The sequence below is a fragment of the Arachis stenosperma genome, chromosome 9, assembly GCF_014773155.1.
Source record: "Arachis stenosperma cultivar V10309 chromosome 9, arast.V10309.gnm1.PFL2, whole genome shotgun sequence".
Lineage (NCBI taxonomy): Eukaryota > Viridiplantae > Streptophyta > Magnoliopsida > Fabales > Fabaceae > Arachis > Arachis stenosperma.
In genome coordinates, this window is record NC_080385.1 from 143,172,527 (window position 1) to 143,244,615 (window position 72,089).

The 72,089-nt window shown below is 34.3% G+C and overlaps 5 protein-coding genes and 1 long non-coding RNA gene across 10 annotated transcripts; 5 read left to right on the forward strand and 1 right to left on the reverse strand.

Moving 5' to 3' along the window:
• The first annotated feature begins 7,344 nt into the window (after positions 1–7,344).
• On the forward strand, positions 7,345–10,922 carry LOC130951668 (uncharacterized). Its single transcript, XM_057880366.1, has 4 exons — positions 7,345–7,804; positions 7,935–8,123; positions 9,316–9,546; positions 10,403–10,922. Exons 1-4 carry the CDS (start codon positions 7,780–7,782, stop codon positions 10,657–10,659), a joined length of 702 nt encoding a protein of 233 aa, XP_057736349.1. The 5' UTR covers positions 7,345–7,779; the 3' UTR covers positions 10,660–10,922.
• Positions 10,923–31,515: 20,593 nt separating this feature from the next.
• Positions 31,516–35,766, forward strand: LOC130947768 (nuclear transport factor 2-like). The gene is made up of 9 exons (XM_057876470.1): positions 31,516–31,742; positions 31,962–32,096; positions 32,649–32,952; positions 33,438–33,700; positions 33,796–33,985; positions 34,201–34,322; positions 34,402–34,467; positions 34,630–34,711; positions 35,166–35,766. Exons 1-9 carry the CDS (start codon positions 31,704–31,706, stop codon positions 35,378–35,380), a joined length of 1,416 nt encoding a protein of 471 aa, XP_057732453.1. The 5' UTR covers positions 31,516–31,703; the 3' UTR covers positions 35,381–35,766.
• A 7,263-nt stretch (positions 35,767–43,029) lies between these two features.
• LOC130948515 (cytochrome P450 89A2-like) lies at positions 43,030–45,378 on the forward strand. 2 transcript variants are annotated; one of them, XM_057877264.1, is made up of 2 exons: positions 43,030–44,867; positions 45,125–45,378. In XM_057877264.1, exon 1 carries the CDS (start codon positions 43,309–43,311, stop codon positions 44,845–44,847), a length of 1,539 nt encoding a protein of 512 aa, XP_057733247.1. In that variant the 5' UTR covers positions 43,030–43,308; the 3' UTR covers positions 44,848–44,867; positions 45,125–45,378. The 2 variants fall into 2 exon arrangements, with proteins under 2 accessions (XP_057733247.1, XP_057733248.1); XM_057877265.1 differs by lacking the exon at positions 45,125–45,378 and adding an exon at positions 44,958–44,988.
• Positions 45,379–46,869: 1,491 nt separating this feature from the next.
• On the reverse strand, positions 46,870–50,507 carry LOC130951102 (uncharacterized). Of its 4 annotated transcripts, none has more exons than XR_009073833.1 (7): positions 49,770–50,507; positions 49,229–49,401; positions 48,597–48,675; positions 48,292–48,519; positions 47,735–47,904; positions 47,343–47,480; positions 46,870–47,103 (listed from the first exon to the last, which is right to left on the reverse strand). XR_009073833.1 is itself a non-coding variant. In XM_057879716.1 (7 exons), exons 1-6 carry the CDS (start codon positions 50,295–50,297, stop codon positions 47,423–47,425), a joined length of 1,236 nt encoding a protein of 411 aa, XP_057735699.1. In that variant the 5' UTR covers positions 50,298–50,507; the 3' UTR covers positions 46,870–47,103; positions 47,412–47,422. The 4 variants fall into 4 exon arrangements, 2 of the variants coding, with proteins under 2 accessions (XP_057735699.1, XP_057735698.1); XR_009073832.1 differs by having other exon boundaries at positions 47,322–47,480; positions 49,770–50,506; XM_057879716.1 differs by having other exon boundaries at positions 47,412–47,480.
• LOC130951103 (uncharacterized) lies at positions 47,069–47,977 on the forward strand. Its single transcript, XR_009073835.1, has 3 exons — positions 47,069–47,147; positions 47,367–47,528; positions 47,745–47,977. It is a non-coding gene; the product is annotated as an uncharacterized LOC130951103 (long non-coding RNA).
• A 17,309-nt stretch (positions 50,508–67,816) lies between the features above and the next one.
• Positions 67,817–70,312, forward strand: LOC130950009 (uncharacterized). Its single transcript, XM_057878580.1, has one exon. The coding sequence runs from the start codon at positions 67,817–67,819 to the stop codon at positions 70,061–70,063; it is 2,247 nt and encodes a 748-aa protein (XP_057734563.1). The 3' UTR covers positions 70,064–70,312.
• Positions 70,313–72,089: the final 1,777 nt, after the last annotated feature.

Below are 72,089 nucleotides of genomic sequence, written 5' to 3' on the forward strand. Positions count from 1 at the left end.
GAGGCTAAGGTGGATGCGCGTCAATTTATCCGGGAGCATATCTATCCTTATATTCGTATAAGTATGGATGATGTTTCTCTTCGAAACCACCTTACTATTCTGGCTCAGGAGAGTATCAGGGCGGCGGGGGTGTGCACCAAGTTTCTTGATATTTTTTAGAAGACTCCCCTTAGCTCTTTGGGCTCATCCCAGAGGGTTGAGGAGCTGGAGGGGAGGATTCTTTTGTATCAGAATTCTGAGAGGAGCTTGAGGGAGGAGGTCACCAAGCTGAGGGAAGAGAGGGATAATCTCTGGAAGGAGAGGGAGAAGTTGATGGGCCGATACTCTATGGCGGAGGGCCTACGGGAGAAGGCGGAGCAGAGCTACTCGAATTTGTTCCAGGATCTTGTGGAGGTCAAAAAAGATCTAATGAGGGCTCGGGACGCTTATGCGGAGCTGGAGGACTCTATTGCCGAGGGGTTCGAGTAGGCGTGGAGAGTTTTTAAGGAACAGGTCGGGGTTCTTGCTCCCGACCTGAATCTCTCACCCTTGGATCCGGATAAGGTCATAGTTGATAGGGCCATTGTGTCTCCTCCTCGACCTGTATCTGAATCCGAGTTGAAGACTCGAGGTCAGAGAATCATAGAGTCCCCTCCCCGATCAGATGATGCTCCGAGTTCTTCCAAGGTTCCTGAGACTTCCCCTCCAACTCCTATAGATGTCTCTCTCCCTGACTCTAGTGGTGTTCCAACTACTCTTCCAGGTGGTGATGGTAATGCCCTTTGAAAAATTATCTTTGGCTATATGGGGGCCCGGCCTGTGGGTCCCCACTTTTTAAAACTATTTATCTTTGTGTTGTCGTGGTATGCTGTTGACACTTTTTTGGCCTTTTATGGCCATAAACAAAATATTAAAAATACTCTTTTTTGACAAGGGTTTAGGTTATTTTTCGTTGGTTGTGTGCATGCTTTTTTTTGCTTTAGGTTTTGGAGAAAAAACCCTTTTTTGATCTTTTTGCTTTTTCTTGGTCGGCTGTCTCTTTTCGATATTCCTTGTGCTCAATTTTTGATATATTGAGTTTTCATAACTTATGTCATTTTTGCGATGCATTTCTTTGCTTCTCGGAATTTCCGATTTGTTAGTCGGTTAATTTTTGAGTTTATTCACGATCGACTTTTATAACCTCTTTACACCAACTTGTACCTCGTCGTTTTATCCTGACGACCATCTAGGTCGGTTCATGGGATTTTCACGCTTTGTCGAACTTAAGTCGGCGCGTTTCGTAGAAAGCGAGAAGGAATTTATAAGAGATATTTGAAAAAGATCTTTATTTATTTTCAAAGGTACTTTATTGCTACTAAGGGTTTCGAGCTATTTATGACCTCTTAGTCTCTACTGTGATGCCTCGTTAAAAACCCTTCTTCAGAAAAAACCCTTTTACTTTGGGAAAAAATCATGAAGTTGGGAAAAGAGTACATCAGGGAGTAGAGTTCACTTTTAACTGTAGTACCTTTTCATATTACAAGCATGCCACGACCTGGGTAACTCGGTGCGGTTTAAATCGGTCACCTTGTAATAACCTTTTCCTAGGACCTCACTAATCGTGTACGGTCCTTTCCAATTAGCGGCAAGCTTTCCTTCCCCAGACTTGTTGACTCCTATGTCATTTCTAATTAAGACCAAGTAGTCTGAGGCGAAGCTCCTTCGAATGACTTTCTGGTTGTATCTGTTCGTCATCCTTTGCTTCAATGCTGCTTCTCTAATATAGGCTCGTTTGCGGACTTCAGGGAGAAGTTTAAGTTCTTCTTTGTGCCCCTTTATGTTTCCAACCTTGTCGTAGAAGTTCACCCTTGGGCTTTGCTCGTTGGTTTCAGCCGGTATCATGGCTTCTATGCCATAAGCAAGTCGAAAGGGTGTTTCTCCTGTGGCAGACTGAGGTGTGGTCCGATAAGCCCAAAGTACTTGTGGGAGTTCCTCGGCCCATGCTTTTTTTGCATCCTGCAACCTTTTCTTCAACCCTGCCAATATGACTTTGTTTGCAGCCTCGGCTTGTCCATTTGCTTGTGGATGTTCCACCGATGTGAATTGATGTTTGATTTTCATACTGGCTACCAGGCTTTTGAAGGTTGAGTCGGTGAATTGAGTACCACTATCAGTGGTGATAGAGTGGGGTATCCCATATCTGGTGATAATGTTCTTGTAGAGGAACTTCCGACTTCTCTGAGCGGTGATGGTGGCCAATGGTTCTGCTTCTATCCACTTTGTGAAGTAATCCACTCCTACTATTAGATATTTTACTTGCCCCGACGCTTGTGGGAATGGTCCTAGCAAGTCCAATCCCCATTTTACAAAAGGCCATGGAGAAGTTATACTAATGAGTTCCTCAGGAGGGGCTACATGGAAGTTTGCATGCATTTGGCATGGCTGGCACCTTTTCACAAATTCCGTGGAGTCTTTTTGTAAGGTCGGATAATAGAATCCAGCTCGGATTATTTTTCTAGCTAACGACCTTGCTCCAAGATGGTTCCCGTAGATTCCATTGTGTACCTCCTCTAGCACCTCAGTTGTTTTTGAGGTCGGGACGCACTTTAGTAGTGGTGTTGATATCCCCCTTTTATAGAGAATATTTTTCACCATCGTGTAGTTTTATGCTTCCCTCTGGATTTTCTTGGCCTCTTTTTCCTCTTTGGGGAGGATGTCGAATTTCAGGTAATCGACTAAGGGCTTCATCCATCCGAGGTCTAACCTGGTGATTTCAAAGACATCTTGAGCAACCTCTGTTTTGTCCACGGAGGGTTCAGGGAGAGTTTCTTGGATCATGCTTCTGTTGTTCCCTCCTGGTTTGGTACTTGCTAGCTTGGAGAGGGCATCTGCCCTGATGTTGAGGTCTCGAGTTATATGCTTTACCTCGGTCTCTTCAAAGTGCCTAAGGTGTTCCAAGGTTTTGTCCAAGTATTTTTTCATGTTGGGATCTTTGGCCTGATACACTCCGTTTATTTGGGAGGTCACCACCTGAGAGTCGCTGAATATCATTACTTTGGTCTCACCGACTTCTTCTGTCAGCTTTAACCCTGTAATCAAGGCTTCATATTCTGCCTGATTGTTGGAAGCTGGGAACTCAAACCTGAGGGAAACTTCAATTTGCGTTTCCCCTTCGCTGACCAATATTATGCCTGCCCCGCTTCCAGCTTTATTGGAGGACCCATCTACATATAACTCCCATGTAGTGGATTTCTCCTCTTGGTCTCCCGCGTATTCCGCTAGGAAGTCGGTGAGGCATTGAGCTTTTATTACCGTTCGGGCTTCGTATTTCAAGTCGAACTCGGAGAGTTCTATTGCCCATTGAACCATTCTCCCCGCAATGTCTGTCTTCTGAAGGACCTGCTTTATGGGCTGGTTCGTTCGGACTTTTATCGTGCGTGCTTGGAAATACGGCCGTAATCGGCGTGAGGCCACTACTAAGGAGTATGCAAACTTTTCAAGTTTTTGATACTTTAGTTCTGGGCCCTGTAGAACTTTGCTGGTGAAGTACACAGGATGCTGCCCGACTTCATCTTCCCGTATTAGAGCTGATGCTATAGCTTTGTCTGCTACTGACAGGTATAGAACGAACTCTTCCCTGACTATGGGTCGGGTCAGGATTGGAGGCTGGCTCAAGAACTTTTTGAACTCCCGAAAAGCTTCTTCGCACTCCGAAGTCCATTCGAACTGGCATCCTTTCCTTAATAAGGAAAATAATGGAAGGGATCTTAGTGCTGATCCCGCCAGGAACCTGGAAAGGGCGGCAAGCCTTCCATTTAATTGTTGGACCTCTTTCAGACAAGTCGGGCTTTTCATTTCCAATATAGCTTTACACTTATCAGGGTTTGCTTCGATTCCCCTTTGTGTAAGCATAAATCCTAGAAACTTTCCCGCCTCCACCGCGAAAGTGCATTTTGTGGGATTTAGTTTCATCCCATGCGACCTTACGGTGTCTAAAACTTGCGAGAGGTCTATCAGGAGGTCGGTTTCTTCCTTAGTTTTTACCAGCATATCATTTACATAGACCTCCATTAAGTTCCCAAGGTGGGGGCGAACACTTTATTCATCAACCTTTGATATGTGGCCCCGGCATTTTTTAACCCAAATGGCATCACCACATAGCAGTAGTTTGCTCTAGGTGTGATGAATGAAGTTTTTTCCTCATCTGGCTGGTACATCGGGATTTGGTTGTATCCCGAGTAAGCATCCATAAACGACAAGTATTGATACCCTGAGCTTGTATCTACTAGGGTGTCAGTACTGGAAAGTGGATACGGGTCTTTGGGGCATGCTTTATTCAGGTCGGTATACTCGATGCACATCCTCCACTTGCCGTTTTGCTTTTTAACTAGCACTACATTTGCTACCCATGCTGAGTATTTGACCTCTTGAATGAAGTTGGCTTCCAAGGGGGTTTGTACTTGCTCTTCCACCACCTGAGCTCATTCTGCACCGAGCTTACGCTTGCGCTGCTGTACGGGTCGTGATCCGGGGTGTACCAAAAGCTTGTGGGACATGAGCCGAGGGTCTATCCCTGGCATGTCGGAAGCTTTCCAAGCGAAGAGGTCGGAATTTTGTTGTAGGAGCTTTATTAGCCTTTGTTTCAGACCTTTGTCTAGGCTGGCCCCTATGTTGGTTCTTTTTTCTTCCTCTTTTCCGATTTGAACCTCTTCGATTTTTCCACTCAGTTGTGGTCGCAGCTCTTCGATTTTTCCTCGGAGGTTTAAGCTTTCATTGTAGCATTTTCTTGCCAATTTTTGGTCTCCTCGTACCGTTGCTATTCCCTTAGGTATTAGAAATTTCATGCAAAGGTGAGGGGTTGACACCACTGCTCCGAGCCAATTTAACATAGTCCTGCCGATTAAGGCGTTATACGCCGATCCGACATCAATGACGATGAATTCAATGCTCAGAGTTTTGGAATTTTCTCCCTTTCCGAAGGTCGTGTGAAGGGGGAGGTATCCCAATGGCTTAATTGGCATGTCTCCTAATCCATATAGGGTGTCCGGGTAAGCTTTTAGCTACCTTTCATCTAACCCTAACTTATCGAATACGGATTTAAAAAGTATATCTGCCGAACTCCATTGATCCACCAAGGTCCTGTGGAGGTTGGCATTTGCCAAGATCATGGTTATTACCATCGGGTTGTCATGCCCAGGGATGATCCCCTGTCCGTCCTCTTTGGTGAACGAGATGGTTGGAAGATCGGGAGATTCGTTTCCAACTTGATAAACTCGCTTCAGGTGTCTTTTGCGAGATGATTTAGTGAACCCCCCTCCTGCGAATCCTCCAGATATTGTATGTATGTGTCTCTCAGCGGTTTGTGGCGGCGGGTCTCTTCTGTCTTCATCATCTCGCTCTATTTTTCCATGATTGTCCGACCTATCCGTGAGATATCTATCAAGTCGGCCTTCCCTGGCCAACCTTTCTATCACATTTTTGAGGTCGTAGAAATCATTTGTTGAGTGGCCATACATCTTATGGTACTCGCAGTAGTCACCGCGACTCCCCCTTTTTATTTTTGATGGGTCTGGGAGGCGGCAATCTTTCAGTGTTGAAAATTTCTCTGTATACGTCTACTAGAGAGACTTTTAGAGGAGTGTAGGAGTGATATCTCCTAGGCCTGTCGGGGCCGACCTCCTCTTTTTTCTTAGGCTCCCTTTCTTTTTCTTTTGCTGAGTGAGGGGACCCCAATCGCCAGCTGGGCTCCCGTAGTTTGGTATTTTCCTCCATGTTGATGTACTTTTCTGCTCTCTCTTGTACATCGCTCAAAGAGGTCGGGTGCCTTTTTGATATGGACTGAGAGAAGGGGCCCTCTCTAAGTTCATTTACTAATCCCATGATAACTGCCTCTGTGGGCAGGTCTTGAATTTCCAAACATATTTTGTTGAACCTTTCCATGTAATCACGCAGAGGTTTCCCGACCTCCTGTTTAACTCCCAGGAGGCTCGGTGCGTGTTTTACTTTATCCTTCTGGATGGAGAATCGCATTAGGAATTTTCTTGAGAGGTCCTCAAAGCTGGTAACCAACCTTGGAGGGAGGCTATCAAACCACTTCATCGCCGCTTTCGACAGGGTGGTCGAAAAAGCCTTGCAGCGAGTTGCATCAGAAGCATCAGCCAGATACATCCGACTTTTGAAATTGCTTAAGTGATGCTTCGGGTCTGTGGTTCCGTCATAGAGGTTCATATCAGGGCTTTTGAAGTTTCTTGGAACTTTCGCCCTCATTATGTCCTCACTGAACGGGTCCTCTCTTCCTAGGGGAAACTCTTCTCGGTCGCTGCGGGAGTTCCGGCTTTTGAGGGAGGATTCAAGTTTTAAGAGTTTTTCTTCCAACTCTTTTCATCGTTCTATTTCCTCCCTGAGGTTTCGCTCTGCCTCTCGTTGTCGTTCTAGTTCCTGTTCTAGTTGCTCCAGGCGACCTTGGTGGTCGTGGACCAGCCCTATTAGTTCGGTTGCATGGGGTGGCCCTTCCTTTCCGGATTCTCGTCCTTCCGAGGAGTTTACCTTTGGGTTTTTGAGCCCAGAGGTGCCTTCTCTATGCTGGTCGCTGGTTCCTTGATGAAGGGTCAGGTCTGCGTCATTGTTTCCGATATTTGGATTTTCTTGCTCGGAATCAGACGCTGTATAACCATCTTCTGGTGAGTTGTCCGCCATTATTGGTTGATCCCTCGGGTCTCCGGCAACGGCGCCAATATTACGTTGGGTAACCGGAGGTTAATGGGCTGAACTCGTTGGGTTGGCCCAATCGTATGAGGGAGGAAGCCTTTGAGCGGGTTTGCGCCTTTAGAGACTCCTTTCGACTTGTGAGTGTGAGAGAATGGGGGGTGGTACCTGCAAAGACACTCCGATGCCTAAGTTAGCAAGGGTGTGAGCAGGTCTAGAGAGTATTGGGACTTAGAGATATCTGAGGGGTGTCAGTGTATTTATAGTGGTGAACCAATAACCACCGTTAGAGTAGATCCACCTTTTAGGGTGGATAACCGTCCCTTTATCTTAGGGAGGTTACGATATGACTCCTGGAAGTGGGTTAAGAGATTTCAGGGGCAGTTATTATCTGCCAGCTAATCTTTGCTCCCGACTTCTTTAGAGCAAGTCGTGGGGAGAACCGACTTCTAAAGAGAAGGTCGGTGTTCTGAGGAGTCCAACCTTGTGGTTAGATCTATAGTTTGGACCTGAATCTTAGCGTTAGGCCAAATATAAACACTAATATAATAAATTAATTAAAAAATAATAAAATATAACTATAACTATAACTAAATATTATAATTAGCTTCTGACAATAATTTTAATATTTTATGAACATTTATAATTGGTTGAAAATAGCAGGTGCAAGGCAGGCGTGAGATTGAGTGAATAAAGTGAGATTATTATACCCAATTGGAAAATGGACTTTGGAGAGATCCCAAATCACAACGGCAATCCCCCGCCTGTCGTAGGAGATTGCAGCATCCATGGCGGTGGGAAAGCAACGTTGACCGGACCCCCTTTCCAAATTGGATGGCCAAAGGTCAAACGATGCCAAATTCCAAATGGAACTTGGTGTCACACTGACTGGACCCCACCCCCACCACCTCCTCGGAATCACTTGATCGGAGGCCGACTCTCTCCAAAACCCCACATTTCATTCATTCATTCATTCATTCAATTCAATTATTTTATTATTATTCCTCTTTCTTTTCTTTTTTTTTTTTTTCTGAATCAAACACGCATGCTTTGCTTCCGTAGCAGTTATGATCACCGTTCTTCACCCCTTCTCTGTTTAATCATCAGCAAACGATGAACTCTCCAACGAACAAAACAAGTGCGTATTCCTCATCATCACCATCATTTTTTCTTTTTATGGTTTTGTTCATATGTTTGTCTGAGATTGATGTTTCGGTTTTTCTTTTTTTTTTTTGTGTTTGGAAATTAATTTTATACTTACTATGCAGTGTATCCGAGGGTGAAAGTGAGGCACCAAGTTCATAAAAACGAGGAGGAGGATGATGATGGTGATGCACGGAACCCTAGGTTGAAGGTTTTCATTCCTTCATGCTTGCGACCTCCGTCTTCTCCTTCTCCTTATGCTTCTTGTTATGCTTCTCCTGCTTCTACTTGTCCTCCTTCTCCTTCTGCTTCAGGTTATTTTAATTCCTTGCACCTGCTTGTAATTTCTGTTCTTTTAATTTGTTTCTTTAAGTTTTTGGGAGGGTTTTTAATCTTAAGTGATTGATTACTGCTTCCAACTTCTAGGAACTAATTCTTTGATGTGAAGATGATAGCTAAGAACAGTTGGATGATTTGGTATGTTTGATTGCTTAGCATAATATGCGTCAACATCTAAATTATCATTTTCAACATGAAGACATATGAGTAACAACAACCTTCTTTTAAATAGATTGAATTGTTCATAAACTTCTTTTAATTTGCTTCTTTAATTTTTTGGGAGGATTTTTAAACTGTATACGAAAGTTCTAAGTCGAGTGGTAACTACTTCCAACTTCTAGGAGCTGATTCTTTGATGCGAAGATAATGGCTAACAAGGGTTAGATGATGCGTCAGCATCTGGATTATCATTTTCAACATGAAGATACATGAGTACCCACCTTCTTTTAAATATATTGAATTGTTCACAAACTTCTATGGGGAGACCAAGAGAATGGAGACAGAGAATGGACAGAAAATTTGTGACTCTGTCTTTGTTCTCACTATCCCCAGTTTTTGGATGACATCAAATTCTGCAAATCTTGTCCAAGAATATGGATGTTTTGTTTGTTTCTGTATATCTGTCTCTTTCTTCAAGCAAGTTTATGTCTCTGTATTTGTGCCCTGAGATAGCTACCAAACGGGGCTGAATAGATATGACCTAGGATGGGAGGTCTCTATGTTTGTGATCCGCAAATCATGCACAAAACAGAATTTGCCATCTTCTAATTTAGCTTGGAGGATGCTGTTATCCCTGATCAAACAAATTGGCCTATTCATATGAATTTGCACTTGCAATTTGACTATGGTTTTTCAGTTGGGTCAAAGACACTATTTACTTCAAAGGGAGGGGAAAAATGTTCCAAGCAATGAATCATGGAATCACATGGATGACTTAAGATTCTTTTTTTTTTCCTGTTCAATTTTGGTGGTTTTAGCTATTCCCTATCATTTTTATGTTTGAAGAATTATATATGGAATGTTGACATTATTATTTTATCTCATTTGTTGTGTGTAAAATTTGGTCTGCACTCTGCAGTTAGTGAAGCATTTAGTGAAACTGATATAGGGTAGGGTCTTGTCTGTTCCATTCTTCTAATATACAATCATCTTTGTCTGGTTTTATAGTAGTTCGAAAGAAAAATGTCTCCAAGCCATCATCGATGGTTAACGCACCAAAGTGCTATGTGCCACCGGTGTCTTCTCCACGAGTACAGATAAATGAAGCTTTTCAAGACTGCAGTTTATCTTCGGATTCGGGATCAACAGGACCTGAGAAGGACGACAGTATTGATGAGAACAAAATAAATACTAGGGCCTGTCGAGTTCATCGCCCTCGTGCTGTCATCTCTAGTCCTTGTAAGTCTCATGACTTTTCATCATCTTTACCATTCAGTTAATGAAGAGATGAATGCATTGGGGTTCTTTTGATTGGTCATTGAAGCTGAGCGAAGTAATTTCTGATACATGTTTGGAACATGGCTTTTTAAGATTTTTACGAGATCTGTTATAGATAATGCAAGTCATAAAGTACTTTCATGGCATTAGGAAATGGATTTTGGAGTGTGCTCAAAGTAGAATTTGGTAGTGCCATTGTGTGTTAGTTGTTCTATTCAATTAATCTGATAACTAAACTCTCAACAACTCCAATGAAGCCTATTCTGGCATACCACCTTAAATTATTCCATTTGGAAAAAAATTTACCTGCAATAGTATAGGTGCTTGTAGCTGACCATTATTGCTTTATTACTAATCACTAATTCAGTAATTCTCAACATCTATATGAAGCCTTTTGTGACATCCCACCTTTAAATACATTCAATTAGGAAAAAAAAGGATGCATGTGGCTGCCAATTATTGCATTAAGTTTTGTCTAGAATTCTTAGAAAGATGCAAATGTGTTGTTTGAATGGAAATTTTTATGTGGTTCTGGAGTCTATTTGAAGAAATTTGAAACCAAAGCATTTCAGCCTCGTAAGATACTTTTATCATGATTGATGATTCATCTCTCTTGTAAGAACCTACAATATCCTTAAAAAAGTAAAGAACTTCCACGCTTGGCAGATGGAGGAGAAGTTTTCAATAACCGTTTTAACATATATTGGAAAGTATTAAGTACCGATATTATGATATCAGCTGGTTATAGATTCTTTATTTGGATATATGAGACATCTCAGAATTCTGACTTCAAATCCTTGTTCATTGTTGTGTTCAGATAATGACAGGTTGTTCGGGAGCAGAAACGAAACTAGCAATGGAAGTAGTTCTCCTTTGAAGAATGGTACCCCACCGCAAAATAGACATGCACACTGTAACTGTAAAGCTAAATCACATGAAGATGCTGATAATCCTCTAAACACAAGAAAATCCAAGGAGCCTGATTCTAATGGTACAATTGATCCTGTAGGGAAGAAAAAGGTCCATCATGGCAGCATAAAATCCGAAAATGTAAATAGGATCTGGAGATATTAGTCCCACTAGAACCTAGGATCCTGATTAATCGGATTGTTAAAAGCCAGATATGTGTTATCAAGGACAAGGATTAGGTTCTCACACAAAGAAGAAAGAGAGAAACAAAATAATGTATGTTTTAAAATAACCATATCAGCATGCTTGATGTTTTTACTCCAGTATCTAAATTTTTAAATTTTGAACTGTTGTGGGCCTGTAAATTTTTCTATGGAAGAAGAGACAATGCATGAGAGATCAAATATTTTCCTTTTCAGTTTTATTCATATTTGAGCGTTTTTGTAACATTGTTTAAGCCATAGAAATAGAAGTAGAAAAAGAAAAAGAGAAAAAAAAAAATCAGCTTTAGATATCATACTAAGTACTAACACTAGTGATTCATGCTAACTCATTTTTTGTGAGCGGTGTTAATGACATGCAAAAATAAATTTTGCTTCTTAAATGCTAAATGCATTAGATGTTTCTTTCATATTCTTTAAGTCTTAACCTCATTATTATTATAAGCATATAATGTAAAAAAATTGATCAAGAAAAAGAATAATATCCAGTCAATCCTTCATAGAAAGTAAGACTTATTACATTGCTTTTAAATGACCATTTATAGATAGTAATATATAATTGGAGTCGTGTAAAATGATTTCACATTGGTGCATAGATAAAAAAAAATCAAGTTCTATTTATATTATTTTCTTTCAATAATGATAATATCTCTCGGTGGCTAAGTCCATTATGCCCGTTAGATCAGTAACTATTTTGCGTTAAAATAAAAAATATTATAACTTTGTTAAATTTTCAGAAGTCTTATTGAATTCGTTTAAATTTTTATATAAAAACATGGTAATTTTCATTAAAGCACTAATTTGTCAGTTTTCAAAGTTAAAAATATAATAATTACTTTTTTAGTGTATAAATAAAAATTTTTTTAAACTATTTCGACAAATAATATAATAAATTAATAATAGTAATACCAATAATGAAAATATTATTGTTTATAGGAGAAAAGTTAGAAAAAAAAATAACATAAAGAGTAGGAAACAAATAACATATTTGTTTAACTGGAAATACAATTATATTCCATTTATTATTAGTACAAGCTATTAAGTAAAAAAGCTATTAATAATAACAGAAAAAAACTATTAAAAAGCTATAATAATAATTTAAAAAAAAATAGAAAAAGCTATTAAACAAGAAAAAGTATTTTTGCAATGATGATCCTTAAGATTCGATTTTAATTTTTACTTTACTTCTTTTTCCTCCTCGTATAACCTGATAAGAAAAACGTTAAGTTGTAAGAAATGCACTAAAAAAAAATAAATGAACACAATAGAAATTTTTTCTAAAGGGAAATAAAAAAAATTTAATTCCCAAAAAATTATTCCATCTTTATTTGTTAGAATCTAATTTTTTTTTAGTTTAGAGAAGTTCACCCAAGGTTTAGGAGGAATCTTAACATTTTGGACGAAGTTTGCGTAAATTCTCGGCAAATTCTATCACACTCGTCCAATTAAACACACATTATAAATAAAAAGATAATACCTTTTATAAATAAAAATATCATATGCTTCCATTGAATATTTATAATAAATTTTTTCACTTTCTACGCGTGTTACAAAATATTTATTGTACTCATCAATATTTTTTATAGTGTCATAGATATTTAAATATATTATAAAATGAAAGAATAAAGGTGAACATAGTAAAAAAAGAGGAATAAAAATGGTTAAAAGAATGGTATAAAGAATTCTACAATATAGATCAATAGTCAATAATATACATAAAAAAATTACTATAAATATTTGATGGAGATAGATGACATTTTTATTTATAAAACGTATTATCTTTTTATTTATAACGTCTGTTTAATTGAAAGGATATAGTAGAGTATGTCAAGGAGTTACGTAAATTTCGTCCATAATGTTAGAGTTTGTCCAAAGCTTAAACAAAATTCTGTAAACCAAAAATAATTAAATTCTAAAAAATAAAGATTGAATTTTTTTTTTAAATTAAATTTTTTTTATTTTATTTCAAAAAAATTTCAAATACAATAAAATGTCTCAAATTCAAATCTCAGTTCTGATTTATAAGTAACACTTTCTTTTTAGTATAATTTTAAGGGGCCTGCTACACATACAAGTAAAAAGGCCGTACAAGTTTTACAAGTTATCAACCCAAATTTCATTAACACGCGCACTAACTCATTTTGAATGGAGCGTAACTACACGCGCCCCACTCAAACGGTTCCTCTTCGTCTTCTTCTTCTTCTTCTTCTCTTCTTCTTCATCTTCCTCTTCCTCTTCTTCTTCTTCTTTTTCTTCTTCTTCGTTTTTTTTTTCGATTTTCATAGTTTATGAAATTCTTCTTCTTCTTGCTGCACATTCTTCTTCCTCTTATTCTTCTTCTTCTCCTTTTCTTTCGTTTCTGCACGTTCTTCTTCCTCGTTTTCATCTTCTTCTTCTTCTTTTACTGTCTTTTCTCTCTGTTTTCTCGTTTTTTTTTTCGATTTTTCATGGTAAAATCGTTTTTGAAGAAGAAGAAGCAGCAGAAGATGAGGAGGAGAAAGAGAAAGAGTTCTGAATTATGTATTTTCTTAAATCCTTTGGGTGTATTCTCTTAAATCCTTTGGGTGTATTTTCTGTAACCCTTTGGGTGTATTCCTATAATCGTTTGGGTGAATTCTTGTAACCGTTTGGGTATATTTTCTGTAATCCTTTGGGTATATTTCTGTAATCATTTGGGTGTATTTGAGTGATATCTGACTGATATCTATGGGTGTATCTGACTCATATCTATGGGTGTATCTTACTGATATCTATGGGTGTATTTTTCATTTCAGAAAAAATGGCAGGCATTATAGAAATACACCCAAACGATTACATAAAAAACACCCAAGAGATTACAGAAATACACCCAAACGACACCCAAACGATTACATAAAATACACCCAAAGAGATTACAGAAATACACCCAAACGGTTACACCCAAGAGATTACATAAAATACACCCAAAGGATTTAAAGAAATACACCCAATATCATGCATAATTCAGAACTCTTTCTCTTTCTCCTCCTCATCTTCTGCTACTTCTTCTTCTTCAAAAACGATTTCAGAGCTTAATGTCAAAAAATAATAGAAATCGAGAATAACGAAAAAAAAACAGAGAGAAAAGCACGTAAATGAAGAAGAAGAACATGAAGAGGAAGAAGAACGTGTAGCAAGAAGAAGAAGAAGGAGAAAGAGAAGGCAAGAAACGTACCTTGAATAGTGTTTCTTCGTTTTTTCTAGTGATTTTGATGAAGGAGAAAGAGAAAACGAAAAGAGGAGAAGAAATTTCAATAAAAAAAAGAGGGAGGAAGAGAAGAAAAAGAGACACAGAGAAAGAAGAAGAAGAAGAAGAAGAGGAAGAGGAAGAGGAAGAAGAAGAGGAAGCACGTGTAATCAACGAAGAAGGAAACAAATATTTTAAATTTGGTAGTTAGATATACGCGGGATGTTATATAGCGCGTGTAACCAACGTAGGTGGAGCAGCGCATATTTTGATTTTATTGTTTAATGAACTTGTAAAGCATACAAGCCATAATGGCTTGTATGCAGAGCTTTTCCCTAATTTTAATTGCATGTATAAAAAATAAATAATACAACATTCAAATCCAGTTATGTCATCATATACAAGCATTAAGTTACTTCTTTTTTTATTTAATTGTTTGCTTGAAAGAAATTAAGAAAACCATATTTAATATTTATAAAAAAATGATTCTTAAATTCAAAAAACAAGAAAGTATGCAATTTAAACCTGAATATAGTTCTATTTCGCTAAGCCAACTTGATATCTTTAATTTCAACTTGTTCATCACTTCTTCTAGCAACTGATGATGTCAACATGAATATTTCAATTATTGATAAAACAAAATTTGCATTGTGAGAAATAAATTGAGGAGCTTCAAAATAAAATAAAAATAAAATAAATAATAAAATATAATAGACAAGCTATAAATTAAGAAGATTTGGTAGCATCAAAGGGTCAGAATTCTTTTTCAAAAAAACTCATATAAATTCATATCTCAACGACTTTTTGAGTGTCATAAATTTTTTTTTGAAAGATTCCTTCCACATCTTTTATATTTTTTTATCATTTTTGTCATTTTTATTCATACAATTTATACTTCCAACAAATTTAAATTCAGTCTTAAAGTTTGTTTCACATTCTCTTTTATTTACTTGGCAACAAATTTTATGTTTAAGGCAAATTTATTTACTTTTGAAGTATTTCAATTTTATTTTGATTTCTTGATTCCTCATTTAAAGAAAAATATATAAAAAAATCTTTACTTCTTCTTCATGACAAAAATAAAAAATTTTGGTGCATAAAAAGAATTGAAAATCATAAAAAAAATAGATTTTACTTTCATTAAATAGATATTGAACTAATCAAGATTTACTAAAAATTTGCATAGTGGTTAGAATTTAAATTAATCTATCTATCTATCTATTTAATATACTAAAATTGGGTTTTTTTTTTCAACTAATAGAAGTGAGGTGTCACTTTCTCATAAATTTATTTTCCTTTCAAAATAAATGTACTATTTTCTCTTCTATATGTATCTTATAAAATTTTTTATTATAATTATATTATAATTACTTAATTAGTATTTAATAAATAATGCATAATTATATTAATTTAAGAAAATATCTTTATTATAATTATATAAAATTAATATTTAATACATTATTAAATTAATTATCAATCGAAAATATTTTTAATCATTTTAATCATATTAATTTCAATTATATTGATACAATTTTAATTCTTATTTATTATGTAATAATTTTATTAGTGGCAAGTTGTTACCTTAATATTGACCCATTTATAATAATAATAATATAAAATTGACACGGGTTATTCTAATCATGATAAAAAAACTATGATCCTAATCATGATATGATAAAATCATATAATTTTAACAAAACAAATATATGATGTATAACTAAGGTAAATAATAAAAAAGTATCTTCATAATAACTAATTTACACAATTATTTTTGTTCTGATAAAGTCTATATATAGTGTTTTTTTTAGTACATAAGCCTAGATTTCAACTCATTTTTTTAATTTATTATTCTTCTTTTACTACTTTATACAATAAGAATGTATTCTTCGTTTTTCATCGAAGTTGATCATTTTAAAGTATAATTTATAATTTTTATAGTATTTTTTATATACTCATTCTATTATATTATTTTTTTGATAATTTAATGATTGTTCTTACTCCAACTTATTCTTTTCATCTAATATTCCAGTGCGATTGTCTTTTTGTCGCAATCGTTTACAATGCACCACATCCATGAAATACCTCATCGAGTTGTATTCACTGATTCGAGTTCGTTCTAACTACATGGATGTAAGCGATCAAAGAAGGGGCAGTAAACTCTATTTTATCGAATGATTGTTGGATCTACTCACATATTATGACCAACCTAATAGAATATGGGTAAACTTAGTTTTCCTGAGAGAAGCTTGATTTTTTATTGAGGAATTGTTTCCACGGAATTTTGTAGGTCAGGTTCAAGTTCCGTCCCCTCTATACTTTCTACGTCTGCATAAAAATCTTTAAAGTGGAGCACATAATGAGATTGAATTCCCTCAATTTAAGTTCAGTTTTGGTAAATTCATGTCAAACTCGGAAATACAATTTCAACGCTTGGTAATATATTTAAATTTTTTTATTTTAAGCTTTTCGTTATTAAAATAATTTTATAACATATTGTGATTTTTTTTACAGAAATTACCAACCTTTTTCATCAATGCAATGTCATTGAGAGGAATAAGGGTCAGTTTAGTTTCTCGGTATGGCAATTCTACACCTTGTCGCATTGCATAGATAGCGGATGATGAAACTTATTTAACAAGGGGATGGTTTGAATTTGTACAAATTCTAAATGTTTGAACTTACGATGTTGTTTTAGTTGGTTATCGTTACGAGAATGACTCTAATCTATACGTGTCTAAGGACTAGAATAAATTAAATATTATTTAAGTAATTTAGTTTTAATATTATATTAGTATTTGATTAAATTAGTTTTAGAGAAATTTAAATTGTTGTCTCAATTTATATATTATGACTATTTTTCTTGGATATGTTATTTTTAAATGTTTTAATATAATTTTTTTTTCTGATTTTTAAGTTTATTTTCTTCCTTGAGTATATGTATCACTTTTTTTTCTTTTTTGTATTTCAGATTAGTAATGCAATTATTAATAGAAGTATAATCTAAAAAAAACTTAAAATATCACTATTTAAAGAAAAAAGAAAAGGTACATGACAGAAAGGAAAATGAAAAATCAAAATTATTCTATTAAAAAAATTGTATATAGTTTGTGTATGAATGAGGCCGAAATTAGAGACTATATATGGATATAAAACATAAAAAATTATTACACGATTGTAGAATAATATATATATATATATATATATATATATAAGAAAATAATTATAACAAAAGAATAATTAATATATGTGATTTAAATATTTTTATGTATAATTAATATATATGCATGTATGAATAAGGAAATATTTAAAATTATTTAACAAAATTAATATATGCGTATACATAAATAAAAAATTATTGTAATTTATGAAGATTACACATGAATTTTTTTTCCTCTCAAATAAATTTAATACATGATTATATTATTTTAAAAATTATTTTCATTATAATTATATCAAATCAATATTTAATGCATTATCAAATTAATTATCAATCATAGCATTGATATTTTTATTCATTCTAATTATATTAATTGATATAGTTCTAATTCTTATTCATATGTAATAATTTTATTAGTAGATAGTTATATCTACAATAATTAGTTGTATCCACAATTTTATTAGTAGATAGTTATATCCACAATAATTCATGCTTTAATTCTCATTCATTCTAATAATAGTTGGTAAATTATATAGTTCTTTTTCTTCTACTTTAATGATGATGATGATGATGATGATGATGATGATGATGATGATGATGATGATGATGATGATGTATGAACACAAGATTAATTAATTAGTTAACAAATTAAATTTTAATTATTATATTTTATTTTCTACTACTCATCTTTATTTATTAGTTATTTTACTTTTTATATTTACAGTAAATATTGAATGTAAAAAAGAAAAAAATAATATTAAATGTTATCTATTTTATTTATTTAGAGTCATAATTAAATTTAATATAATTATAACAAGTACCTAGAATTAATATTAACATAATACTATAATTTTAAGTTGTATAATATAATAAAAAAGAACATAGCAATTTATATCTACTTCCTATATAGTAATAATATTATATATATTTATATATCTTCTCTTTTATCTCTTTCCTAAAAATATTGGTATATAATTAATATAGATAACATATATACTAAGCAAGTATCTCCATTGAATTAATCATAAAGGTTAATAAAACATAATGACATAATTTTTACTTAATTATAACAAGTATCTCTATTAAAAATATTGACCAATTATTACCATACCCAATTGTGTGTGTGTGTCTATATATATATATATATATATATATATATATATATATATATATATATATATATATATATAAAAGGAGTAATAGTGAATTATTATAATTATTTATCATCTAGAAAATTCGTACCTCAGAGATAGTTCTTTTTTTGTTTATTATTTTTTATACCTAATGGCTACTAGCTACGATTCTATCAACAGTGTTACCTATGGTAGATTATGTAATGAAAAAATTTGGAAAATAAAGGCAAAAATTATAAGGTTATGGAAAGTCCCATCTAAATTTGACAAAAGCAAGATGACTTACATAGCAATGGTTCTCATGAATAATAAGGTAAGCTGATTATTTTTATAATTTTTTCAAGTGATGCTAGGTCTAGTTTATAAATTTTTTTTATTCATATTTTAAGTTTATTTGAGTCGAAACAACTTTTATACTTGCGATTGAAACAACCAAACTTGAGACTAGGCAAGTTCAAGTAATTGCATGAGTGTATGGTTTGTGGTGAAACAAATGCCATTAACACTGATCAGAAAATTATATTTTCAAAGAGTTTTACCAATGGTCCAAGGTACATGTTCAATAATTACAAGAATGCTTTTGCAATATGTAAATATGCTGGATATCCGAGTTACTTTATCCTATGACATGTAATCTAGAATGGAATGAGATAAAAAGAGATGTAACATCCCAAAGACTCTATGCAGAAGATAGGTCAGACATCTTATGTAGAATATTCAAATTGAAGGTTGATAAATTAATTAAGGCATTAAAAAATAGAATATTCTTTGCAAAGATTATTGGACGTAAGTATAACTAATCTTCTTACGAGTTTTTATTACTTTATCTAAATTATTTATAATACACTCATTGTATAGTATACTATCGGTATTAAAAAACGATTATGTATAGAATACTTATATAGTACACTCATTGAATAGTATACTATCTTAAGTGTATTGCAGTACACTTATATAGTTTGTATTACATCACGCTTATTGTATAGTACACTTATATAATTTTATATTATTTAAATTTAGCATAATTTTTTAAATTTATTTTATCGTGCTTATTTGCACTACACACTTAGTTTTTATATAGTTTAATTGTACATATAACAATTATTTTTTTATAGAATCAACTATTTTTTAAATCACTTTGTCTAATTTTTTTAGAATATGCTTAGTTTTATATGCTTTATATTTTTGCATAAATCTTTATTTATTTTGTCCAAATTATTAGTAATATCATATCTTTAAATTTATAAATTGTCTAACCATAGAATTTCAGAAAAGAAGTTTACCTCACGCTCATATTCTTTTATTCATGTATTCGGAATCAAAGCCACGAACTGTTGATGACATAGATAAGGTTATTAAGACAGAGATTTCAGATAAGAGAAAAAATCCCTAATTGTATGCTGCTGTTAAAAAATATTTAATTCATGGTCCATGCAGTTATTTAAATAGTAAGAGCCAATGCATGATCAATGATAAATGCTTAAAGTTTTTTTTCAAAACATTCAGAGATAGGACAATTATTAACAAAGTAGGCTTTCCAAGATATCAAAGAAGACATGATAGGCGAACTGTATCAAAGAAAACTGTTGAGGTTGACAACTCATTTATAGATCCATACAATGCTGGTCTTCTAAAATTTAGATGTCAAATCAATATTGAGTACACTTGCCAAACTTTGGCAATCAAATATCTGTTCAAGTATCTTTCACTACAAAAAAAAGGGGTTAAAATGGCGGTTTTTTAAGGTAATTACGGCGGTTACAACCGCCATTATTACCGAAAACGGCGCTTCCAAGAAACGCCAGAATTCTGGGCGCCATTCAGGTTATTACGGCGGTTTTTTGAAAACCGCCATAATAACCAGTGGATAATACGGCGGTTTTTTGGCGGTTAAAATGGCGGTTTTTAACCGCAAACCGCCATTTTAACCAGATAAAACGACGGTTTTGTTGTTGTTTAAAATGGCGGTTTGTAACCGCCGTTTTTACCTGGGTTTAATGGCATCTTCCTCGTTTAAAATGGCGTTTATAACCGCCGTTTTTACCTGGGTTTAATGGCATCCTCCTCGTTTAAAATGGCGTTTATAACCGCCGTTTTTACCAGGGTTTAATGGCATCCTTTTCGATTAAAATGGCGTTTATAACCGCCGTTTTTACCAGGGTTTAATGGCATCCTTTTCGATTAAAATGGCATTTTTTAACTGCCGTTTTTACCAGGATATAATGACACCATTTTTGTTTAAAATGGCGTTTTTAGCCGTCGTTTTTACCTAATTACAATTTTATACTTTTTAAAATGAGATTGAAACTATATATTTAAAGTGACATTTTTAGAACTCAAACTTTAAAATCTCATAATAACCAAAAAGCATAACCTTAAATCAAACATCATAACAAGATTTTTAATTCATACACAATCTCCGAAAATAAAAAATCATAATCCAAAAACAAAGTATCAAAGATAACATTTTTCAATAATTTGTCTTAACATATATCTATAATGCTTAATACATAAAATCTTTATCATACAAGATCATGCTTCTTTGTTGCTCGCTCCAGAAGACCTACTTCCTAACTCTCTTGGTGATGGAATCTCACTCTCTTGATCCAATCCCTACAACAAAAATATAATTATGAGTACAATAAAAAAGATATAAAATTGAATCTGAAACTATTAATATAAATTTATTCAATCAAAAAAGAAAACTGCACTTTTGCACAATAAATCCTCTGTTTTCTGGGAATTAGGAAAAGGAAACTCACACAAAATGCCCCCATGCATTATGCCATAACACATAAACAGCCAAATGTGAGATTATGTTGTCCATAATACATCAAGCAAAAATTATTGTTTAATTACATTTAACTATGGCTACTGTACTATACCCAAAATAAATTAATTAATTAAATGTTGCATAGTCCATATTTAACAATAAAGGGTATCTCTATTTAGAATGTAATTAACTATTCATGCTCAATAAAGTATCCAAGGAAGGAATGTGAGATAGTGAGAGACGGAAAGAAATAGAGAGAGAGAAGGAGAAGGAGCGAGGTTTCTTTTGATAAAGGATGGTCTGCATGTTAGAATAAGGTTAGCTTTATTTGGTAGATCCAGTCCATTAAGATACTTAACAACTTTTTTGTATTACACATGGAATAAGGTATTAAGAACATAAATTGTATTTGTACCTGTGAAATTTGTTGAGTAGGAAACATTCCAGCTAATTCTACTGGAATTTTACCTCCTTCCTTAAAAGCAATATAAGAGACTAATGCTTGCAACTGCGCTTTAACAGTATCCAGCTCTTTTTGCACATTGGGACCATAAGTAGATGATGTGCTAGCATCATTTGAAGAACCTAAGTTCATCTGATTAATTCTTGTGGTGTTGTTCTTGAAAGCAACAGTTGGAACAGCTCCCATGCCTAAACCTCGAACACGACCAGGGTGCTCTTTCCCAAGAACTACTCCAAGAGCATCAAGAGGAGAATTAACGGTTGATTCCACCGCTTGTTGACTGCTATATGCTTCAATCTTCTCCTACATATATAAAAAGAAAGGGAAAGAATCAAACATAATATTATCTTATAAAAAAGAAAGAAAAAGAAATACAAACAAGTTACTTATTGTACTTTAGTCTTACCGCTATTTCTTTAGCCTTTTCATTAACATAACTTCCATCTATTTTCTTGTGAGTGATGTCCCACATTTGAATCCTACTAACTTCTTTTCCCGTCTCTTCCGTCTAAAATTCAAGAAAAGTAGAAAGACTCAATCAAGAAATATATCATTGAAGAAAAGATATGCATAAAATTAAGTTACTAACAGCAACAATATAACAACTGAGATGCATTAGGTGCTAACATAATGACTCCTATGCTATATAAAATATAATAATGGCAGCAAACTAAACATAAGCTGAGAAATTAATGTTATTGATGATTACCAATTCATGATTACCAACATAGAAACGAATTTGTGAAAGTTGTGTTGATATTTTATCATGACAATTCTCATAATAGTTGGGGAGACAAGTGGAATTAAATTGAAAAATTGGATAATGCCAAAATAAAATTAAATGTATGAAATCCACACATAGAAATGATTACCAATTCAGCCCTTCTTCTTGCAATTGATTTAGCACCTGAAGTATGAGGAATTATTTATTTTTGCCAAATTTCTTGATTCCTCTTACAAAGATTCTGAAAGATAAATTTGGACACAATTAAATAGAGTTAAACATGCATTCACAACATTCCATATGAATTCAATATCCTATTTACAGCAGCAAAATATATAAGGCTTTTTAGTGGGACAACATTTAACTAGGATTGTAAGTACTTACCTGAGTTTCAGGCTTCAAACGATATTCTACGAATAAAGCCCATTGATCAAGAGCAATATCTTCTGGTGTATTATTTATGATCTCGGTTTTACTCAACCTCGGATCATAAAACTCGTTCCAAAGCTTTATCCTATGTTCCCTCTATTTTTTGCCAAGCGATTGGAGCAGAAATCGTTTGGCCAAGCTATCACATACTTTGAAGCAAAATCGAGCCTTTAATATGGAACAAAGAATATATATTAACTAACAAATATAACTAAATAATGACAAAGAAATAAGCTTTAGAGTTTAAGTAATCTTCTTACTTGGAAAAAAATATTCCATTGATTTTCAAAAAAGCTCTCTGGAATGTCTGACCACTTATCAAAACTGATTGGAAATGCGAGCAGAAGAAGAAGGGCTGATCAAGGCTCCGGTCTGCCAATTGAATGTATCAAATAAAATTAAATGTATGAAATCCACACATAGAAATGATTACCAATTGCAGTCGTACATACCAAACAATACGAGCTTAAGCCACCAGAGTAGGACTGATCAAGGCTCTGGTCTGCCAAAAATTGTTTCAGTACCAAAGCAAGTGGAATAGCAGCAGGAAATTGGTCTGTCAATGCCTTAACCTACAAGTAGCAATATCACAATGTTGATTTGCCTAAAAAGAGTGAAAGGCACATAATACATATCACTACAAGTATTAATTTTACTATAATGAATACGTTCAAGAACAGAGAATAAGAGAACCGCTTAAATGATAGGGCATCCAATTATAATATGTAACATGGAAACTATATGCTCACAATGGGCCAGAACACCCATCAAAATACTACTGCAAAATCCAAAATATATCTTCAATACATAAGAAAACTTTTATCCACAACCAAACAAACATAAAGGTAGAAGATTGAGACTATATCCTTCTTTACTCCTAACATTTTGAAATCAGTGTCACTTTGTCCTAAAATATTGACATCAATTTAGTCCAAACATTTTTAAGTTTAACACAGTTTGGTTTCAGAAAGAATTGACATCTATTCATGATAGAGTTTTGAAATTTCATCTAGTTCATAAGATGAAATTATCTGACCTCAATAGGCAAGAATAACATAAAAATTATAACAGTACATTGAGATCAAATTTATTAAGGACCAAACCAATGTTAATTTCAAAATGTTAGTATTTATAAAAGAGATTTAGAAAATATCTAACGCTAAGCATTGGAACTGAAGATTCAATACTTGTATCCTTTTAGTGCAAATAAGGATATATTTACATCAAAAGAGTAACTATAACAATGAATAAAACAAACCAGAGTAATTTTATATAGCCACGGAAAAATTACCATTTCTTTTGCAAATTAGGTACAATACTAGCCAATTTATTGAGATCTCTGTCACAAAGGACAAGCAAAAAAGATCCGATTTAAGAAAGTATTGTAGAAAAAAAATCATTAACCACTATAATTGAGACAGGTTAGTCTCTTTACAAGGTAGCTTTAATCATCAACCAATTTTGCATGGTTATAATTAGTCCTTTGACGTAGATTTCGACCAATGCTATTAATATTATGATGTAGTCAATATCAAGATGAAGTTAAGCAATAATACTTACCGGTCGGGCTTGAACAAGAGATATCGATATGTAAACCACTGAAATAAAAAGAGAAGTTTATATTACTATACAACATTAAGCACATTAAGAATATAAATAGAAGATTTAATCTGTATTCATTTACCGTAGTAAATAGTATCCCAATTAATTCTAGTGCAGTAGGGATAATTGGTAATTTGTCAACAACCTGTGTATAAAATTCACAAAGGCAAAAACAATATTAGAATGCTGCAAATAAGCGTAATGAGGGGGGTCAAATTTAAGCGTAAGATTTAGAGGGGGTCAAATTTAAAGCAGGAAACAAATCTAGAAAACACAAAGAAAACACTAAAACTTAATGATTAATGAGCAAGACACACAAAGAAAACACTAAAACTTCCAGAACCAAGTCTAGCAAATTCACCAACTTACACACAAAGATAGCTTGTTTCTTGAACCAGCTCACTCTATCTATCAATGATTATGAATGTCACATGGCTGATATAAATATTTTCTTGTGTTAATAGTTTCAGCCCCTGAGAGATTGAACAAATTTGTTTAAAACTTTAACCTCAAAGAATTCCCAAAAATGATTGTCCAAGTAAAATCTTATATATTGATTTATGGCAGAAACAAAACCTGAGACATCAAAAATGTTAACATCTTAATTTTTAATAAACATACAAATGGATAGAAAACTAAACCTGATTTCTTTAGTAAAATAAAACGAGGATCTTATGTGAGTGTGACAAATGTGCATGTGTGCATCATGCATCTAACGAGGTACGTGCAAGTTTCAAGGGCAGAGCAAGGGTTCAGTTAATGCAAAAAACATTGAACAGAGCAAGGGCAGCAAAGCTAAACAACTACAGAGATTACTCATTTATAGCTTTGCTTAAAAAAACCAAAAAAAGAACCAAAGAGGCAAATAGAGAAATTGAGATTGGAGCAGTTTTTTCTGAGATCTAAGATCTGAGATCGGAGATCAGCGAAACACCTTAATAGAGAGAGAGAGAGAGGGAAAGAGGAGGGAGTAAAGTTAAGAAAGAAGACCTGAGATCATCGTCAATCACCCTGTACCAACGTCAATGCTTCAACGAAAGACCCAAAAATCCCTAACAGAGCTGTAGAGAAACAAAACCTCCAAAAAATCAACACCAAAAGCGATTTTGAAACCCTAACTCAAACAAAAACGAAAAAATCAGTGCCTTCTGGAATCGAAATGCTGAGGTCAGTAGCCACCAGAACCTTGCCTCTAACCGGAATCTTCGTCTCCACAGCACAAAAGAAAAAACAAAATAAAACAGCATTTCAATTTAACTTGAGAGGGAGAGGTACCTGGAGAGATCGTAACTGGCGGAGAGAGGAGAAGCCCTAGAAGGAAGAACGGCGTTGTCGGAGAGCTTCTTTACACGGAGGAGATGAGAGCGTCGTTTGTTCAGACTTCAGAGAGGAGAAGCCCTAGCTAGAACGAAGAATGGCGTTGAATGAGTCAGGGATTACAATTTTTTTCTTTTTATATGTGTGTGAAAACGGCGGTTAAAACCGCCATAATCACCAGAACCGCCAAAATATATATAGCCAATTACGGCAGCAGCAACAATTGCCGTAACGTCTCGATATTACGGCGGTTCTTTAAAACTGCCTTAATATCAATGCCATTTTAACCCCTTTTTTGTAGTGTTTACAAGGGTAATGACAGGGTGACAGCTGCATTTTATCAAAACAATGGATCTCAAGTAGATGAAATACATAATTATTATGATTATAGATATAAATCAGCATGTGAAACTGCATAGAAATTATTTGGTTATCCTATTCAAATGAAGGAACCAACAGTAATAAGATTGTCATTCCATCTTCATGATGATATGCCAATTGTCTACAAAGATACTGATACAATTAAGTCAGTTGTTGAAACTTCTTTTTTCAAGAAATCTATGTTGATTGAATGATTCAAAGCAAATGAATATTATATTAATGCAAGAAATTTGACTTATTCCAAGTTTTTAACAAAATTTGTTTGGAATAGAGAGCATCATATGTGGACTCATAGAAAGCAAGGGTATGCCATAAGAAGGATATCCCATATACCACCAATGAATAAAGAAGATTATTATCTAAGGCTATTTTTGAACATTCAAAAGGGATGCACGAGTTTCAGTGATCTAAGAACAGTTGATGGTGTGGTTTATAACTCCTTTAAAGATGCATGCTATGCACTAGGACTGTTGCAGAATGACGAAAAATTCATTGATGCAATCTCTGAAGCAAGAACATTGCACTCTGCAACTTTTCTAAGGAGACTTTTTGTTGTTTTATTAACATTAAATAACATGAGTAGATCAGAGTTTGTTTGGCAAAAGACTTGAAACTTTCTCTCTGATAACATACTATGCGAACAAAGAAGATTACTGTAAATGGAAGGTAACTATATTCTATTATAAAAAAAATTTGCCATTGTAGAATTCAATTTAGCCTATAATTATAACAAAATATTGGATAAGGAATGTTAAGAGTGATTGAATAAACACAATAATGCCTTTTTTGGGAGTAAAATATCATACATATGGCAAAGTTGTTTATTAATGTTCACTTTAACTTTTTCTCTTTTTTTTGATAATATTTAAAAAATATAACAAAATAAAATGTATTTAAAACTATTACTCAAAAATTGGATATTATATATATATATATATATATATATATATATATATATATATTAGTTTCATACTTGCTTTACTTCCTTCTCTTAATATATATTTTGATTTATTGTCGTAAACTGTATCTATCGCATCTAAGAAGCCATAACTAAATCCACATACGTTGAATACTTGCATTTGCATCGGTTGTCTGTGTGTTTTTTTTAATATTATAATGATTTTGATATCTATGTTAATCACAACAATAATTTTTAAAAGGACATGTTACTAATGAAATAATTTTTAAACCAAAAAAAGAAGTGTTATTTATTATTCAACAATGCATTTCAGATTTTTTTACCAAAGACTTATTTAATAAATTTTCAAGTAATTATGTTATTTTAAATTGAAAAAATACAGATTTGATAGTGTCAGAAGTTCAAATAAAAGATATTGCACTTGCAAAAATTGAAGAGTTGCTCCAATTAAATGGCAAGCATTGAAAGAATATTGTAGAATGCCATATCCTCCAGAAAATTTGATGTCCATCTTAGAAGATAGAATTATAATGGAAGAGTTGAACTTTGATGTTAATGCTTTTACGAGTGAACTAAATGGGTATTTAGAAAAGCTAACTCATGAGCAGAAATTTACATATGATCAAATAATGGGTATTGTTAGCGGTAATATAGATGGACTTTTCTTCTTATGTGGTCAAGGTGGTTGTGGAAAAACATTCTTATGGTCAACTATATCATGCTCAATTAGGTCTAAAGGAGGTATAGTTTTAAATGTTGCTTCGAGTGGAATTGCTGCACTTTTGTTGCCTAATGGAAGAACTGCACATTCAAGGTTTAAATTCATTTGACCATAAATAAAGATTCTTTATGTAACATTAAATAAGGAAGTCCTCTTGTAAGGTTAATAACCAAGGCCAAATTAATCTTATGGGATGAAACTCTAATGATAAGTAAGTATTGTTACAAAGTTTTAGATAAACGCCTCAGAGACATCTTGAGGTGTTCATATTTATATAACGCTCATTTGCCATTTGGAGGTAAAGTTGTTGTCCTCGGAAGAGATTTCAGACAAATTTTACTTGTGATTCCCAAAGACTCAAGGTAAGATATAATTTAGTCTTCTATTAATTCTTCATATTTGTGGCATAACTGTAAGGTTCGAAAACTTACAAAAAATATGAGATTGTCACTAGGTGAAAACAATAACATACAAGAACTCAGAAATTTTGTAGAATGGTTACTCAAAATTGGTGATGATTTGGCTGGTGATACAACAGATGGTGAGTCGATTGTTCATATACCATCTGACATTTTGGTTAAGAACTCTGATATAACTTTGGATGACCTCATTAATTTTGTGTATCCAGATATGTTATCCAATTTATCTGTTGAAAATTATTTTAAAAATAGAACAATTCTTGCACCAACTCTGGATTGTCATTGATGTCAACGACAATATGACTGTAGGATTACCCGAACAAGAAAGAGTCTACTTAAGTTCTGACTCTGTGTGTGCTGAGGAGAAAAATATGGAATTTGAGTTAGATGCTTTCTCACCAGAGATTCTAAATGGAATAAATTGTTCAGGTCTACCACCAGACAAGTTGGTCGTAAAGGTTGGCGCTCATGTTATGTTGCTGCGGAATATAGACCAAACTAATGGTTTGTGCAATGAAACGAGAATGCAAGTTAGAAGAATGAGAAACCATGTGATAGAATGCAAGACTTTTAACCGGTAATTGATGAGTTTAGAAAACTCCAAATTAATATGATGATGATCAACATTGTTAAAAACTATTATTAGGAATTATTAATTTAATTTTGATTCAAAATTATGTGCTTAATAATTTCTGTTTTGTGTGCAGAATTTGATTATTGGGCTTAATGCAACTTAAAGCCCAAATGAGCTAAGAAAATAGATTCAGCCTTGCACAAAAATTCTACATAATATATGGCTGGATTATTTATATGATAATTGGGCCAGGGAATTAATATGAAGTCCAATTAATCTTTACTACAAGACCAACAAGGTTTGGTCCAAAAAATTGATGGCATTAATTGATTTCACACGTTATAAGGCATGGGGGGAGAAAAGTGGATAATTAACTTATTTTAATTTCTTTCTTTACTTTCATTGAAAGCTTTTCACTATTCTCTCTCTTCCCTTTCTAGTTTCGGTCACTTCATCTATCAGGAAGAAGATTAAAGGTACAAGCTATCAGAGGTAGAAGCACAGAAGCTATGAAGAAGCAAAAAGCCTAGGTGATGATGGTCCTTTCAAAAGGAAGATCTACAGTATGGTGTGGCTGAGATCTTTACCACTAATGGCAAGGTGTGGTGAAGAAGCCTCAAGATCACCATGCCAAAAATGGTAGCAATCCATTTCGGCCAAAGAGGAAGATCCGTTAGGTGAAGCTCGTCTCTACTTTTTGTTCATCCATCACAGAAGGTAGCTATTGTAGCTACGTGGAGGAGGAAGCAGAAGTGGAGCAGATGAAGCTGTCAAGGATCAATTGTTCATCAAGGGTCAGAAATTCTTCTTGGGGATCAAATCAAGATGGAAGGCTCAGATTGATGAAGCTTGATGAGAAGGGATGAGAGAGAGGTAATTGCATGTTGACTTTTGCTTTCGGTTCCCTCTCTCTTCTCTCTGTCCGAACTGGTTTTGGTATTGAAGAAGAAGAAGTTGGCTTGGCTGGACCGATTTCAACCTTGGAAGCTTCCCCTTCTATAATAAGGGTGAACGGCCAATGCTTGAGATAAGGAGAGTAAGCATAGCTACCCAAGCTAACAGAAGTTCTTCTCCTTCAATGTGTTTCATTTTGTATTTTCTTTAGTTTTGTTTGTCTTAAGTTTCATGGTGAAAAAGGCAAACCGCGTGAGGTTTGAAAGAAAAAGCCAGTGAGCAAAAAAAGACAGAGTGTACAAAATTAAAGAAAAAGCCATAGATGTCCTAGAGGTCCTTTATACATCTGTGGTGTGTATCATGATTCTGTAGGAATTCTCTTGCAAGTTGGGTTAGCACTTAGCAGTTGAAAGCTTGGTAGGTGACCAAGTCAAGTTCAGGATTGGGGTTAGATTCTAGACTTGTCTCGGATAGGAAGGGTAGTTCCTAGGGAGAATTGGTGTCTGTAATCTGCATGATTATAGTGAAATTCCATCATTGTTGTGATGGAGACTGGATGTAGACTGCATTGCACTTAGCAGTTGAACCAGGATACTTCTTGGTGTGATTCTCTCTTTCTCTTCTACTCCATTTCTGATTTTGTTGCGTAGGAGACAAAATTGAAAAATATCTCCTCATTGGTTACGAGACATAAAGAAAATGTCTCTTGACTAGTGACGAGACAAAAAGCAGAAATATCTCCTAAAATATTTTTAAAAAGCAGAAAGTGTTACTCAGCAAAAAGGGGCTAAGATTCAACCCCCATTCTCTTAGCCACTGATAACCATCAATAATAAAGCTGAAAATATTGTTCTTATTCCAAGATTGAATCTAATTCCAAATATCGAAACATTTCTGGTCAGGTTTCAAAGAAGACAATTCCCAATTATTATGTCATTTGCAATGACAATAAATAAGTCTCAAAGACAAACTCTATCAAAAGTTGGAATATACCTTCCAAGATCAGTTTTCACCTATGGTCAATTATATGTTGCGTTATCAAGAGTAACGAGTAAAGATAGTCTGCAGGTGCTGTTGCAAGATCACATGTACTTGAAAGATAATTGCACGATGAATGTGGTATATAGAGAAGTTTTTTAGAGCTTATAATAAAAAGGTAATAACGAAATCTCTTAATTAAATTTATTAATTTATTAAAATTTATTACTATCAATTAAAAAAATTGACAAATTTTTTGTGCTAATGGATAATGCATTCTTATTGTATATTTACAACTTGAGAATATTAAAATTATCATAAAAATTTGTATTATTTTATTCTCCTAATAAATAATTTTATAATTACGTTAATCATATAATTTTGTATACTAACATTGATATAATATTATTTCAGGTATATATTTTGCAAGCATCAAAGGATAGTATTGAGTTGTTATTTAGTGGGTTTAAATTATTTATTGTTTATTGGAGAACTTTCTGCATTAGAATTCTCTAATAATTTGTTATTCATTTTGAGCTGATTTTAATATGTTCTTAGTTCACAATAAATCAACATATAAAAATTTGTTGGTGGATTTAAATATTACTAGATTATTTATGGTGACATTCAGTATATATGTCTGATTTATTGAAGAAAGTAGATTACTAAAACCAATTAATAACTATTTTAGAGTTAATCCAATTAACACTATATTGAGAAAAAAAAAACAAACAATGCATAATATATTATGTTTTTATTAATCAAATTATTATAATTTAAATTAATTTTAACAAAATAATTTAAAATTTTGATTTCAATTTTATTACGTATATGACACGAATAATTATACTTATTATACTTGTTTAAGTTCTATTTAAGGATTTATTGATAACCAATTAATTACCCAAAATTTAATCACTCGACGACCAACCAAGAACATTTAAACAAAAAAAAAAAAACTCTAGTTACTTATTATTTTTTTTTTACCGCATATATGTGACTTTGTAGATGCCTTTCTTTGTACGGTCTTACTTTGGGCCTCGGCCCATTCAAGATAAAAAGACAAAAAATAAAACACGAAATCTTTTCCCCCGAAATCTCACTCTGTCTCTCTCCCCCGGAAAGGTTCTCTCTTTGTCTGAAAGGCTCCGCATTTTCTCTCTCTAAAACCCCACCCTCTTCAGTGAACTTACCCTCAATTTCTGGCTCTGCTTGCTTCCGCAGATCTTCAAAGGCTTATTGCGGATCCAAAGGTGGGGTTTTTATACAAATTCTAGGGTTTTAGGGGCCTTCTCTGCAATGGCCACTGCCTACCCCTTTGCCGTCAGTGCCGCCCAGGTTCCCTTCTTTTCTCTCTCAAAACCTCTGTTTTGCTTTTTCAGTGTTTGGATTCGCCTTTTTTTCCCCTTAAAGTAAAAAAGCTTGTAATGAGAATGTTGAAGAGAAAGTTTCACACTTTTTAGCTGAAAAAGAATAAAAGCCCCCCTTTTTTGTTGCGTGATGATTAACTAAATCCAAACGCTAACTAATCTTTTGGCTATTGTGTGTGATTTTCAGGTTGGGACATACTTTGTGGGGCAGTATTACCATGTTCTTCAGCACAAGCCAGAGTTGGTGTTCCAGTTCTACTCTGATGCTAGCACCATGGTTCGAATTGATGGCAATGCTAGGGAGACTGCGACCGCCATGCTAGTAAATTTCTTAGCCTCCCCTTGTTTTGGTTTTTGTTATCTATCTGTTTATGATTGTTACCTATGTAATGAAAGAATTTCATGAAGCACCATTTGGGGAAGGATCTTAGTTGATTGTTTGTAATGAAAATTTGGATTTTGATAGATTGCAATGGCATTATGGCAGTTGATAAATGGTTTAGACGAATGTTCATCTGTTTCTATGTCATCATGAAGTATAGTTATAGTGATGTGGAGTATTCAATTGCAATTGGAGAGCTGGAATTGTTAGATGAATGTTCATCTGTTTGTGTGTGTTTTGTATTGGAAAAGGTTGGAGGGGGTAGTGAGATGAAAATATCTTATCTAATCTGAGTTAAAACTCCTTGTTTTTAAAGCCTGTTGTTGTTGATCTTACATGAACCTTTTCCTTGGAACAAGTTTTCATAAAAATTGACAGCGAAACAGAAAAAAAAAGGGGGGGTTGGGGGGGGGGGTCTCGTTTCTCTTTCTGATTTCGTACTGTCCTGCTGTCCAATAGTTCCTTTAATTAAAGAAATTTTCCTCTGGGCAGCAAATCCATGCACTTGTTATGTCACTCAGTTATACCGGAATCGAAATCAAAACTGCACAATCTTTGGATTCTTGGAGTGGTGGTGTTCTTGTGATGGTTTCTGGATCTGTGCAACTTAAGGACTACAGTTTGAGGAGAAAATTTATGCAAACGTTCTTCCTTGCACCACAAGAAAAAGGATATTTTGTTTTAAATGACATTTTTCACTTTGTTGAAGAGGAACCAATTCATCATCACCAAGCAGTCTTTCTAGCTCAGAACAATCTTGATTCAAAATTGAATGCTCCTACCACAAATAATCCAGGTAAGTTCTGACTTCATGCTTAGGTTCTTATACTCGTGTTTATAATTATTGCTTCAATTGTTAGTTATGGACTTATTGTAATTGCAATTGGAAGAAAAACACAAAGTAAGATTTTTCTGTTTTCATATAAAAGAAAATTTTCATTAGAAGAAAAGGAAAGAGATATTCTGCTTCTAATAAAATTTCTTAGAAGTTGTGTTTGGGATTTCTTGTCTCTCGATGGGACCTTCCTATTCTTTAGCTTGGATCCTGTTCTTTAGCTTGGATGGCGACTCTGCATTCTGTTAATTGAATTAATTAGTGATAAATGTTTTTATAGAGCATATTCTTTTAGAAAAATTTCAGCAACATTAGTTTAACTTTAATATATTATATGTAGCATAATAGTGAGCATATCATTGTGGCTGATTATGTAATAAGCAGCATAATTGATTCTCATGACTTGTAATATTTTGTTCAATTAGTGAGAGCTATCTGTTTTTCAGTCTCCAGCTACCTGTTGGGTGGAGATTTACAGGCAAGGGAGTTTGTCACTACAAATGAGGTTAAAGAAAATGGCGTAGTTGATAATTATGGATTTGCAGAGCAACAAATCCAGCGCGTCCATGATTCTGAACATATTCAGGAGCAGGTTGTTGCTGAAGAGTCACATGGTTCACTTCAATCAACTGTCAATGTTGTGCAAGACCAGGTACCTGCTGCGGAAGAGTCTTCTGAGGAGCCTCTAAAACAAACTTATGCTTCCATAGTATGTGTGAATCATCCAATACATTAGTGCCTCAATGTTTTCGTTTGGAATTTATTGATGACTTTGGAATTGACCATTATTATTGTCCTTGCAAGTTACGGGTGGCCAAAGGACAATCTGCACCAGTTGTAGCTTCTCAGCCATTGCAAACGAATGTGTCCTCCTTGGAATGGGATAATACCCCACTGAGTAGCAATCAACAAACAACTGCTTCAACTAATGCACTTGATAGGTTTGGAACTGATGCAGCTGAAGAGGTCCCTGCAACAGAAGACGAAGGTTATTGTGAGTATTTTGTTCTTCTACTGAGTGTTTTTTTTTATTATTTAGTATTTTTTTTTGGGTGTAAATTACATTTTGATGGTTCATTATGTTATCTTTATTTCCAGTTTTTACCAATAAAGTTGTTTGTTTGAATCCTTCAATGTGCTAGTCCGTATTGTTTATCATGTACTCGTTTGTTATTTCTGTGTATTTTAATTTGTTCCATTTTCTTTCAGATGAAATCAAATCTGTTTATGTGAGAAACTTGTCACCTGCTGTGTCTGCTGCTGATATTGAACAGGAATTCAAGAATTTTGGTAGGATCAGGCCTGATGGTGTTGTCATAAGAAGCCGGAAGGTACGTGTTTACGTCTTCAATGAAGTATGCCGGTTAATTCATATCCCATTACAAACCTAAACTTTTCACTTTTCTTCAGGATGTCGGAGTTTGCTATGCATTTGTTGAATTTGAAGATATGAGCGGCGTTCATAATGCAGTCAAGGTTTAGATTTCAGTTTTAAATGAGTTGCTTTATTGTACATTATCACCTGTTCAAAATTATTGATCTATTTGCCTCTGGTTGCACCTTACAAGTCTTAATTTCCCAGGGCCTAGTTTCTGATTTCAAATTCTGTTTTCTCATGTTTATTTTATACTTTTGCAGGCAGGATCTGTAGAGGTAGGAGGAAGACAAGTATACATCGAAGAGCGGAGACCAAACAGTAACATCCCTTCCCGTGGAGGAAGTATGCTTTCCTTTATTCTTATTTAATGTTTTTCTTCTTTTTTTAACAAATTAAGTTGTTTAGTGCTAATTGCGTGAGCTCAATTATGTTGACTATGGATCATGGTAGCTTTCATGCTGATATCCTTGTCAACCGCACTGTTTGATGGACTCTTCCTGGTGACATGGACAAAGATATTTATCCTTGGTCCACGTCGCAGTTAGCCAGTTAATTTGTTTCGTGTCATGAAATATTCAAAATGATACATTATCTAATCAAAAGTTGACTCTTTATGTTGTTTTAATGATGGCATTCGCACTGGTTAAGGATTAAAATTTAATAACTTGAATGTAGACACAAGATGTAATAGTGTTGTCTGATTCATGCAGTGAAATTGAAGATTTTGTATTCATAAAGAAATGTTTACAAGCATTCTGAAGTAGCTTTGCTTTTATGATTATTGTATTCTCAACAGGAAGAGGTAGAGGGAGGGGTAGCTATCAGTCAGATACCCAAAGAGGGCGTTACGGCTCGAGGAACCTCGGCAGGGAAAGTGGCCAAGATGGAGGTGAAAGAGAGTATAACAGACCGAAAGGAAATGGTTTCTATAGACCAAGTCCCCGCCACGAGAGAGGATATTCAGTGCACCAAGCACCAAGAAATGGTCACAATCATGCTGAGTCAACATAAATTTTTTTGCCAAAAGTACCAAAATGAATCCAGAAGAAGACACTTGAGTTCTATAATTTTTGAAATCTTAAATTATGGTTTATTATTTTTGTTAAGGGGCTTCATGGTTTATTTGTTTCTTCAGGAATTTTCATTATGATTAGTTGGCAGGTCTAAAATATCCCTTGGGTTGTTTAATGACCATTGAAGTATGGTTATTTTCATCTAAGGTTCATGATTACCTCATAGTTTTATGTTGTTTGATGAGATGATTTTGATGCAACAATTTGTATATTGTACATTGATCATATCTTGTCTTTTCCTGTGCTAGTCTGCATTCCTTGCTACTTGTTAATGATACGCCTTTTCGGCTTTTCCTTTTAATCGAGGAAGGCTTACAAGAAAAATGATCTAAAAAATAGAGCCATGTTCGGCTACTTACAATGTTTGGGAGATAAAAACTAGGGTTCAGTGTCGGGCTTCCTGGATGAAACTACGTTTAGATTTATATTGTTTGATTTAAATTCATGTTTTATAAATTAGAGAAAACGACAAATTGATCTCTGAATTTTTGGTCTGCGAACATTTTAGTTTCTGAGGATCTAAAAATATATTTAAGTTTCTGATTTTTTCAAAAGTATAGACATATCAATTCTTGAATTTAATTTGTTTAATTTTAAAAATTTTTTCACGTGTGCATCTGTATCAACTAGGTCAATACAATAGGAATCACGTATAATTTTTCTGTTAGTTTGACAGATCCAAGTGAACATGAGGAATTGATATATCTAAGTTTTGAAAAAAGTCAAGAATTTAAATATATTTTTAAATCTTCGAGAACTTAAATATCTGCGAATTAAAAGGTTAATGATTTATTTGTTTTTTTCTCTTATAATTAATATATATTATAATCTAATATTTAAAATATTATATTTTAATACTTTAAATAATAATTTGAGTGGTGTTTAAAATAAAGCCAAAAAATATTAGAATTGAATATACTTAAACTTGGCGTGTCACATATATAATTTCAGCCTCGAAAAAGGGCCAAAAAATAAGTAAAAAATAGTCTTCGAAAGATTTCTCTAAATTGGTCTCTGAAATTTTTTTAATTAAATTCGTCCTTTAGGTTGCGTTTGTTTCTAAAAATAGGACATGACAAGACACTGAGAACAGGATATGATAAAACACTAATGAACAAAGACACAATTTTGTGTTCTTGCATTTTGTTTCATGATAAACTAGAACAAATTATGAAAATTTAATTTATTCTAATTTTTTTCATTCAAAAAAATTGAGATGAAAAATATAACAATAAAAAATATAATTATGGAAAATTAACAAGAATAATAAAAGAAAAAATAAAAAATAAGTTGTGTCCCTTGTTAGTATCTCCGTGTCCTTCCTGTCAGATGGACACAAAATACACTAATTCAGTGTCTCTTGACACATTGTCTTTGTCCATGTCTCCTCTGCCAAACACGATTTTGTGTCTCAGTGTTCCTGTCTCTGTGTCCTGTCTCTGCAAATAAACGCAACCTTAAAGATTTTAACTTAGTCATATTAGTCTTTCCGTCACTTCTATTACTAACGGTGTCAGAGTTTGTTAATGTGGTACGTTACCTAGTAGTTTTAATTGAATATTAACATGATTAGTTTATGAAATTATATTAAATCAATACCAAAATTGAAGAATTCTAATACCTTAAGTTCTCCCTTTAATTAGGTTTTGATTTAATATAATTTTATAAACTTATTATATTAATAGTCAATTAAGATTCTTAGGTGTATGTTGTGGTGTTCTTTATCGTGTTATATTAGTAAATTTTGACACATCAACAAAGAAAATGACGAAAGAACTAAAATGATTAACTTAAAATCTTTAAAGGATGAATTTGATTAAAAAATTCTTTTAATAACTAATTTGGAGAACGAATAATTTTTAAGGCAAATTTAACTATTTATTTCAAAAAAATAAAAAGTAGAAAGAGAGTAATTCATGTAAAATTAACTTTTGCAGGACTCATTGAAGTTACAATGAAGTGTGTTTCTGTTTTCTAAGACAGAGTTATTCTTTTTAATCAAAGATAGTCTATTTTTCCATCCATAATAATATAAAAATGTCGAAAGACAACACGAACCATTAACAATATTCTCTTACGAAAAAATCATTTAAAGTTGGAAAAATTTATAAAATAAGAAAAAAAAATTAATTACCATTAAATTTGTATTTTTTATTTTTTAACAAATTTATTATTTTAGTTCAAATGCGATTAAATTTTATTTTCATAGTTTATCAACTTTTCACTTTAAAAAGGTTAATTCTCAAATTTTGACGCAGCGACACTAATGTCTAACTACCAAGAGCAATTTATTATTTTAGGAAAAAAGGCTAATTATTAATTAAATTTCTAGGATATTTTATATTTTATTGGAGTTGTGCTCCCATCATTAGACACTTGACAGGAAACCATACATTCTTGGAGGGCAAACAAAAGGACTTTCTCCACACGGCAAGATGTCAAAGTTGCCTGCCTCAATGCTCAATGCGTTTTCCTTAATGCTTAAGATCACTTCTGATCGTAACGGGATTTTTTATTTAAATAAATTAAATAAATATTTTATTTACTGAAATAAATAATTATAAAAATTATTATAAAAATACGTTTCATAATTTTATCTCGTTTATAATATAAATAAAATGTGTATATAAATATAAAAATATAATTTTTAAAAATAATAAAAAATATTAATAATTTAAATTAGACTAAACTCTTAAAAATAAAACATTTCAAATAATTAAAAAATTGAACAATTTCAAATAATAGAACAAATGAGTGGTTTCAAAATAATAGAAGAGATAGACGGTTTTAACTAACTAATTAATGGGCGAATAAGATTGAGCAGTGAAACTAGCGACTGACCTAGGCGATACTGAATGGTGGGCGAGTGGTGCAAGGGACGGGATGAACGACGGAATGGCAGAACTTTAAGAACAACAAAACACGATAAATGAAGGAGAAGGAGTTGACGCGGTTGCCAAGTCTGATGGAGTGATAACTGCTACTATAGGAATCACCGCAGACGAAAGAAAAGGACGCAATCAGGAGCACAAACATGAAACAAGTGAGAAAACAAGAACAAACTCACTTAGAAGAATATAACCCATGAGTGATGGGGAGGACACGGGTTGCGGCGGCTGAGCGAGGAGTGGGCGTAGGATCCGCTAGGCAGATTAATAGAAAAGTGATAAGCTATAACAGAGACGCACAACAAGAAGAAAGGAAATCCAATGTTGCAGTAGGAATGAACTTGAAAGAAGGGGAAGATCAATGGTGGAATTGGGAGATGTTCATAGCGATGGACAAGAGAAAGAATGTGACAACCATGTAAAAGAAGGGTTAGAAACAGAGGTTGGTCCGGATGAAGGAAGTGAGTCTCATAGTGAGAATTAAAGACAGAGTTGGGAAGAAAAAATGACAGAATATAGAGACATGAAAACTAGATGTGGAGTAGGTGCTCTTCAGTGCAACGATGAGGAGAATATTATGGCTATTTTGCAGGAGTAAAATGAAGCAATAGCTTTGAAATATAGATTGGATAAGCAAAAAAAAAAGTTTGAAGAAGTCGTCCAAAAAATTGCAAACAGATGTGTAACAAGAATTTTAAATAATTTTAAACTCTTGGAATGTTAGGGGGATGGGAAGAGTTAGTAAATTGAATGTCATGGGGGTTCGGCTATATTTTTATGTTGGTTGCCGAAGACCTAACACAACCCTCCTCCTTTATCCGGGTTTGGGACCGGCTATGTACCGCAAGTGTAACATAGGCGGAGTTAGTTAGTAAATTGAATATGATAAAAAAAAATTAAAAAATAAGTTTAGGTTGGATATGTTTGATTTGATAGAGACAAAAGAGGAGGTAGTGACTAAATTTGATTTATTTCATATTTGGAGAAGTGATAGACCTAATTGGAAGTTTATAAGTTCAGTTGGTACTTCTGGAGGATTATTGCTAATATGGGATGAATAAGTATTTAAATTGAATAATTGCTATAAAAAATATAGGTAATTGTATATAGAAGAAATTATGATCAAAGATAACTTTTACTGTGCTATTTGATTGGTGTATGGATCACATATGAGAGAGAAAAAATATTCAATATGGGAGGAATTAAGTTATATTGTAGGATTGTGTCAGGCATTTTTTTGTTACATGGGAGACTTCAATAAAAGTGTGCATATGGAAGAAAGAAAAGGAGCGACTAGCTTATTAGCGTCAGTTGAATATTTCAGAACATGGATGAATGATATGGAGTTGGTTGACTTTACGCTAAATGATCACAAGTATACATGGTTTAGGAGACAGTCTTGCAGTCATACTGATAGGTCCTTAGTTAGTTTGGGATGGCTAGATGTGTATCTGGAGACATGGTTGAGGAAAGGGTTAAGAGGATTATCCGACCATTGCCCTTTGACAATAGAAGATAAAAGAGTATTTGTGGATCCAAGACCGTTCCGCAGCTTAAATTCGTGGTTCATGCATGAAGGATTTTCAAGAATGATTAAGAAAGAGTGAAGAAAATTAGGAGATATTCAATTTTTAGATAAGATAAAAATATTGTTAATATTACTGGGTAGATGACATAAGCAACACTTTGAAAATATAATTGAGAAGATAAAAAGTTCGAGGATGAGATAAAGAAGACCAAAGGTAGATGATATAGTTAACAGTGAAATTTGTGATGGTATGGTGGAGGCAAGGAAAAAAGGCATTAGTTAGGTGCTGTAAGAAGTTATATGTTAGATAGGATAATCACTGGAAACAAATGTTTAGATCTCGACATGCTAAGGAGATGGATAGGAACACAAGATACCTTCACAACATTGTTTCGGTGACAAAAAGGAACAACCAGATTTAGATACTAATGATTAATAAGAGATTGGTGAGGAATCATATATGAACATCAAGGTTGCAATTAGAGAGTTTTATAAAAAATTGTACTACTAGAAAGCTTCTCTAAATATTAGTTTTCGGGATGATTTAGTCAATCGGATAGAGATGAAGTAGGTTGTAGCGCTAGAGGTAATGTCGGTGGAGGAAGTGAAAGAGGCAGTTTAAGATTGTGAATCATCTAAAATTCTAGGTAGTAATGGATATAACATGAATTTTATAAAAGAAGTGTTAGAAGGAGATTGAAATAACATTTACTGTAGTTGTGATGAGTTTTTTTAGAAGGAAAGATTGCCAGTAGACTCTAATGTTACATGGATAGCTTTGGCTCTGAAATTTGTTGAGACCTCAAACCTATTAGTATGGGTAGATTTATCTATAAGATTATATCTAAAGTGTTGATAAGAAAAATAAGGAGCATAATATCAGATTTAATTAAAAAATCACAGAGTGTCTTTGTTAAGGAGAGAAAGACACATGATGGAGCTTTTATTTTATGTGAAATTTTGCAATGGTTAAAAATAAAGAAGAAGGCATCAGCGATTATCAAATTAGATTTACAAAAGTCTATGATAGAGTTAAGTGAAATTTTGTTGATATTGTGTTGGAAAAGATGGGGTTCGGTAATAAATAAAGAGCATGGATTAGGAAGTGTATTAGGTTGGCATCAATCTCTATTCTAGTTAATGATTTACCATCAAAACCTTTCAAGATGGAGAGACGACTTCGTCAAGGCTATCTATTGTTACTATTTTTGCTCGTTCATGTGGTAGATGTGTTGAATAGGATGATTAAGGAGGTGGTAAGAAACATGCGAATATCTCCACTCTTAATTAGTAGAGATAATATATAGTTATCATATCTACAATTTATTGATGACAACATATTATTCTTTTCATTGGAGGAGACAGTGAAAAATTATAAAAGACTTTTGAGGTATTTTGAAATGATGTCCGAATTTAGTATAAATTTTGAGAAGTCCAGCTTGATACTAATTAATTGCAGTCAGGAGTAGATGGATGTGTCGACTACTAGAGTGTCAGGTGATAGCTCTACCGGTGAGATACCTTGGTATTAACTTTGGAGCAAATTCGAGGCTAGTAAAAACTCAAAAATTGGTGGTAGTAAATAAAATGAAGGAGAAACTTAGTTTGTGGAAAGTAAAGATCCTTATTAAAGTTGAAAGGTTGATTCTCGTTAAGTCAGTCATCAACAGTTTACATATTTCTTATCTGAGTCTGTATAAGATGTTAAATACAGTTGCGTGAAGAATACTTTTATTGTAGAAAAGATTTTTTTAGAGGAAAAAAAGTAGACGACCTGACTTAGCTCTTGTAAAGTGGGAGATAATATAATACAGGCACAAAAAAAATTAGGAGGGTTGGGAGTGAAAAATGTGATTGTTCGTAATATTGATTTGCTGTTTAAATGGTGGTGGAGATTCTCAAAAGAGGATTGTCCTTTATAAAAGAAGATTGTGTGCTCATGCAATAACTTAAACCCTAATCACTTGTTGTCAACTCAAACATTACCAATAAAAGAGGGTTTATGGAGAGACATATATCAACTACAAATAAAGGAGTAACATGTCAGAGAGAAGATGATTCATCGTCTTGCTACAGAGGGAGGGAATGGTAGATCAACCAAATTTTGGGAGGATACATGGTTCGAAGTAGAAAAGTTGAACTGTTGAAGGACTTCTTTTCGAGACTCTTCTTGATTTTAAACTATTAAAAAAAGATTTGTAATTGAAGATTGTGTGTTTCGGAATGTGATAGAGTAGATTTGGAATTTTCAACGAAGGAGAAAACTCTACCAATGAAAGATAAAATTCTTGAATCAACTACTTGATGTCTTGCAATTTGTTAAATTGATAATAAAAGTACAAGATAGAGTGGTATAAAAATTTGACAAGAAAAATATTTATTCTACTATTTTATTTATATAGTTTTTATAAAAAGAGACTTTAACAAATGATATATTTAGCTACAGATTCATAAATGAAATTTAAAAAGGGCTAATTCCGTCTAGAGTTGAGTTGTTTACCTCTTTTGTTCTAGTAAATTATGTCAATACTAAAGATCGAGTAAATTGGGTATCATTGAACAGAATGATAATGTATACATTATGTGTAATAAGGATGTTGAACTATACAATACTTATTTATTACTTATAAGTATTCTTGGCAAATATAGTATGTATGGATCACTATATTGGATGTTAGATGTGTCTAGACTATTTTAGATACCATTAAAAAACATTTTAAGAGTTAGAGAACTATGCCATTAAAAAAAAATTGTGCAAAAAATAGTTAATTAATTTTTTTCGATTATATAAAATATCAATCATATTATTTTTTAGAACAAGATAACAAATACGATAGATTGTGTTACTAAATTATTTTATTATTTTAGAAAATAATGTGATAGTTAATTCATGTTATTAATTTTTGTTTATGTTTATCCTTTATTTGGTGTATATTTTATTTATAGTGTTGAATTGTTTTTTTTTATTTTACCTTATAAGTATTAATATAAGAAAAATTTTTGAAAACTGATACTTTTATTAAAGTTTGATCAATACTTAATAAAAAAATAAATAATTTTATATTATTAAAAATATTAATAATAACTAATTAAAATTTTCAAATCATAAAAATTAGGACCCAACCACTCCTCTTAATATAAATGAGAAGAGAAAAGGTAATTGTGGTCCGACGGCCGGTGCCATATTTGTATATAAATCCACGTTTAGATAAGAAGGATTGGAGCATATGTTTTCAGTAAATTTCCTTACTAAAACCTTCTCCATATGATCATTAATTAATGATAAGGTAAGGACTAAAAGAGAGGTCAGGGATGACGTCAGAAATAGGCACATCTGGGCATGTATATCCCCACCAATCCACCATCCCTATACGTATTAACATTATGGTTCACTAGTTTTCGTTGGAAGCAGTTATCATCACAAGCACCTGAGTTTCTGAGTTCTGAAACATGGAAACATGGTTGTTGGTGGTGGTTTCCGCATGCGTGTGTCTCCTCATCAGAGCAATAATAATAACTCTTACCAGCAGCAGTCACAAGAGCCAGGCGCGTCCTCGTCTTCCCCCGGGCCCACCACACATTCCTATCGTAACCAGTGTCGTCTGGCTCGCTAAATCATTCTCCCAAATCGAGCCCATCCTCGTCGGCCTTCGGGCCAAGTACGGGCCCGTCATCACACTCCGCATCACTACCCGGCCTGCCATCTTCGTGGCGGACCGCTCCCTGGCCCACCAGGCACTCGTCCAGAAGGGAGCCGTCTTCTCCGACCGGCCCCCTGCCCTAACCGTCTCCCGCATACTCACCTGCAACCAGCACAACATCAACTCCGCACCCTATGGCTCCACGTGGCGCTTCCTCCGCCGCAACCTCACCACTGAGATGCTGCACCCTAACCGCATCAAATCGTTCTCCTCAGTCCGTCGCTGGGTCCTCGACGTCCTCCTCAACCGCCTCAAGTCCGATTCCGAAACCACACACTCCGTCAGAGTCATCGATCATTTCCACTATGCCATGTTCTGCTTACTCGTCTTCATGTGCTTCGGCGAAAAGTTGGACGAAAAGCAAGTCAAGGACGTGGAGCGTGTTCAGCGAGCGTTGCTTCTTGCAGTTAATAGATTCAACGTCCTCAATTTCTGGCCAATAATCACTCGGATTCTCTTCCGGAATCGGTGGCAGGAGTTCTTTAGGCTTAAGGAGGAGCAGAGTGATGTCTTGATTCCGCTAATTAGGGCTAGAAAGTGTGCAACGGAACACCGCGGTGGTGGTGGCGGTGACGGTGGCAGTGATGTTGTTTCTTATGTGGATACTCTGTTGGATTTAGAGTTGCCGGAGGAGAAGCGGAAATTGAATGATGAAGAATTGGTGACGTTGTGTTCGGAGTTCTTGAGTGCCGGTACGGACACGACGGCCACGGCGCTGCAGTGGATTATGGCGAATGTGGTGAAGTACCCGCACGTGCAGCAGAGGCTTCTAGAAGAAATTAGAGAGGTGAAGGGTGAGAGTAGAGAGGAGGTGAAAGAGGAGGAGCTGCTGAGGATGCCGTACTTGAAGGCCGTGGTGTTGGAAGGGCTGCGGCGCCATCCTCCGGGGCACTTTGTGCTGCCGCATGCTGTGACGGAGGACGTGGTGTTGAATGGTTACTTGGTGCCGAAGAAAGGCACGGTGAATTTCATGGTGGCGCAGATTGGTTGGGATCCCGAGGTGTGGGAGGATCCCATGGCATTCAAGCCGGAGAGGTTCTTGGAGAAGGAGAAGGATTTCGATATCACGGGGAACAAGGAAATCAAGATGATGCCATTTGGAGCTGGGAGGAGGATCTGCCCTGGCTTTAATCTAGCAATGCTCCATTTGGAGTACTTTGTGGCCAATTTGGTTTGGAATTTCGACTGGAAGGTGCCCGATGGAGAAACCGTTGATTTGTCTGAAAAGCAGGAGTTTACTATTGTCATGAAGAATCCATTGCATGCTCATATTACTCCTAGGATCTGAATGGAGGACCCTTAATAAAGGTGATACTTTTGATCACAATGATGTAGTAGTTGGTCCAAATATTGTGAATTTTACATAATTCATGTGTAAATAATGACACTGTTTCTCAGTTGTTATCAAGAAGAATCATTTTGAGCTTAATTTTGGTTTACCACTGGATGAGCTTATTTATTCTGCATCTAGCATTTCATTATGTAAGCATTCACTTGCAAGCACCTTGGCTTGAATATTTTGTCAATAGCAATGCCCTTTTCATTGATACTATCTTCATTTTCAGCTTCCTACACCCTTTTCCCAAACAAGAGTATGTGCTGCAACATTAGAAGTAATGGAATAATGGTGCAAGGACTTTCTGGCATGGATACGTTTTTATCTGTTAATATAAACATATCGTTTCTGTAATTTATGAATCATAGTGGCATGTTTAGATAGATTGACATTTTTTATGTATCAAATTGCTCGAAATGATGTTTATTTTGAAATACACGGAGAATTTCACTGTATAGAGTTGGAAATTAAAAGGGAGTTGATTGCAACGTCTTTCATTTTTTCCTCTTAGGTAGGAATGGGGCCAACTTAACATGGTGGAAGTCGACAAACAACTTCTTCAACGACTATGATAAATAAATTTCTAACAAATTTTATTATAAAATAATTAAATTTTAAAAAATATTATTATAAAACAAATTAATTCCTCTTCAAAATAAGGAAAGAATCAATCTATCCAACGAAAATAATTTTTGAAAATTTATAGAAAATAAAAATGTATTAGAGACTCAAATGTTGAATTTAAAATTTCTCAAAAGACCAGTTTAAGTGTTTATTAGTGAAAAAGAATTCTCTGATGCTTTACACCAGCATGTATTTTTTCCTTCCTTTTTTGTTTATTTTTCTTCAATTATTGATTATTTGTCTAGTCAATTGAGCTTCACGTGGCCTTTAAACATTATATTTTCCTTTTTCTTTGTGGTTGAGGTTACTAAAATGCCAAATTTTTAGGCATTTAGTTACAACTTGTGAAAAGTTAAGGAAGTCCACTACCAAATGCAATATATAAATAAAAGGTTTTATGTCAACAATGTGATATCCGCCAAATTGTACCGTCTATGTCTAGTTTCTGTAATGACATGAGACCTTGTGAAAAGTTAAGGAAGTCCATTACCAAATGCAATATATAAATAAAAGGTTTTATGTCAACAATGTAATATCCGCCAAATTGTACCGACTATGTCTAGTTTCTGTAATGACATGAGACATGGGTTTGTTTGGTTAAGTTTAAAAAAAAAAATTTAAAAATTTTATAGAAACTAAAAATAAATTTTATATTTAGATATTTTGTACAATTTTTTTATTTATCAATTATATTTAGATATAACAATATAAAATCTTTTTTTTATTTATTTATTACGTAAAAAAATATCTTTTTTAAAAAAAATATAAATTATAATTTTTTTAAAAAAATTATTTTTTTAATATTTTTATTTTTACCATTAAAAATTTATTAAATATATTAAAAAATTAAAAATTCCTTTTTTATTAAATTTTTTTATCAACTTAAAGACACTAAATTGCATCACAAATTATTCTTTCCCATTTTCTCATCTTCATGATCTGGCTTTTATTCTTGTCTGATTCTGACACACGAATCAAGGAGTTTTACAGCCGTTTGTGCCAATTATTTGCTAGAATTGCTGTCTAAATTTCCAAGACTCAATAAAATTATTTGGATAGATAAAAAATAAGTAAAGATTCATTTTAAAAATAAAAGTACAGGTGAACAATGAAAATATTAAACAATGTAAATAATAGATATATCGGATAATAGATATATCGGATGTTCATTTTACTTGTGTACGGATGATTATTTTAATATTAAAATTTAGAAAGTTAATTTAGAAGTGTAGTGTATTTTTATTTGATTGGTGGTAGTTCATATTGTTTAATAAAGTCATTATCCCCTAGCATTCCCCATTTTAAAAAGGCATTTCCCCTTGAACATAATACATACCTACACCCTACACAAGTGCAACCATGGCTGCCATTCTGCTAATAAAAGGGTAATTGTTAATTTTGTATCCGTTCACCAAAATAAACAGACAACCAAATTACAAAGGAGAATAATTTGCGTGTGAATTTGTTAAGTCTTCGGCTTTATTTCATTTATTCTTGCACTCATCAGTCATGTGAAGCCATGATCAGTTCTAATAGCTTGAAGTAAATAAGGTGCATCAACTAACCAGGGCAGGGTCCGAAACACTGCATCAAAGAGATAAGCTCTTAGCATAATCATGATTCATTTAGTAAGCTACTTTTTGTCTCGCTGCAAATTAGTTTGTTATAGAAATTCTAAAACTTCAGGAAGAAAACAAGAAGAATATATATGTCTACTTCCTTGAATTTTATTTTTATTATTTTTATTTTCTGTTAATGATTTCCTCTCGTCTCCAATGATTATGTATAAGATTCACTTGCACCTTCTCAAGCATGGTTAGCACCTTCTCTTGAATATTTGTCAACAGGTATGGGATTTTCTGTCAAAAGGATCTCTGGAATATCACCACTACCTTGAACTACATCAGCTTTCTCCATCTTCTAGTTCCCACAAAAAGCAAGTATATGCTGCAAGAACATTGCTGAAAGCACACAAGTGATAAGCATTAGCATCTTAATTATTGTCAAATGTAGTTTCTTACTTGTAACTTGCTGCTTCTGTAATTCAACAATTCTTTTGAATTAGGATTTATACTTAATTAACCAATAAGGACCTAATCACCCAATAAAAAAAGAAAAAAGACAGTTTTTTATATTTTTAGCTTTAGTAGAAAATTGAGGTTAACAATACAATGGTCTTGTGTATATCCTAATGGATGTGCATCAAAATTTGTACCTATTCCCAGGTGTAGCTTGAACTGCTTGCTCAAACAAAGATGAAGCCTTTTCCTGATCATGATGAAGTTCCCACACAAGCCTAGCATATTCCGATATCATTTCACCATCACTGGGATCGGCTAAGACTGCACGCGAGTAGAAATCCTCGGCTGCTTCTGGATCTTTGGACTGTACATTTAATGTGGAGGGTTTCTTATTTTCTTAAACCAAGAGAAGTTCAAGTAACTAATCATAAGTTATGCCTCAAATGCTATTTATATCAACCATGTTAAAATCAGCTACTTGTATAAAACATATATTGAAATACAAAATATACACTAAAAATGAGTTAAATAATACATGTATTTATATATAAATACATGGTGGCTAATTTGGCTACTGATCTTTTGTATGCACATAATATTTTTGTATTTCTATTTAATGATATTAAGTGCCCCACTTGGTGTTTGTTGCTAGTATAGACTTTAATTTAGAAGCATCTGCATGAGTACATATTAGAAGAATGCTTTGAAGTGATCTAAGTGTTTAATCATGTGTGCCTAAAATTTGTCTCACCTGAAATAGAAACTGAGCATACTTTTTCAGAACCAATAGATTATTAGGATTCTCCTCAACCAACGTTCTTAAATAATCTGCCACATCACTATCCCCGCTCCAATCAACTGTGTTAATATCTGCTATATCAATCTCTTGTCCTGTTGAAATATGCACGAATGGACGAACTTGGTAACTTCCTTCATTGGAAGGCTTGACAGGCTCAGTCTTTAGTTTTTCCTTATCACTCTGCACTCAGTTTTAAAATTCAGTATGACACAACTAGTCCTTGTCATGTGACAAACTATAAGAAAACAGAAAAGAACCTGAGTTTGATCATTTCCAACATCATTGTCATCGTCATCTGTCTCCCAGAGAAAACTAGTATATGCTGCAAGGACATGACTGAAAGAAATATGTTATACGTTTATGTTAGCTAGCAATGCTTAATAGTTTGCATGATTAAAGTGTAGCTTCCAGTTTCTTCAGGCTACACAGTACCAGTAGGGGATGAAGTTCCTCCAAAGTAAGAAAGTTAGTAAAGTGAGAAAGTGAGTAGTGGGACTCACATGATAGAAACTACAAATTCAATGCTGATTATCCCCTTACTTTGTCACTTTACAAATTTCCTCGCTTTAGAAGATCTTTTTCCAACAGAGAGTTGAAAAAGCATATTTAGTCCAGGACTAATTATGATATTTCCGTTTTTTTTCATATGCAATGTCCATGCCACAGTGGACCTTGTTTTTGGTCAAAACCATGGTATCCTGAAAATTTCCAGTTCAAGCATTGGAAACACCATAGAGGGGGCATGGCTCTCCCAATAACGAGTTTTCCATGCTGTGAACTTGAATCCGAGAGCAATGGTTAAGAAAATAGAATATGCCACTCCAACCAACCATGTCTCTGTGCATATTAGCCTCTAAATGAGAACAAATAGACAGGACTATTGTGGTACCTGTCTTTAGGAGCAGCTTGAACTGCACGTTCAAAATAGACCACTGCCCTATCCTTGTCATGATGATGTTCCCATAAAAGCTTTGCATATTCCATTAGGGCTTCACCATCATTAGGTTCTGCTAGTGTCGCGCGATAAAAGTACTCAGCAGCCTCTTCAAGATTTCCCTTAGACTGGCAACAAATGTCAAAAAAGTAGAACTCAATATCCAAGACTGAAAGATGATGATTATATTATATATGTGACCGTCAAATTTGCCACCTACATGTTTGTAAATTTTGCTAAGAAGCTCTATCATATATCTCTTTAAGTATCCTTTCACTTAATTTGATAAGACACTATCAAGATTAGCAACTTATGTTGATATGATCTTGAAAACACACAAACTGAATAGAAATCTGCAATTGTCATCACATATTCACATGCCAGTTTCATGATAAGCTACATTTTTTTCTACCCAAAATAAAAAGTTCCAAGTGAGTCATTTCATCGAACAGAAGAAAGGTCCAAAGAAAAAAAACAAAACAAAAAACTCACTCACTTTCAGAATCTGGGCATGCTTCTTGAGAATCAAAGGGTGGTAAGGATACTCATCAACCATCCTCTTGTAATAGCCTTCAAGATCCTCAGACTCCTGCAAATTCGGAACAAGCACATCATCATGAGTGAGAGAGTTTTCAAACCCAACCACAGCATTAGCATCAAAGCCAGTTGCATCAACACCAAGCCCTGCTGCAAGATACATGGGTGGGCTTGGTGGTTCAAGATCAACAACATCATCGTCATCATCATCTTCTTTCTCTTTTTCACCAATTCTCTCATTCTCTGCATCTTCTTCAATCAATTCCATCCTCTTTCTGCCACCACCACCAAAGGTGAATTCAGCACTGCCATGGCTCTCCCTTCTCTTCAACAAAACCACTCCAGGGTAGGTTTCATCTTCTCCAAACTCTCCATGGGAGGTGTTGTATATCTCAAATGATGGAGCTGAACGCAAGGTTGACTTGAACTCTTCTTCCTCCTCCGTTTCTGGTGCTGACTTGTTAAGTCTCTCTGACTCATTATCCATGGATTTGAATTTGAAACCACCACCAAGAACAAGATTTATGTTAAGAGAGTAGTATGTCTGAGTTGCTATTATTAGTTTCAGATTCGTTGCCTATAATATATATTGATCAGAGATAAGCTCTGATTTTTGTTTTGCTACGAACTGAAGAACTTGTCCTTGAGATTTGAGAAATTGGAAAATAAGATTTTCAACATCATAAGCAGCTCTCCTTTTGGCCCAAGTTTTTTAATCATTTTTTGGTTTCATTTTTCGGTTTGGATAATGTGAAAATAATAATACTATATAATTAATAAATATTATTATTTAAAATTTATATTTAATCTTTGTTATAACTTACGTATATAAATTAGTAAAATTTATTTGTTAATGATAATTTGATTTTGATATTAGTTAAATATTGATTAAAATTATTAAAAATTACTAAATTCAAAATTTTTTTATATGAAAAATAGAAATTTATAAAAAAATATTGTTAACAAGTGTTTTAAAATAATATTAAATATAAAATTCATTGAGAATATTAAAATTTGAAATTCTCAAATTAAATAATAACAAATATTTTTTTTTGTTCTGAACTTTAACAAATATCTTAAAAATACTAATTAGCACAGTCCTTACATTAAAAATATTTTTAAAAGAATAATTTACAGAAATGCTGTTGTGTTATCCAAGCCAAGGTCAAAAGACGATCCCACAACCACAAGAAACAAGATGAATGTGATTGTCTGATTGATTCTACTAAAGAAGCGTGGGATCGGAGGAAAGTCTCCCATCACATGAAAGTAGCTGGATTGGTTCCCACGAAAATATTTTTTCTTTTTGGTTATGGACGAAAATATTTTTTCAAACGTAGTTCTATAATTTGTAGATTTTTTTTTATCAGGATTTGTAGCTTGTTTTTAAAGGCTATTTTTTATTCAAGGTTTTTGGTCATGTCTTCTATTCAAGGTTTTATTATTATCCACCAAAAAGAAGCTTATATGACATTTGGGCTAATTCTATTGTCTAGGGTCCGCCCAACATGTATATCTCAATGTAACAAACATATATTTGGATCCATTTCAAGACCTAAAATAGTGACCCAAAAGAAACCCAGCAAAAATATAATTAGAGATGGCAACCGAAATCCATAAGCGTCGACATTCGTGGATATATCATGTTGGGATGGAAATGGGTGCACAAATCATTTTTTTAAAATAAATAATTTAATTATTTTATTTATCGAAATATATAATTTGTAGTGTATTTATTAACTTGTATCATATGATTTGTCTCGTTTACTATATAAACAAGATGAATTTGTGTGAGATAAGCCAAGTTTTATTCTGCACGCATCTCGTTTACAAATAAGATATTTAGAATTTAAAAAAATACCTATTTTATTTACATTGTAAATGAGATATATGTATTATTATAAAAAAATTACAATTAAAATAATTTTAATAATTCAAATTTGTAACGTGTAATTAGTATTTAAAAAAATTGTTGAAAGATATTAAAACGGAGGATATGTTTGAACAATTAGTATTCAAAAAGGATACATAAAACATTTTAGATTAAATTATAGATAAATTAAATTGATTTAAATTAAAAAAAACTTCTACGTGGTCAAGTTATATTATAGAATAAATATGGTAATTATTCTAATTTATACAAATTGAAAGATGATAAACGTGAAGTTGATGCACATAAATAAAACAGAGAAAAATAATAAAAAGAGAATTGCAACGAATTGAAATGATTATCTCTCCTAACATCTCTTCTAACAATTGACACAGATAAATAAAACAAAAAAGAGTGGAGAGAGAATTGAAACATTATCTCTCCTAACAACGGATACACAATTAAAATGATTATCTCTCACTTTTTTTGTGTTCACAAAAAAAAAAGTTCAACAATCCATTGACGGACCCAGAAAATTTCAGGAGTAGGGACAAAAATATATATCTTAAAATATTTTTTTAACATTACTAATTATACTAAAAATATAATGAAGATATAAAAATTAAAAAGAATTAATGAACATTTTTATTCTTAAAATACTTTAATTTAATTTTGATATACTATCAAGTTAAAAATTTTATGCATTTATTTAATTATGTATTATAATTAAAAAAATTATATTTTATATTCATCACGTAAATAATTATCTAAAATATAAATATAATTAAATGATTATATAAAAATATATATATTTTAATATATCAAAATTAATTTCTATGCTTTAAATAATTATTCTACTATTTATTATAATTTTCAAATATTAATTACCTCTCATTCAATTAGAAAATTTATTTGTTATAATGTTTATGACAAAATATTCTTTAATTTAAAATAGTTGTTACAAGTAAGATTATTTAAGAGATAAAAATAAAAAATTTTATATAATATTAAAATAAAAAATATTAATTAATAGATAGATATTATTTTTTTATTTTAACTAATTTTTGAAGACAAAATAAGATATAAATAATTTTACTTATATTTAGAAAATTAAAATTTTATTTGGTAATTAACTAGTTGATTAGTTCTAAAAATTATATTGATCCATAATATATATATATATATATATATATATATATATATATATATATATATATATTTTACGTAGTGGGGACAAGTGCCCCCTTCTCATGAGCATCGGTCCGTCTCTGTTCAACACACTAAAGTGGAGCGGTTCAACTAAAACAACACATACAACAAAGCTAAGGAAAGCATTTACCAACAAACTATTGTCATCTTTAACGTCGTCATCAACAACCACATCGATTATCACCACACCACTCCTTATAGTTTTAGAAACGATCTCATTTAAATGTCTTTAATACTTTTCTCTTTATTTTTAAAAATTATTGCATTTCGCACCATACCTCGTAGACGAGTATCTAAAAATACCTCAAACCAATCTACACTGACCAACACCCTATCAAAGTAACTACATTGTCGACCCCTGATCCATGTGAAGTTATGATCATTAAAAGATAAGTCCACTATTACATATCCTGCACCCAGTTCTTAAGCTTTTCAGCAGATGCCAATAATCTAGTCGCACATTTTCTTTCCTCCTCTTGCATTATTTCATTAAAATTCTCATGAATCACAAAGAAATCTGATACAACGCCACCAAATAGCTCAACTCCTTTCACATTAGAAGTTAGTCAGCTCGCACATGCATTTTGTACACCAACCAAAACGCACAATTAAAAATTATTTTCATTCATCACTCCCTCCACACACAACCATAACTTTCCTTTATTATTACTTACTTTAAACGGCATATTATCCCAAATTAACAGTAATCCTCCAAATACAACTACAGATTCCATATAATCCCATCCCACCATGCCATTTTTTCAAATACATATTACATCAAATTTAGTCAACACCTCCCTCTTAGTTTTAATCAACCCCTTCAGTCGAATTTTTTTTCCGTTCTTTTACCATACTCAACTTCTCATCACCTCTTAAATCTCTAATATTCCAACAACTATAAATTATTTAAATATATTTTTACATATCTTATTGTGGTTTTTAGGTCTGTTCCTTCTTGTTTTTCTTTTTGTTTTGCCATCTTTCTTCTATTTGCAATTTTTTTATTCTGAGCTTGTAGTCTTGTTATAATATCATCTTCTTCATTCTGTAATACTATTCTAGACTCTACTGCTAATTCTCAAGTGTTCATATTTTCCTTCATCTGTTCCTTCCACTTCAACCTTTCATCATCTATCACATATATATTCTCTAATTCAGATCCCGATTCATCCTTCACAATATCATAACCTCTGCCATCTACACACTATTCATTATCAGTTGTCTGTATCACGAGTATCTCAATTCTTGATTCGGCCCATTCCCTGCCAACTTAGAACATCTTTTGTTGGTTTGATTCAAAAGCACATGAGCTTCACGATGTTCTCCTTCACCCGTTTTCAACTGCGGTGTCTCTAACACACGATTTATTTATGCTTCCGCCTATTTCGCATCGTCATTCCTAGCACCGACGCTACCGTGGTTAAGAGCTTGGACACCTGACGACGCAAGGACCCCCGACGGCGTCTGGACCTCCGACGGTACAGCTCGTGGATCTCGGTGTTGAAGGACTTGTGATCCTTGGTGTCCAGCACTCCCCATCTCCTATGCATTCGGGTCATGCGTTTCTCACTCTTTTTCTATTTTATTTATCCCAACAACTTCTCCTAACAATTGGCACACAATTAAAATGGTTATCTCCTCATTTTTCTCTATTTTATTTATTGCCACCGACTTCACACATTTCATCTTTCAATTTTTAGGAGTTGGTACAATTTTTTTTCAAATTTAAATCAATCTAGTTCTATCTATAATTTAATCTAAATTTTTTTATGTATTCTTATTAAGTACTAATTGTTCAAACATATTCTTTATTTTAATCTCTTCCACTAACCTTTTTAAGTACTAATTGCACGCTAACAATTTGGATTATTAATATTATTTTAATTGTAATTTTTTTATAATAATACACATATCTTATTAACATTGTATTTTTACTCAAATTTTATTAATATTTAAAAGAAAATATGGGTATCTCAATGTCACAATTATATTGTCAATAAAAATTAAAAGAAATAAAATTAGCAAATAATCAAAGAAATGCAAGGTGTTGGATGTAAAGTAAAATGCAGAAACTAAAACAAATAAGAAACTAAAGAGAAGATGAAGAAAGAAACATAAACGTATAAGAGAGAAACACGTAAAAGTAGAGAAATTTTATTAATAAAAACGGAAAGAAAGCAAATTACAAGTGTTTGAGTTCAGAGGAATTACTTAAGATTCCCAATTTTTACTCTGTGATGCCAAGGGGCTGAGAGTGTTTTGAATTTCTAAGTGTTTTCTAAAAGAATTGAACTCCCTTACAATGCTGACCGAAGACCTATTTATAAACTTTCTATGTCAACTGACAGTTATACTTAATACCCCATTTTTTGGCCAATTTAAATTACCTCTTGTGTAATTGTTTCCACACTCTTTGCTTGATACCAATTCAAAAGTAAAAAATAACTAAATTGTTAAATGATCTAATTTAATTAAAATAAATATAAATATTATATGCAAAAATATCAACCTATAACTAATTATTTTTTTACATAATTTTCTTATAAAAATAATATTTTTTTGTCTAACATAGTGTCCCCAAAAGTTTCTCACTTGAAATCATACAGTGATGAAAAATAAAAATTTTTTGTTGTTTATAATAATAAAAGAAGTATATACAAACATAATCAATGAATGAAAAATTTTGCATATGTAATTCCTCTTTCTTTTTTTATTTTAATAAAACATAAATAAATAAACAAATAAAACAGTCCAATACACTATACACTATCATCTGATAATATTTGTAAAAAAGAAAAAAAAATATATTAGTGTTTGAACAATTAAAAGTTTTTTCTTCAACCCTTTATCTCTCATTCTTCTCAATTTCATCTATAATGATGAACTTTTTCTACTCACAAAGGTTCAACTATAGCTAGCTTTTCTGATATTCCAAGTAAGATTTAATTGCTAGTTCCATTTTTTATCTTTTCCTTTCTCATCATTTATTTAGAGAAATCCTAATTACACAAAAATAATGTGAATAACATCTCTTATGTTATCTGTGTACCAAAATTTTATTCTGAAGAGCGTTCTCCTTTTTTTTTTTACATTCTTTGACTCAAATTAAGATTTGATTTCTAAACTTTTATTCTTTAATTCTACTATGTTTCTGTCCTTTTCTTATTTTTCTTTTATATTCCTTTTCTTGATTTGATTAATGCGACCTTATTAATGTGACCTTATTTTACAACCACAAATTTGTGATTTTTTTTACTATGATCTTGTTTAATATGTTCTTTATTCTTTAAATTACATGTATGCTCCACTGAATTAAAAAGTTAAAGGTTACTTTTTTGGGTATGTTCATGTGTGATGGAATTAAAAATACTCCTTAGCTTAGTCCTTTTGAATTGAAAAAACAGTTGAATATTATAATTTCTAAAGAGACATCTCTTCTTTTATCTTTTGGTCCTATTGTAAATTTGTGATAAAATTTCAATATATAAATAAATAGGCTGCTAATATTTTTTTTATATTCATGAGTATTGGCAAGCACAGTATTAAGTCTTGTTCTATGTTAAATTCTTGTTTTACTGCTTAAACCAAATTAAACCCATATAAGCTCAACTTTTATTCCTTTCTTATGCACTACCTTCTATCTTTATAGCTTGTTCGTTCATTGTTGACAATCTCGAGATCGAATACTTGAATTCTTCAATCTGTACTCTTATGGCAACCTCAAGTCACAATCTGTCAACAAGTCTTCCTACTTCATTTAAAGTGATCATTTGTGATAAGTCTGTTGTCAAAAATGACAAAGATTTTTCTCTTGAACTAGAGACCTCAAAATAAAAAATATGGGAATCTCAAGTGCTACTCTCTTTCACTGTTGACGGTGTAGACTCAGCTTTTATCGGCTCTATCATCTCTCCCAATGTCGTAAACAAGATCAAAATTTTTTTTCCTGATCGTTCTCAAAGAAAACCCGTTGCTTTTCAAGACTCCATTCCTATTGGATACTTTGACTCACATAACAGGCTATTTAGAAATACCCTAGAGACCAACATTGAAGGCTATCATACTTGATTAGATAGGATTGAAACCGAGAAGATGATCCTATAGAAAAAAATTGGAATATACGATCTAATTCAGCTTAGTAAAAATTCTTACACCATTAATTCAAGACTAATGGAAGGTGCATTGTACTTTTAGGATGAGACTTCTCATACTTTTCACACCCCATATGACATGACTACTCTAACTCTTCTGGATATAGCTGCTATAACTGGCCTTTCTCTCTTGGGAGAGAAAATTTTAAGTTTTACCAAGTCGACCACAGGAGTGGAGTATTCCATTGACCTCTCTTCCACCACTTACCAGAGCTTCATTCGTAATAACAAAGGTCAAAATGAGGAACATTTTTCTGATAATGAGTGACAAACCCCAATTTGACGGTTTATCTTGTATTGAATTTAGGGGATTTTATCACCTTTTACCCACATTTATTCAATGAAATAGCATGGTTTTGTATATTCTCCTTTAATTGTGCTTAAGAGTGAAAACATGCTTTTTAGGTTTTAAAATAGCTAAATTTAATTTTTCTTGATTCTATTAGATGCCTTGATATGTTTGCTAAGTGATTTCAGATTTAGAAGGCAAAGCTTGGATCAAGGGAATGAAGAAAGAAGCATGAAAAGTTGGAGAACTCATGAAGAAATGAAAGAACCGGAAAGCTGTCAAGCCGACCTCTTCGCACTTAATTGACCATAACTTGAGCTACAGAGGTCCAAATGATGCGGTTCCAGTTAGGTTGGAAAGCTAACATCCGGGGCTTCGAAACGATATAAGATTTGCCATAGTTGCTACACGTATAGGGGCGCGCACGTGCACAGTACGCGGACGCGCCGATGCTGCATGTGACTTTTTAAGATGCAACTCGTGGCCAGCGACTTGAGAAGCCTTGTGGGCCCAATCCAACTCATTTCTGATGCTATTTAAGCCAAGTATTGAAGGGGAATCAATATACTTTTCATACTTTTAGATACTTTAGATACTTTTGATCATTAGCTTAGTTTTAGGAGTTAGAGTTAGTTTTAGAGAGAGAAGCTCTCACTTCTCTCTAGGATTAGGAATTAGGGTTAGATTAGGATCTCATAATTCTAGGTTTAATTCAAGTCTCCTTCTACTTCTACCTTCAATTGATGATTGCTACACTTTGGTTCTTCTTTCTATCCCTATCCTCTTGTTGTAATTTCTCTTATTTTGTTTCTAGGTTTTGTAATTGAGATATTCTTGTTCTTTTGTTTTCTTTTAATAATGCAATTTGAGATAATTCATGTGATTGTGATGTTGTTGATTGTTGTTTTGTTAATTCTTTGTAATTGTTGGTTGTTGATTCCTTTTATTCTTACAAATAAAAATGCTTTCTTTCATTACCCTCCAAGTGTTTGATGAAATGCTTGAGAGGATGTTAGAGTAGGATTTTATGTTCTTGGCTTGAGAAGGTAACTTAGGATTTCTTGAGTCACTAGTGTCCAATTGATTGCTAGTTGATAGCCATTAACTCTAGCCTTCATTAATCCAATTAGTGAAAAGCTAGGACTTATGGACTAGGATTGATATAACTCACTTGACTTTCCTTTGTTAATTGATTTAAGGATGACTAAGTGGGATTAATCCTTGCAACTACCATACTTGTGGCTAGTGATAATGATGAAGACCCTTGACAACCAAATCTTGCCAAGACCATTTTGTTAATAAAGTTTTCTTACCATTTACTATTCATGTTTCTCATCTAAAACCCCAAAATAACTCACAACCAATAACAAGACACTTTATTGTAAATCCTAGGGAGAACGACCCGAGGTTTAAATACTTCGGTTTATAGATTTTAGGGGTTTGTACTTGTGACAAACAAATTTTTGTATGAGAGGATTATTGTTGGTTTAGAGACTATACTTCGACGAGATTTCATTTGTAAAATTCTAAACCGTCAAAAATCCGTTCGTCAAAATGGCGCCGTTGCCGGGGAGTTGCAATGGTGTTGTGTTATTGGTTATTGTATATATGTGAATATTGTGAATATATTGCCTTTTGCTTTAATTGTTAGTTGTAGAATTTTGTTTCTCTTAATTTCTATTAGCTTTTGATTTTTGTTTTCTCTTTTCACCATGAATTCTCATTTTGGCTATGAGTATGATTACAACTATGTTGTAGGAAGTGGAGATTACAATGAAGAAATGTATCAAGGATGGGACAATCAAAGGTGGGAGGAGCCATATGCATATGATCAATCTTCATGGCAACAACCTCCACCAATGCACTATGAAGAAGAGCCATTCCATGATGCATACCAATCAAATGGCTATGGTAAATCTCCTTGTGACTTTCAAGAACCACCACCATATGCCTATGATTCATACCCTCAATATGAGCCTCAACCATACTCACAAGCCTCTTTTCACCAACCACCTTCATATGACCCTAATCCATGTCCATCCTACCAACAACCATATGAGCTATATGAACCACACATAGAGCTACCACCACCCCAACATCAACATCTTCAAGAGCCACCCCCTCCATATTATTACCAAAGTGAACCACCTTCAATATATGAAAATTTTCAACCACAAGATGAATACTACTTTCCACCACAACCTTCCATGGAAGAATACTCATATCCATTGATCCAAGAGCCACATGATCCTAATCATATTATCCAAGAGGAACAAGAGTCAAGGGATCATCTCAAGGAAGCATTGGATCAATTTCAAGCAACCATGGAGTGTGTTGTGCAACAAGTGGAAAGAATGGAAAACATTAAACCACCACAACTCTACCAAGAAGAACCACCTTCCTATTATGAATCCTTCCCCCAAAATGATGAATCCTTCCAACCACCCCAATCTCTAATGGATGAAACCCTTGGTGTTCTTGTTCAAGGGCAAGAAGAGATGCAAAGGGATGTGCAAAATTTCATGGCCGCCTTGGATGCGGTAACAAATCAATTAGCCTCCCAATGCTTGAACACTCAAGGAACTCCCATGGCTACATGTGGAGAATCAAGTGAAGAACATAGCATGAAAGAGAGATTGGAAAATCCGGTGGGAAATGAAGGAAGTTGCTTTGTATTGGAACAATTGGAGGAAGCTTTAATTGTTGAAGACAAGGAAGAAGTGGTAGAAGACTTAGGAGATGCGGAGCCTCCATGGGAACATAGAGTTGAAGAAAACCCCTCCAAGATGTTTGAAATTGATGCTAGGGAGGAAAGTGCACACCTTCCAAGGCATATTCCATATGAAGACTTGGATGGGATAGAGCAAGGATTGAGTTCCCTTGGTGATGAAGATCAAGCATCAAGTCTTAGTGGTGAAGAATCCTTTGAGCATGAAGAACCTTCTCCCGTTGGATTTGAAAGCGTTGAGGAGGTAAATTTTTCTCACCTTCCCTATTATGATTTGAGTAAAGGAAAAGGTTTAGATAAAATTGTTGAACAAAGGATTGAGATCAAGAGATCTTGTGAAGAGGTGGAAGTCCCTAGAAATAGAAGAACGAGGGTTGGCTATGCTTTGTCAAGGTCTTTGGAAGCATCTTTGCCTAGGTTGCCATCTACACCTTCATTTGAGTGGGTGAAATTCATTTCTATTAGCTTTATTGTACCACTTGAGTATGGCTTGCTTGAAACGGATGGTCAACTTAGGATGTTTTGTGGGATGAAGCGTAAGCGAAAGATGTTTCGTGGTTGGCGTTGCAAATCAAGGCTCATTATGGTCGATGCATCAAACATGAGATATAAAGGATGGAGTAGTGCTCAAATAGATGGGTCTAGGAGGATTGTTGGGCACTTCATAGAGAATTCACCTTACTCACCACCCGGTTGGACTAATAATGATGATCAACCTTAAGACGGGTGTGAAAACAAAGTGTGGGATCCCGGATCACAAGAAGGGGATCAACTTTGGGAGCCCCAAGCTTGTGAAGAACCCCATCAACACTTGGCTCAATCCATGAGAAATCTTAGGGCACAATGGAGAACCAAGCATTGGTGGGAGTTCCAAGATGGATACAAGCACAAGCCACCTTGATGAGGAGCTCCCCATAAGTCCAACTTAAGGACAATAAATAAAAGTGCTAGGTGGGAGACACCCCACCATGGTAAACTCTTTCCATGCTCTTTTAGTTTGTTAATAAGTGAATTGAGTTGCCATTATAGGTAGATTCTCATTTTGATTTTTATCTTTTGTAAATATTGGTAGAATTAGTTTAAATTTCTTGTTTTTATCGTTTTATCAAGCTTAATTAGTAGTATAGTATGTTGAATAAGGTTCTAGGGCGTTTTGGTAGCTGTTTGGAGGATTGAAAGGCTTGGATTGGTGCAAAAACATAGCAAAAAAAAAAATTTTTTTTTGAAAAACAGAACACCATCCACGCGTACGCGCACATGACGCGTACGCGCACCTGAGCATTTTTCGACCACCCACGCGGACGCGCACTGTACGCGTACGCGTGGATGCAAAAAAATTCGACTCAAGCCAGAAACCCGAGAGTTAGGCCTGCACTGTGCGAACATTGGGCCTCAGGCACAAGTCTATGCACGCGTGCGCGCACTTGGCGCGTACGCGCAAATGATCTTAAATTCCCAATGCGCGCGCACGCACACTGTGCGCGTGCGCGTCGATTGCACAATCTGCACCCCGGTACTTTTACCCGAGAGTTGTGCCAGACTTGGGCCGACATTATCCCTCCGGCCTAACTCGATGCACGCGTGGGCGCACCTGGCGCGTACGCGTCCTTCGACCAATATGCCCATCGACGCATAAACGTGCATGACGCGCACGCGTCGTTAAAAAAAAAAAGAGTTTTTTTTTCATCTTCCATTTTCTTTTGCTTATCACATTCGCATACTTCTACTCTTCCCATTTTCATTTAGTTTTTGTAGCATGTTTTCGTTTTTTTTTTTTAGTCATTTTATTAATGGTGTTGCATCTTCCTACTCAATTGTTGAGGATTCATTGCATTACTTTGGTGCTTCTTGACTTGTTTCATATTGTTGGGTGATGTTTCTCTTCAAATCAATGCTCAATATTTTATGCACTTGTGTTCTTTGTGCATTGATATGACCTTCTATTGTCTTTCATGGCCCACTCTCTCTCGTTCGAACTTGATGCTCATCATGCTCTTCATGCTTTGACCTTACTCTTGCATCAAGTATCATTGATATGCCATTTTCTCTTATTGTTTTCTCACCTACATGCGTAGCTAACATGTAGTGAGAACCATACTCTTATTTGGCATTAGCCCCCGCCTATGTTCTAATTGCTTTGATGTCTTTGTTATAGGCTTAATTTTCTTCCCTTTTCTCTCCTTCTAGGTTGGCCACCAAGAAAGGGGAAAGGAAAAGCTTTTAAATGGGGCAACAAACAAGTCATCCGCACAACCTTTTGAAGGAGCTCATCAATTGTAGCAACCCGTCCACCTTGCTCTTCTTTGCATGCACCGAGGACGGTGCAATCTTCAAGTGTGGGGAGGTCGTTCGACCGATCTCCATGGGTAACAATTTCCTTTTCAACACCAATTCTTAGTTTTCTTTGTTAGATTAGTTATTGCATTGCATGATAGGTTGCATGTTAGTTAGAATTTGTACATATTTTTACCACTTCTTCTTATTAGGACTACTTGGTTAGGGTGATGATTTCCTTTCCAAGAAACTGTTTTAGGGCACCCTACCAATTTGAAAAAGAAAATTTGTGGAACTTGCTTGAAAGAATGTATTTTGGAACATGGTTTTTGAGCTAAGAACACAAGCTTGTGAGATTTGAGCCTAATTGTGTGGTTACATCTTATAACCACTTATTTTTTCTTCTTGTGTGCATTATTCTCTTTCTATGATTGTAATCTTTGATTTGTTTGAATCTATATGTCCCATTATTCCTTGTATTCATGCATTTATATGATTGAGGCCATCATTTCATTAGCTCACTTACCCAAATGGCCTTACCTTTTATCTTCCTTTGTTAGCCAACTTTGAGCCTACGCTTAACCCACTTATTCTTATTTTAGCACATTACAAGCCTTAAAGCGGAAAACAATGAATGTCCTTTATTTGAATCTTTGATTGGCTTAGGCTAGTGAGTGTGAGTGTCATTCAAGAGTGGAAAAACTTTGGGACATTGGTTGGGATAAAAGGGTGTTTGTGTTTTGTATTTTTATATTGGGAAATTGGGTACATACTCATGTATTGATTAAATGTATAGACCTTATGCATTGATGTTCTTGTATATAGTTTGAAAGAAAAAGAAAAAAAAATGAAAAGAAAAATAAATAAAAGTGAAAAAAGAAAAAAAAAAGAAAAGAAAAGAAAAAAATGTATATAGAAAAAGAAAGAAAAAGAAAAGCAATAAAGGGGACAAAATGCCCCAAAGTGAAGCTCAATAAGAATCAATGCATAAATGTTGTGAAATGAAAAGAAAATGCATGAGTATGTGAAAAAGTGAGGAATGGGTAGTTAGATTAGTACTTAATTGTATAGGTTATTATATAGGTTAGGTGGAAAAGTCTAGGTTAATCAAAGATTCAAATCCTAAGTCCACTAGCCATATATGATCCTACCTTGACCCTAGCCCCATTAAAACCTAAAGAAAAGACCTCATGATACATGTATGCATGCATTGAATAATTGTTGATTGTTAGAAGATAAACAAATCTTGGAAAGCATGATTAGGGGAGAATTGAGAGAATCAACCCCAACACCGAGCGACTAGAGTGCAAACACTTCCGGTGAGGGTTCGATGCTCAATTCCTTGATTCCCGGCTTTCATGAGCGTTCTTCTCGCAAGTCTACTTGAACTTCATTTTGATATTCGAATTGGTAGGATTCATGAATCGTTATATGATCTTGACCCTACTTGTGCATGTATGACTTGGAGGATTGATTTATTTTTAACCAAGTAGGTAAAACCATTTTGCATTTAGTTGTATATAGTTTAGGTTGCATATAGCTCATTTACATGGAATAAATGTTGATACCCTTTGTTTCTCTCTTGGCTTAAGCATGAGGACATGCTTGGTTTAAGTGTGGGGAGGTTGACAAACCCCAATTTGACGGTTTATCTTGTATTGAATTTAGGAGATTTTATCACCTTTTACCCACATTTATTCAATGAAATAGCATGGTTTTGTATATTCTCCTTTAATTGTGCTTAAGAGTGAAAACATGCTTTTTAGGTTTTAAAATAGCTAAATTTAATTTTCCTTGATTCTATTAGATGCCTTGATATGTTTGCTAAGTGATTTTAGATTTAGAAGGCAAAGCTTGGATCAAGGGAATGAAGAAAGAAGCATGAAAAGTTGGAGAACTCATGAAGAAATGAAAGAACCGGAAAGCTGTCAAGCCGACCTCTTCGCACTTAATTGACCATAACTTGAGCTACAGAGGTCCAAATGATGCGGTTTCAGTTGGGTTGGAAAGCTAACATCCGGGGCTTCGAAACGATATAAGATTTGCCATAGTTGCTACACGTATAGGGGCGCGCACGCGCACAGTACGCGGACGCGCTGATGCTGCATGTGACTTTTTAAGATGCAACTCGTGGCCAGCGACTTGAGAAGCCTTGTGGGCCCAATCCAACTCATTTCTGATGCTATTTAAGCCAAGTATTGAAGGGGAATCAATATACTTTTCATACTTTTAGATACTTTAGATACTTTTGATCATTAGCTTAGTTTTAGGAGTTAGAGTTAGTTTTAGAGAGAGAAGCTCTCACTTCTCTCTAGGATTAGGAATTAGGGTTAGATTAGGATCTCATAATTCTAGGTTTAATTCAAGTCTCCTTCTACTTCTACCTTCAATTGATGATTGCTACACTTTGGTTCTTCTTTCTATCCCTATCCTCTTGTTGTAATTTCTCTTATTTTGTTTCTAGGTTTTGTAATTGAGATATTCTTGTTCTTTTGTTTTCTTTTAATAATGCAATTTGAGATAATTCATGTGATTGTGATGTTGTTGATTGTTGTTTTGTTAATTCTTTGTAATTGTTGGTTGTTGATTCCTTTTATTCTTACAAATAAAAATGCTTTCTTTCATTACCCTCCAAGTGTTTGATGAAATGCTTGAGAGGATGTTAGAGTAGGATTTTATGTTCTTGGCTTGAGAAGGTAACTTAGGATTTCTTGAGTCACTAGTGTCCAATTGATTGCTAGTTGATAGCCATTAACTCTAGCCTTCATTAATCCAATTAGTGAAAAGCTAGGACTTATGGACTAGGATTGATATAACTCACTTGACTTTCCTTTGTTAATTGATTTAAGGATGACTAAGTGGGATTAATCCTTGCAACTACCATACTTGTGGCTAGTGATAATGATGAAGACCCTTGACAACCAAATCTTGCCAAGACCATTTTGTTAATAAAGTTTTCTTACCATTTACTATTCATGTTTCTCATCTAAAACCCCAAAATAACTCACAACCAATAACAAGACACTTTATTGTAAATCCTAGGGAGAACGACCCGAGGTTTAAATACTTCGGTTTATAGATTTTAGGGGTTTGTACTTGTGACAAACAAATTTTTGTATGAGAGGATTATTGTTGGTTTAGAGACTATACTTCGACGAGATTTCATTTGTAAAATTCTAAACCGTCAAAAATCCGTTCGTCAATGAGCACATAGCATTCCTTTTCTATTGGTTGAGTGGTGTTGTTTTCTATTCCTGGAGTATTCAAGTCGAACCCACTTATCTTCCGTTGATCATTATGTTAGCCGAAGGTAAAAAATTGTGTCTAGCCAAATTGTTTATGGCTTAACTATATCTCACTTTAGATTGGATCACAGACCTTATGAGGGAGAAAAAGAGAATCACTAATGTTGATGATCCCGTTTGTTTTTTTTAATTATGACTTTCTGCCATTTTTTAGTCTGAGCTACAACCACATTCGACCCAAAAAGATTCTATAATTGCAGGACACTGTCTGCTTAACTTAATTTTTTCTGACAAGTTAATGACCTCACATGATAAGATGAAACACTTCTTCCGTACTTTCTGTTACTTGCTAGAGAAAGGCCACAACATCAATCTGACTCCTTTTGCCAACTGTCAAGCTGGTCCAAAATGGTTGACGCAATCTCCTACCCCAGCTAAGATTACACAGAAGGAAAGTATCACTATTTGGTCACAATTCTTGACTCCCCAGTTACTTTTGCTAGATTCTTCATCCTCAATGTTCATGGCCTGCATTGAATTAGCACAGTGCAACCAAATTGGTGCAAGAGAACGGTCATCTGATACAAAGTTCGAAGTACCAAAACCACCGCCACCAACGTCACGGACCTCTGCTGAAAGTTTCATCACTTGTTCAACCATAATTCTCCCGTGCACATCAAACATAAGGCGCACATGCTTATCGCCATCAAGTCAAAACAGACGAAACCGAAACACCCTATTTTCCATCGGTGCTAGCATCTTATATCCAACTCTACCAACCTCTTTTCTCTCTGCACCACTGACGTGCATCAATATCATACTCTTTAATTCGGATAAGGAATTCGCTCTTCAACTTCAAAACATCACTGGACTCTCACACTCAAATATAACCACGTTATCATTATTTCTCATCTGATAGTTAGGATACACCATCAAAACAAAGAAACCATTGTCATTGGACATTTTTTCTAAGTTTTGGGAAGAAAAAGGAACCGAAGGAAGAATTAGATAGTTTTGTGAAGAATATAAACGATTTGCTGATCCTTTTATAGATATTTAATTTTTTTCCTATTATATCTCGTTTACGGTGTAAATGAAATAGGTTTAACCATATCTGTTCACATTGTAAACGAGATATGCATAATCCATCATTTCCAATGTATTACGTTTAACATGTTTGTATGTTTTATCTCGTTTACAGTGTAAATGAGATATGTCTATATTTATTTTATTTATATTGTAAATGAGATAAAACACATTGTGAAAATATATAAATACTCTCAAAAAATCGTATATGCATAAATAAATTATTTTAAAAAAATTAGTTAATTTAGTGACTAATTTCTTATATATGAATAATATTTTTTATTTTACAATATCTGTGAATATAAAGTTTTCAAACATAATATTTTCTAGAATACATTTTCTAATCCACACATATGTTAAAATTAGATTACACACATCAATATCATTATGTATCATACTCATACTTTATAAAAGCAATATCATTGTTTCATCATCTTCAACTAATATTGTTCAATATACTAACTTAACAAGGCATTAATTAATTAGGTAAATTATTGTTTCACGTGCTTATCCCTTAGCCTGTAGTTATAGAGAGTCACCTTTTACTATATATACACAAAAATGAATGATCATTAAACAAATAACAGGGTCTCCCCAACAATTGGAAACTAAATCTAATAAAAATAGAAAAGAGTACAGCGAGTAATGAGAATTGTTGCAGGAGAGGAAAGAAAAGAAAAGAAAATTTCCAAAATTGGAGAAGCGAAAAAAGGGGAGAGAAGAAGGTAAGACCCTCCAATTAATGCGGTGCCGTTTTGTAAATCTAACGGGACGAAAGACAGCAAAACATGGCTTAGTTATTTGCGTGCGTTTTATTTGTTTTGTATCCCAACCAACGCGTTTCTTTTCCTAGAAACCCCCATAGGCAGTCCCCTCCCCTTCATGTCACGCCCTCCTGCGTCGTCCTCCCCTTGGACGACTCCGAGCGGCAACAACACCCCTCCAAAGAAATCCATTTTCCCTTCCGCCTCTGTTTTCTTCGGCTGGTTCAAACTCGATAACCTCAAAAAGCAATCCCATTCTTCCAACAAACTCTACAAATCATACATCCAAACCTACAAACTCAAATAATCGTAATCATATTCTTTTTACCATTGTTTAATTTGTTTGTTTATTCCTTCGTGTGATTCTCATTTAATTTATTTCTTGTAAAGATGTCAAACGTGTTAGCACCATTTCAGCTTCTAGAGCTCAATGTTATTTCCGCTCAGGATCTGGCACCCGTCACGCGCAACATGCGTACCTACGCGGTCGCATGGGTGCACCCTGATCGCAAGCTATCCACTAGAGTGGACACGCAAGGCCACACCAATCCCACATGGAATGACAAATTTGTTTTTCGGGTTGATGAGGAGTTTTTGTATGCGGACACGTCAGCAATCATGATCGAGATCTATGCTTTGCATTGGTTCAAGGACGTCCACGTCGGCACGGTGCGCGTGCTCGTAGGTAACCTCATCCCGCCTCCTCCTGACCGGCCGTACCACAACAACCGCGCTCCCCTCGGGATGAGGTTCGTGGCGTTGCAGGTCCGCCGTGCCTCCGGGAGGCCCCAGGGTATTCTTAATATTGGAGTGGCGGTGCTGGATAGTTCCATGAGGAGCATGCCGCTTTACACGCTCAACTCATCCGCCGTTGGGTACCGTCACCTGATGGGAGAAAAAGATGCCTACGACAGCCACAACCACCTCAGTCCCCACGTCTTCAATGATAGCAATAGTCGCAGAACCTCTAACGCCAATCGCAGCTCCTCTGCGGCTCCAATAAAGCCAGAGCTGAGGCGGACGAAGAGTGACACCAGCTCCATGATGGGGTCCGAAGCGGTGGTGGCTCGTAGATCAATTGCCAACAAGGGAAGGGCAAATTCTGCTATTTCTGAATCGGTGGTTTCGGGTGCTTCGAGTCTTCCAGAAGTTGAGCAGCACGAGGAAGATGAGACGAGAAAGAAGAAGAATAAGGGGAGAAGGTCGAGGGGTAATTCCGTGACAAGTGAGGATTCACCGGAGAAGGCTAAAAGTGTAAAATCAAAATCTATCCTCAGCGGTTCCTTGCCGTGGAGGCTTAAGAAGAATAGGAACGAAGATTCGGCTTCAATGATGACTGAATCGGAGATTCTTCATATTCAAGAACCTCCACCTCCAAACTTCGAAGGTGGCGACAATGCCTTCATGCATCATCATCAACATCAACATCAACAGCAACATCATAACAACTTGATGGAACATGGCCATGCGAAAGAGTACAACCATAGCCACAGGAATGAAAACAATGCTAACAACCACTACCCTAACAATAATGAAGCTATGTATGCTAATCATCATGATGATGATGATGTTGCTTCCTCTGTTAACACCATTCATGATGATGATGACATCAGACATGATGGACATGTCATCTCCAACAATACTCATCACCATGAAGCACCCCCTGCCGCTTCACGAAAGCCGGAGTATATGCCGCCACCACCGCCACAGTTCCACAACTCGCCAGCGGCTCAATTTCACGCTTCACCGGCGCCGCAATTTCACGCTTCACCGGCTCCTAAGTTCCGAAACTCTCCGGCTCCCAAGTACATGAGCTCTCCGGTTGTAGAACCACAGATTAAGAACTCTTCGGCACCGTATTACATTAACTCTCCAAAACCACAGTATATGAACTCTCCGAAACCTCAATACCAGAGTTCTCCGGCACATCAGTTTTGGAATTCGCCAAAGCCACAGTTCCATAGTTCACCGGCACCGCAGTTTAGAAACTCACCCGCACCACAATTTCATAATTCACCAAAGCCACAGTTCCATAGCTCACCGGCACCACAGTTTAGGAATTCTCCGGCAATTTTACCGAAGCAATACCGTCCCTCACCGGCACCGCAGTATCGCGCCTCTCCGGGGAGGTTCCACCCAATGTCGAACCGTGCAACACCAATGCATCCATTCGGGTACACGCCGAGGTTTGAGTACACAACACCACGGAGGTCGAATCTTGGGAACTTTGGACCACCGGTGGTGACGGAGTCGGAGTTGGGGCCTTCGGCGTCGGAGGTGGCGGCCGAAATGGCGAGAAATCCACGTGTGGACGAAGAGGGGGCATCAACGGTAGGAGGGTGGAGTCTGGACGAGAGCGTGGAAGGGTTGGAGTCGAAGCTGGATAGGTGGCGGACAGAGCTTCCGCCGGTGGCGGACCGCGGAGACTTCTCAAGCTTCCCAGCAACGAGCACCAGCAAGACACCCAGCCGCCGTTCGCGAAGGAACACAGACAGTGGATTGTTCTCTTGCTTCAGCACCATCTGCGGGGTAGAGTGCGGCATCTCTTGTGGCAGTGATCCTAAAGGCAAGAAGAAGAATCAGCGCCACGGAGTTGCAAGAAGCTCTGCCTCCGCAGATGAAACTAGCTTCCTGTGATGATAATAATTAATTATATTGCATCCGGTTTGAAGAAACTCGCAGAACATTCTGAAGAAGAAAAGAACAAGATTCTGAAGAGATACCTTTGGGGAATTGAATATGGTGGGAGCAAGCTTAAAGAAATGGACTTGATTAAAGTGCACTAACTAATTTTTCATTCTTTTGTTGATGTATTTTTTTTCTTTCTTTCTTTTTTTCAACTTTTGGGTACGTACTCTTAATGTCTTTTTTGATGACGATGCATGCATGTCGGTTTAACTTCCCCATTAACTGAAAAGGCTGGGAATTGGGATATGGATTCCACGTTACAAGATGAAAGCTAAGGGTACACTGTGCTTATACACATATACAAACACTATACTATATATTTTTATATATGTGTGTGTTTCTATATATGATTCTTCATAGCTTATCAGTAGAATGTACATGGCTAGTGAAGCATATGTTAATAATATGTTAATTAATGCATCTCTGCTAGTGAAGAAGCTTTATATATAAGTGATTGTTTAATTTTGCCTCTTTTCTTAAAACAAAGTTTAGACAACATTCATTTTTTTTAATTAGTTACGTATTTGACAATTTCATGTTTAATTCTATCTTTTTCCTTTTAACTATAGGTTCTTTATAAACTTATTCATAACTTTATTTCTACGCTGAATTAATATGCGGTTGTTGTGCAAGTTAATTTCAAGTTTTCAACTCCTAAATGTCTACATAACCTGTTCTATTAACCTAATGTAGCAATCTATCATCTTTCTCTTTGGTTATAATATCAGTACGAGCTAATATTACACTATCAACACTAAAATTAATATTTAATATAAGGAATAAAATTAAAATTTTTAAAAATAAAAATATACAAAATTTCAATTAAAAAAAAGTTAAAAACTAAATTCAATAAAAATTTATCTTTAATGAAATTCATATGGTTCTTGTTTAATTATCTATTAGAAAATCGAGAAAAAAAGATAACTAAAGTCAAAAGAGTTCAGCGATTGAGACAGAAAGATTAATTTCCCATCTCATGGTTCTTTGCATCCATACATCCAGAATTTACAAGTCTTCAATTGTGAGTTTGCTCAAGAGATCTGGTATAAATTTCAAGATTACTTTGCAAAACGCCTCAAATCAAAGGTAAAACAACTAAAACCACAACTGAAATCCATCAAATTGCAAGATGCGGTAGCTGAGTATATGACAAAGATAAAAACAATAACAAATGCACTCTTAGCCCTAGGTGTGCCTCTTAATAGTGAGGAGTTCGTTGAAGTCGTGGCACAAGGCTTGAATGAGAAGTACAGTGCCTTTATCACCATGCTCAATTCCAAAGCTGATACGGTGACCGAAAGTGAAGTTAAAGCGCTACTTGTGAGTCAAGAGGAATTGGTCGAACGCTTCAAGAAGATAATAATTGAATCTATACAAGTGAACACAAGATAGTAATATTGATTTGGCACAAGGAGCAGAATCACGAATCCGAGCTCAGAACAATGACGGTTACACGAGGCAACAGTCATATCAACCAAGTTTCTACAAATTCACCAGGGCAAACTAGAGGTCAAGGAATTCATGGCCGATTCTGAGGCAGAGACTTCCGTGGTGGCAGATCTAACTTTTCTGGCTTTTATGGAACAATAGGCGGCAATGTCATCTATGCGGTCGAATTGGGCACAATGTGTGAGATTGCTACCATTATTTCCACCAGAATTTTTAGAATCCTCATGAAATGGCAGCGAATCTGCCACCACCTCCTTCAACCTTTTTCCATCAGCCTGAGCAAGCAAATGCATTATTGACAGCAGCTTCACTAGGAACTCCTCTCATTGACAAGGCATGGTATCTCGATACTAGAGCGTCACATTATCTCACCTTTGATGCAAATAATCTGATTTCAAACTCAGAGTATGAAGGCACATAAGAGGTGTTTATAGGTAATGACCAAGGTATAAACATCAATAGAATGGGCAAAAAACTCTTACTTACAAATTCTAGCTTTCAATACTTTAGACTACTAAACCTATTC

Coding starts and splice junctions, on each gene's coding strand:
- LOC130951668 (XM_057880366.1), top strand. CDS start 7,780: ATGAACTCTCCAACGAACAAAACAA. Junction 7,805..7,934: donor CTCTCCAACGAACAAAACAA/GTGCGTATTCCT, acceptor CTTACTATGCAG/TGTATCCGAGGGTGAAAGTG. Junction 8,124..9,315: donor TCCTTCTCCTTCTGCTTCAG/GTTATTTTAATT, acceptor CTGGTTTTATAG/TAGTTCGAAAGAAAAATGTC.
- LOC130947768 (XM_057876470.1), top strand. CDS start 31,704: ATGGCCACTGCCTACCCCTTTGCCGTCAGTGCCGCCCAG. Junction 32,097..32,648: donor AGACTGCGACCGCCATGCTA/GTAAATTTCTTA, acceptor TCCTCTGGGCAG/CAAATCCATGCACTTGTTAT. Junction 33,701..33,795: donor AACAAACTTATGCTTCCATA/GTATGTGTGAAT, acceptor TGTCCTTGCAAG/TTACGGGTGGCCAAAGGACA.
- LOC130948515 (XM_057877264.1), top strand. CDS start 43,309: ATGGAAACATGGTTGTTGGTGGTGGTTTCCGCATGCGTGTGTCTCCTC.
- LOC130951102 (XM_057879716.1), bottom strand. CDS start 50,297: ATGGATAATGAGTCAGAGAGACTTAACAAGTCAGCACCAGAAACGGAG. Junction 49,402..49,769: donor AGCATGCCCAGATTCTGAAA/GTGAGTGAGTTT, acceptor ATTTGTTGCCAG/TCTAAGGGAAATCTTGAAGA. Junction 47,481..47,734: donor CAAGCTACACCTGGGAATAG/GTACAAATTTTG, acceptor GTGTGCTTTCAG/CAATGTTCTTGCAGCATATA.
- LOC130950009 (XM_057878580.1), top strand. CDS start 67,817: ATGTCAAACGTGTTAGCACCATTTCAGCTTCTAGAGCTCAATGTTATT.